Consider the following 72,089-nt stretch of genomic DNA (forward strand, 5'->3'; position numbering starts at 1 on the left):
ATAGACACTTACCAATTATGCAAGATGTTTTCATCATGTATCTCCTACTTGAATAGTTAACATGTAGGATCAGGTTAGAGGCTCACCTGACACTCACCTATATTGTAGCTTGGAGTTCCAATCTCGATCATCCTTCTCAAAGCAGTAGTAGCAACAATAAGAAGTGGAATATCCATTGATTAGTTTAAAACCTTAGCTTCCAGTTTAATAAAGAAGAAAAGAACATTTAAGTTTAAGAAGAATAACAAGAGAGTAATGTTGAAGGAAGGAAAATCATCCAAACGATCCCTTCTCACCATATATATATACACCCAGAACCTGATTATAGACCTTGAGAAGTGTCAAAAGTATATAGAAGTTGTCCCCTTACTGTCTTATAAAAAAAAGAGAAAATATAAAAGAAAATTAGATATTGATGCTATTTGATCAGTCAAACCATTCAGTTGACCCTCAATCAATCACATTACAGAACCCCACGTACACATCATTCGAACAAATTGGGCGTTCCATAACTTATGGCGATAACTCATATATGGCATAGCCACAGGGACATTTCAACCCTTTACTACTATAACATTTACTTAGTAGACGAATTATGCACAACAAAAACTCTGAGGCGTACTCTTTGTTTATTGTACTCTTTCTTCTATTAAAGAATACAATGAGAATAAACCCTTAAATACTTTTATGGATGTACTCTATGCGCCAAAAATTAGCTCGCCAGAAGCTTATAAATGGCGGATTGGCTACCTAAGTGTACCAAAACATAAAACTTCACATCTATATGCCTTGTTTTAAGATCCACTAGATATAGGATGTTACACTTATTGAGTTTCTTTACTACACAAAATATCCCCAAACTTGTCAAGATAATAAAAAAAGAACTAAACAAATTTAACTCATTGATCTTTTTGGGACTGTTTCTCTCAATATGAAATAGTGGTCCTTAGTGCATTCCCTTAACTTTTCTATAACTGGGTAGACCACTAGGCGACCTTCGCTTGGCTGATCCTATAACCATTCGACAAGTTTTGATAGTTTATCAGGTGTCTCATCATAACCGTGGACTCTGTCCTTTCTTTTTGCCAATTCTTACTTTCATCCATCTCCCTCCCTGAACATCTTTCCACTCATTTTTTTTGAAACATTAGTCACATAACAGAGTGGTTAGTTAGCAATATATATTCTCTTTCCACTTTGAACTTATGAGGTAGTCGTCTTGCCTACCACCCAAAAGACCCTTTCGTTTTGCCTTCCTTGTTTCGTCATATTAAACTTGATTAGTCCTAGATAGACCCCATCTTTTTTATTTCTGTCTCGTAGGACTTACTATCACAATGCCAGTGGGTAAGTCAATGAGGACCCCTACCATTCTGGTGAGTTGTATCTCACGCCACCCTCTATCCGGATAGGCTAGATCATAAGAAGATAATGGCTGGGGTAATAAAATCAGTTTATATTAAGTTCGGTATGGAATAAAGGGATTAAGGTGAGAATCCATAGTTGTGGCGAGATATCTACAATTCGCCAATAGTAGTCGCTAATCCATATATTCATGTGTATGGTTATCTTTAATGAGCTAGACCAAGAAATGTAAAATGGAAGTTGGAGCTGAAGCTGGACAGGATCCAGTCCTAGAAGAAATGGTTATTTGGAAGAGCACACTTATGACTAAATTAATGGATATTCCCACTAACGGTTATCTCAGAGAAACAAGGCATTGTCTACGCGAGTAAATTTACAGAATCCCCTAAATACTTATTGAGTTTAAATTTTTTGATTTTATTCTTATGTCCCAAAAAGTTTACAATCTTTTATGATTACTACAGCAAGAAATCTCACTAATTTCATCTGAACTTATGACTGTACTGTCTTGTATACAGGATCAAAGATTTTCGGAGTCATTGTAGGAAGGGACCAACCCAGACACCGCCAAATTCACGTGATGGGCATTGAAGTTGTTTCATGTGTATAGAGGGTCATCCGTAAAGGCTACGCCTCAGGGGTTAATTAAGTGTTTTCACAAGGAAGTCTTTATCTTTAAGTCAATGTAATTAATTGTTTATGCTCATTAAAGTGAATTGAATGTAAGAACCTTAAAACTTGTAGAAATTTATTTGTAATCCTATTTTGAATCATCTTGTTAATTAAAGATATCATAGTATAGTTACGTGGTAAAGTTGGATTAATCTTGATGTCATTAAAGTTATAACTAAACCAAGTTAGATTTGCGGTTAAGTAACTCGATTTAATTGTGACACTTGGTATCCAGACCCGACGACTGAGTCAGGTATAGGGCGTTACATTTCATACATATCATGCCATTTTAATTATCAAACACAAAGTCACATAGGTTACCAAAATATACATCCATATACCTAAACATTATCACATCTTGATTTGAATATTAACTAAGTTCAGAAAAGTTATCTAGTCAAAGTAACTCACATGGTTAGAACACCTATATACTTGCCACATACAACCAGAAAAAACATTCAAAAGGCTACCAATTCGGCGACTAGACAGTGTGTGCCCCAAGATGATCCAACTAATAGGATTCTGCAAATGGAAAACTACAGGAAAGAAAACAACAACACAGTGAGCATTTCAAATGCTTCGTAAGTTCATATGTCTTACCTTAATTCACAATTAACATAAAGAATTAGCTAACTACAATATTATCCTGCATTCAATTTCACAACAGTAAAATGAGATCAACATATATGAATCATATAACATTTTAATCTGACATTACAATTCAATTCGGTGCCATTCCATTAGAAACATCAAACATGCACATCATTCATATCATTCCAAATTCATATAGTCAATTGAGCATAATCTAGTAACATTTATCTGTCATTTCCCTTTTTAATTAATCCAATATCCCGATGAACTACAATAAATAAATTCAGATATACGGGTAACTACACCACACCAGAAGACACCAAAGTGCAAACCTGTACAAGCACCAACCCATACAAGCACCCAACTAACCCTATTGGCATTCCAATCGTATCATATCCTTTAATACATTCACTCAGGCACAATTAACTCGTTCAACCATTTCTTTACAATTCAGTCTTTATCTCACCTCTTTGTACCAATTTGTAAATAACTCAAATTACATACACACATACACAAAGATTATAATTCAAGTACATAAAATAATTAAATATAAGTATACCATATGAACTTACCTGAAAAAACTCATCAAACAAGTTGAATCATAGGGACTAGACAGTAATTTTCCTTTTTTTCCCGATTATCCTCGACTCGATTCAAATCTTGATCTATACGATAATTTAATTTCAATTCATCAATTCCAAATATCTTTTAATACTTAAATTTATGCATATGACATTTTGATTTTGATTTTGATTTTTGAATGTTCCCTAAAGTTTTGCATTTTATTCAATTTAGTTCTTAGAATCGAAAATGTCATAAATTTCAAATTTGAGCTTCAATTTCAAAATCGATCTCAATTTCATCCTTTTATAGACCACAAAAAGCTATATTTACAAAAAAATTCATTCCAAATTTTGAACTTATTACACTTTAGTCCCTATGTCCATTTTCGTTTCTAAGCTTAAAATCTAACAATTTAGTATCAAAATCTTTAAGATTCAACAATGGTAACTTTTAGAAATTTTAACATTTTCACAAGATAATCCTTGGGCTAGCTAAATCAAACTCTCGGGATCTCAAAAACATGAAAATTACAAGAAAATAACTTGAATAACTTACCAAATTGAAGGACTAAAGATCAAAACCCTAAGAATCTTTTCTTCCCTGTTGAACTAATTAAGGTTTCGATGTTGGAAGAATTGAGAAAGATCATCTTTCTCTCTCCATCCACTTAAAGTTTTATTATCTAATTTTTTTAATCCTTTTTACAATTTTAATCATATAATTATAACCTTATATACATTTTAATATTCACCAACCGATTACCACAATAAAAAAGTGGTTATTTTACTTTTATGGTTTATACAATTTAGTCATTGTACCTTAATTAGTCACTAATTTAAAAAAATTACTTATCCAAAGTTCAATTCAACTATACAATAACTCCGTAAATATTTAATACAAATATCTACGGGCTCGGTTTACAAAAATGAGGTCCCGATACTTTATTTCCAACACTATTGACTTTAGGGTCAAAACACGTGTACCTTATAATTAAGTATTCAATTAACAAATTTGTCAGACAAATATTCAATATAATATCATAATTAAATCGTAAATATTAATTAATAATATTTACGGACTCAATTATCGAAGAATGGGGTTCCAAAACCACTGTTTTCGGTACCATTGAAAAATAGGTTGTTACACATTAGATACATTCAAAGCGAGAGAAATTCGAGTTCACAAAAATGGCATCCACGTTTTTGCTGTGGGGAACATAATTGCCTGATTAAACGAAAGTGGAAGATTAGTGCTAAGTTGGCATTTCCACTCTCCTCTCCCTTTAGTTAAGTAATTTACAATGTTGTCCATATTTATATCTTTATAAAGAGTTAAATCAGTATTTTTGAGAAAATCAGACATATAGAATGGAGCATCATAAAATTTGCATATAGCTCAAGGAGTGACAATGACATCTTTACCCCTAACTATTACCTACGATCAGATGTCATTTGGTGATATATTCATTTCTCTTTGTTTCAAATACGCGTAAAATTCTTGGACTACCGGGATAACAACCGATTCTTTGGGGGTTAGATAAAAATTTGTCCATCTATGGTAACAGACTAATTCCCAAATTTTTTTACATAGGGTCATCGATGGATCAAAACCCCGTTCTTGGATAAAAATTTTACCTTGAAGTTCTAAGATGTATTTTTCAACTTATTAGCTTCTAAATCAATTGGTCTTAATATTAGTCGATGGCTCTACGTTTGTGGTGTTTCTAACTTTACTAGGTGCCATGGTTCAAATTTTATACTAATTTGACCACAAATTTATAACTAAGCAAATAACCTAAAAATCTAATATCGATAAAATAATATCAGCAATTGCAAATTTTTAGAACCCTTAACCTTGTTCGTTGATATCTTTGAAGTTATTGCAAGATCGTTCCTTTTGGATTGCAAACTCTTTAGTACCTACAATAAAACAAAGAAAGAAAAAAAGAAAAGATGTAATGCTGCAAAAAAAAGAAAAGAAAATCAATGGCAGTCTTTCACAATAAAATCGGTGGGGAAGAGAGTTTTGGGAGAGTTTAGGTGACTAATAAGATGTTTGAGGGCTTAAGTGAGGGTAAATATGTTTTATACTAGGTTTTTATGAAGAATGGGTTTAAGGGTTAAAAACGGTGGGTCACATCACAAAATTGGTTTTTTTTTGCTGCAGACCCGACTCGATGTTGCAACACCAGTTCTCATTATCATGACACTGCCCCTGAAAAATCTGTTTACTAGATACAGTGTTGCTACACTAAGAACCCAATGTCGCGACACAAGCTCTTTTTTTTTTAATTTAAGTTTTTCGGGGTGTCGACTACTTTATGCTCAAATTTAATCACCTACATTGACAAATAACACTAAGTACTTAACATACTTCACCTCCTATAGGATTGAACCCTACTCCTATAAAAATAATGCAAATAAATTTAAAATTATGAAGTCCAATGATCGAAAGCTTTAAGTGTTGTTGTCGGATTCATCAGACAACCAAATGAATACCTCATTGACTTACTTTCGTTAGCTTATCCGTCACGATCTATCCCTTTCTTGGAAATCCAACTAAGTCCTTCCACTTATCTCATTCTTGTGACAAGTTCTTCTGAACTGTATACATCAAACAACCAACATACCCTCAATCAAGCCTATTAGGGTAACACCTCTTAGCCCGTTAAGAAGACATGGCGTATACCAACCAGCCAAACAATCCGCACAACGAACTGGGGCGTTACTGACAAACTCAAAATCTTTGACTTGTTTCAAAGTTTGAGAAAAGCAATTATAAGAATTTCCCTTTACGTTAAAACCATTATTCCTTGATTAGGCGGGTAATAGGAATTAATAAACCATCCATTGATTAGGCTATGCTAACAAAGGCGAATACATTTAGGAAAAGGTAGTTTTGGAAACTGAAAATTAGAGGAATTTGGCAATTAAAAATATAAACAAGGTCAATTACACTTTATAAGACAAAACAAATACATTTGTGAAGTAAAAAAATAAGTTAAACACAAAACGTGGGTATACGCCCTTCATCAAACAGTCATGCATGATACAAAATAGACAAGTGGCTCATTCGTAGACACAACTCTAACGCAACCCCCTCTATGGATCTTCTTCTACTACTTGATTTCCTGAGCAAGAAAGGTAATCGAGTAACTTTATTTGAACTTAGTGAGTTCCTAATAGACACAACATGATTATTAGGTTTTCCCCTATCAAATCAAAGATAAGGACATTTCTCGAACTCTGCCTTACAGTAACTTACGCCAATTTGTTAGTACATTTTACTGGTGCACACATCGCATGCAAAATCCTCAATAGACACATGTAAGTATTCATTCATACTTATCTCAATCATGTATGTTTACCTGTGACCTAACCTTGTGCCAGCCTCAGACCCATAATTAATAAACCAGAATCGCATATCAGTCACAATCATATCATTATTCATATTCCTAGTCATTTTGAACACATGTCCTCCCGCAAGGTCGGGTCGTGATCTGCCAATCCAGTTTGCAATAAAGCTACGCTACTGAAGGCATCACAAATAAACCTTCTTTCCACATTTTCACATATCACAGATAGTTTGGTACTAGGCTAGCACACAAGATGAGTATTAACTATGACCATGACCGTGTACATAGAACACTGACTTGTTAATACACAACATATCGACAATTATTCAGCAAAGAAAATTTACCTTATACAACTCCATATCATAGAGTTTTTAAAACCCAAAGGAAGTAAAAAGGAACTCAATAGATGTAACACCTCTTACCCTGTCTGATCGCTAGACCCAAGTAATAGGATGCTACTAACCAAATAAGCTACATGTAAATTATTAACAAAAATCTCAATTAATTATCATCAAATCACATACAATCAAATATAATAATATGTAAGCTATATGGACCTAATCGTGAAATCCAAGCATGAAATAGGGTTGAATTGTAAAATTTAAACGTTTTTAAGTTGGTATCAATATTTAATTTCTTGGTATCGATGCCATTTAGATACTTTATTTGGTATCGATATCAAATCAAGATTTTATTTATTTACAAAAACAAGGTATCGATATTTTACGAAAAAGTATCGATACTTGCATAAATATTGATACCATTTTGGCATTCTGTAAGTTTCAAAAACTATTCATATGGTCAAGTATTGGTACCAAATGCCAAAATATCAATACTTTAGCTCAAAAATGGTAAAATCCTATCTTTAAAATGTCCATTTCATGGCCAAATCACATACTAATCACAGGTTTACTATATCAACCAAAGGCATATCTTAATATCACCTACACAATCAACCTAAATGTCTAACCAATATGCCTCAATGGCACCTCAATATCAAATCAAATATTCAAGCATTCAACTATTCAACATTTGATTTCATATAAGCTTTATAACCTAAATACTTGAACTACCAAATCATTATCAAACATAGCATAGATATAAACATGAACTTACCAACTCTTGATAAACTTGAACTAAGCATGTATCACTTAACCATTCCAAGACATGAAAAAACATTCAAATTCACTTATAAAACATACACCAAATATTGCCATCCATTGCAAGATAAAAAACTATGTACCAACCATCATTATCACAACTATGCAGTAACCAAATACATACCTAGCACATTAACTTCTCAACTAACAAACCATTTTGCACATAACCAACCTACTTTAGCAAGATAACATCAATTTGACCATTTCCATCAACCACATATATAAACACTTATACACATAACATTCCATACCATAAAGATACAAAAATGATCACATTAACCAAAAGACTTCCTAGGTACATGCCAAGATCAAAATAAATACATTAGCAACACTTGAGTTCGGGATTTGCTATTGGATGCTGAGTCGATGATCGATTCTTTAAGTACCTATCATGTGCACAGAAAACAAACTCGTATGCTAACTATAACTCAGTGGTATTTCTATAATCCGAACATTACAAGCAAAATATAATGCATTTAAATGCTTGAGTTCATACTAGATGATGCTATGCAAAAATTCAGATCAAATGTGCAAGTTTATATATGCATTATTTTATCAAATACATTTTACTAATACTAATACATGGCAAATGCAATTCACATGTCATATGGTACCCAAATCTAATTTCATGTATACGATGATCATATCAATCATAGTTCAATTCATTTCATACATAATTCAACACCCTTCCTTAATCACATATCTATTCACTATTTAATTTCAATTTCACATTTCATTTCATTCTATAACATTTGCTATTTCAATAGCATTTCCATTTCAATATCATTTGTCATTTCAAAGTAATTATTTTGAGTTTAAAATTTACTTCCCTTATTAACACGAGTCAGACTCAAACGAATACACAGATCCAACCAACACACTAGTTTGGCACCTAATGCCTCATCAGATAAATCCGAAGAAAGTAGTTGCAACCATCACTATAATTAAATTTGACACCTAGTGTTTCATCGATTAAACCAAAAAAAATTGGCACCCAGTGTCTCATCGACTCGTAGTTGAAGTAACCCTGAACTCTTCCTATCCTACGGCATGAAAACTATATTCGACTTTGCCCGAACAATTAATAGGGTATTCATTTCATATTTCACAATCAATCGATATCTCAATTCACATTTATTTTCATCATTTACACATTTATTGAACATATGGCAACAATACCTCATCTCAATATATATTCAATTTCACATTTTATAAATATATATACAGTTTTCATAAATATTCAATTTACTCCTCAAAAACATCCATCGATTCAATTCAATTCTATTTCATCTCATTATCACAAAATTACTCACCTCATTTCCTTACCATGCACAAACAGTTTAGAATGTTACAATTTACAAAGAGTTTAAATTATATAAATACAAATCGTATACTCCGAGCTATTCGTCGACGACTTTGTATTTTCCTTTCTTTTTCAAGGAATTCGGGTCGACGTTAGCTACGAATTAAAACAAACATAATAAAAAGACAACTAACATAACTTTCGAATTTGACCTCTAATTTTTATATCATTTTCACTCTAGGCCAAACTTAACTTCCTATTTCACATTTTTACCACCAAATTTGAAATTTTTGCAATTTACTCCCTATTGCACAAAATCATCAATTGACTTTACAATTTAGTCCTCTATTAATTCTAAGTTTAAAATCTATCAAAATATCACCAAAAGCTCAACTATCTAACAATGGAAACTTCTTAATTCTTTAAAAATACCAAAAATTCAACATGGGTCAATTAGCTTATATTACCGGGATTTCAAGGACATAAAATTACAAGAAAAGGACTAAATTGCATTAACCAATTTAAACTTGAAAAATAATCCCTAAGGTTGTGCGTGCTTCTTCCTTTTCTCCTTGGGTTTGAATTGATGAATATGAAAAGAGAAAAAAAGGTTTTATCTTACCATCCATCAACATTGTATCATTTTTTTTTATTTTTTATAACTTTTCATTTTATAAATTAATTAACCTATTATAAATAACATAACATACATACATATTTCATTAGCTAGTCATGCATAAAATTTTTCTGGAATATTTACTATTTTAATCCCTTTATTTAATTTCTAACAATAACTCCTTAGTAAATTGTAGTTTTACCAATTATGCGATTTAGTCCCTGTACTTAAATTAAGCTCTAATTCAACGAAATTACCTGCCTGAAATTCAATTCACTTCAAATATAACTTTGTAAATATTTTTATTAAATATTTACGAGACCAATTTATGGAATTGGGGTTCTGAAACCACATTTTCTGACACCATTGACTTTCATGTCGTTGGAACAACGAAAATGTGCAAGTGTACACAATCGTATCAAGTAATAATGTGACAAGTAAATGTCGAGTTATCGTACCCACATGGAATGTGAAAGAAAAATATCTATGAAATGTAAATCAAACACTTCAGTGATAGGAAAAATATGTTGTTTTGAAGAAGTGATTTAAAAACTAAAATTAACTAAGTAATAAAAACAAAAAGTAAAAATTCCAAAGCACGATTTCAAAAATAGGAGTTTTAATCAATATGACATAATTGTGTTAGATTGATTACATTTCTTAACTTATAATTACTAAACCCATGTTCATGTTGTTATGAATATTTTCACGGCAACTTGGTAATTTGTTAACTACTGCAAATACATACTAAATTAACCAATCTCTTGAACATTTTTCAATGTCAATTCAAACAATTAATCAATCTTCATAAGCACATATAAGATTAAGTGAGGTAACAACATATTTCTATATTGAAACAATTTAATCACAATAATCTTGCAAGTTATGCAAGGCTAATGTACCGTTTAACACCACTGCTAATTTAACCTTTAGCTACCTTAGAAGATTAAACATGCACCAATTAAATATTGTGTCATTTAATTATAATTTCAATACATTTAATAATGAATTCATTTGTTACCTTACATTTTATAATACAAGTATAACATAAGCATGATTTTATTTAATTGAACAACTCACCAAGGCCTATAACAACACAAACATGATTTTAATAATTCAAGTGGACAGAATGCAATCAATATAACACGAATAAATTTAAGTCTTTTTTATTAGAACAAGAACAGCAAAAAAAAACAATTATACATATTCATGATCACAACATAACTAAGAAAATTAAAGAGAAGGGAACTAGGAAGCAAATCCAGTATTTCTCTAAAGCCAGACTAGTGCGCTTCTCATTTTTTTTGCTCGTTGTGTTGAATCGAGGCCTCTATGAATAATTGAACGATTCTATTCTAAGGAGGAAGAAGACTTTTTCCCAAGAGGGAAATCGACAAGGGAAATGGGAAAATAAGGATGGAAATGGAAGAGAGAAAGTGAGTGAAAGAGAAAGAGATGTGTGGGAAATGAAGGTGTGTTGAATAAGGTATAAAAGGTGTGTATTTATAGGTGTGGATGGCTCCTAAAAATATAAAATAATTAGTAGCCACAAACTCTTCCTAGGTCGGCCATACAACAAGCAAGTTTGAAGGCACGAAAAGTAGAAGGGCTTGAATGGAGTTTAGGGAAACTTTGAAGGTTGTTTTGCCAACATAAAAATCAGCAAAAATAAGCTGATTGAAATTATGCAACTCAAGTATACAAATTGTTCGTATTATTCTCAATTGTTATCATGTTAGCAAGAATAGACTAAATGTTTTCTTAATAAAGACATACTAATTCTTACCACTTAATTTTTATTCCTTTATTTAAGACTAAACTGCAATCACTAAGTTTAACTTATGTCTTCATATGTTGAGCTTAGCAATTTCTCTCCACTAATGTAGGTAGCACAAAAAATCTGAATTGAAAGGTCTTTTAAATAGGTTGTAATGTGGCTAGGCTAGAGGTAGGTAAAAGATAGATAATTTTAATCTAAAATGCCTAGACTCAGCTTGCATCGGGCCTTCAAAATAAGTACCTTCAATACACCAACTCATTTTGCTTTTACATGCTCTTTTGTACATCTATTTCTTTCAAGTACATATGATCTTTCTCTTTTTTTTCGAGCACATTACTATATGTACTACACTTTTTTTTAGTATTTCATACTTCTTTTCAACTCCCCCAAACTTATTTTCAAAGAATATTCTAGATAGACTGAGTCTAGTGTTTGGGATATTTTAAAGATAATTATGAGAGAAGTGATGGTAAAATATTGCAAAGGTTCAAAATAAATTAGGCCATACAGTCTCAAAGTTGGGTTTCAAGGGATAAATATTCATTAAGGTTGGCTTGAAAGGCTCAATCGGTCCAAACAAAAGTTTTCCTAAGTCATTTTTGAAATTTCATGCTTCCTAGCATTTTGCTACAAGAAATTACTAAGTCAATTCTAAAGACTTAAACTTTCATGTATGTTTAGCTCTCCTAAAGAGATAAAAATTTATGGTATGATTTGCAAACTTTATTAAGAGTAACATTATGTCATAGTTCAGCTAACATGGATGGTTGAAAGACATCAATTGATTCGTTGATCTGTTTTGAAGTTAAATGTTCTATTTTGTAGTGTAATGCTCCGTAACCTCATTCCAGCGACGAAAACGAGTTAGGGGTGTTACAATGAGAATCTCCTAATCTTCCTCAAAGTCGAGGACAACAAAATCTATCGAGATTATAAAATTTCTCACCTTCACCAATACGTATTCAAGTAAACCTTTTGGGTGTATCAAAGGCCTATCGGCCAATTACACTGTAATAGAAGTAATTTTCAACTTCCCAGTTTCAGTTTTCCAGAAGTAGATAGAAGCATTAAGTTAATAATGGCCCCTAAATTGCATAAGGCCTTTTTTAAAGTTCATGTCCCCTATCTCTATGGAAATCGTGAAACTACTCGGATCTTTCAGTTTTTAGGGTATCTTCCTAGAAATGATTGCATTGCATAAGGCATCTGTGTTGATCTTTTCCCCTTTCTTTGTTTTATTATGCCTAGCCATTATTTCTTTTAATTATTTAGCACATTTAGGAATTTTCTCAATTAATTCAATTAGGGGTAAATTAACATTAAGGGATTTAAACAAGTTAAGGAAACTTACAAATTTCGCTTTCTCCCTTTATTGTCTTTCCTTTAGTCTGGATGGGAATGTTATGCTCTTCATCACAGGCTCAGAATATTTCTCAATTTCTAGCTCAGTTTTTGGTTCAACTACCACATTATTATTTTGTATAGGCTCGTCATTGATGGGTATGTCATCCATAATATATTTTGATTCACCCTCTTTTGAATTCTTTTGGATGGGTTCACTCAGAGTTTTAAAAACTATACTCAAACAAAGCGCAATTGCTTTCAATTGCTTCTTTCCATCTCTACGAGGGTTGTTCTTTTTATTATTAGGAATGCCAGTACCAACTTACCTTTGCATCATACTCATCATCTAGCAAATTTGGTCCTAAATATCAGCCAACTGAGTGTGGGTTTTGGTGCACTTAGACTGCACCTATTAAATTGGGATAATCCTTCCAACCCAATCTGTATGTGTTGGAATAGGTATTTCCACCCCTATTCCCTAAATATTTCACCAATTCTGATTTTTCTTAAGATAGTAGCCACTGTTATGAGCTCATTGATTTATTGGTGGTCTGGTGGCAGTAGTTTCCAAATGATTTAGCTTATCCAAAATCTATTGATACTTGTCCTCCTTGTGGACACTTTAACCGTTGGTGGCCTTGGGTTGTATGTAAATTGCTCATTGGGAAACATGTACAAATTCATAACCATGTCCTTAATCAACTGATAGGCTTGCTCTTATGTAGTGTTCATAAAGGCCCTTCTGGATGCTCCATCTAACCTAGATCATAAGTTCTCATCTAGACCATTATAAAAAATCTACAGTAGCGGCCATTCCAACATATCGTGATGTGTACAATTTCTTATTAGTAATTTGAAGCGTTCCCAAGCTTCATACAAATTCTCTCCCTCTATTTGTTTAAAGTTTGCATTTTTGCATCTTAGCTGGACGGTCTTACTAATTAGAAAGAATTTGTGAAGAAACCATCCTACAAGCTCATCCCATGCCATAATCGAACCTGGAGCCTACGAATCCAGCTAAGAAAATGTCTTATCATATGATGAAAAGGGGAACAATCGAAGACAAATAGTGTCATCAATGACCCCATTAAACTCAAAAGTATCATAGAGTTGGAGAAATCATTTTAAATGCAGATCCGATTCTTCTATCATTGTTTCCCGAAACTACAAATTATTTTGTATCATTTGGATCATGGTCAGCTTAATTTCAAAATTATTAGTTTTGATTTCTGGCCTATCGATGTTGCCTCACATAGCATCTAAAGTGGGTAGCACATAATCGCATAGAGTTCTTTCGTGTTGAGCCATAGGTGGCACTATCTATACTGGTGGTGGTGGTTGCAGCTCTGGTGGATCTTCAAAGAGTGGATTCTCACATGATTGGTCAGCTACAGCTAGTGGCATATTTTGTATATGCTACTATCTACGATTACGTCTAATTACTCTCTCTGAATTTGAGTGTGGCCCGATAAGGGTGTCCTTACTCCAAGTCATACACTAAAATCAGAGATAGAGAAATTAAGTTAGCACACAAGGAGAGAAATAAAATAACAAAAAAAAGATTGTATCTATAAATTTAAAATTTCCTACTTAGCCTATTAATATGTAGAAATTAAGACAAAGTCTAATGCTAAAGCCTTCCCAGCAACAACACCAACAACTTGACCTATGTCCCGACTCGTGAGCATCAAGGCTGAAAATATTGCAACAAAAAGATAGAAAATAAATCAATGTCCGCAATTATACAGGTCAAGTTGTAATATAGTTGTTACAACAGAACACGAAAGTATTCTAAGTATCATACCCAAGGGAGGTTCAATTAAACTAATAATCACTTCTACACTAAAGGTTCTAAATAGTAATCATCAAAAATCATAGTATGGTAATTCAAAAAAATAATAGTATAATAAAAAATAATAGACAAATAAGAAAACAAAATAAACAACCGAAAACACCCAAATTATGCAAATAGAAGATCAACTCGCTTCAGTGTTCATAATTAACCTTGAACTTAGGGTTCTAATTAATTAGCTTGTAATTAAACTAGTTATTACCTTCCAGCCTCTAACTAAATTAACTAGTTGGAAGGAACTACTTATATTTTGACCTCACAGTTCAAACCGGGACAGGTTGAGAAATGCTCAGTAGACTATTCTTCAATCTCATCTACCTAGATAACTTCCTAGGGTAGTCAATCTTAGGGATTATTTACACTCAACCCAATCCAACTAATTCTAAAGCAAACACTAACCATGTAATATCCCTAAACCAGGTCTAGTAGTTTTGGGTATATTTTTTGGGTTTCGAGCGTGAATTTAGGAATTTATCGAGTTAATAGTAATTTTAATTTAATTTGGGAGGTCAATTTCATCTATAGTCAATTAAACAATAATCTAAAACAATAAAATTATTTTTGGAAAATTAATTTTAAACTAATTAAATAAGTATTAGAGAAAATAATTATTTTTTGTCGAGAAAGAATTTTAAAATTATTTTTATTGGAGGTTAATTTGAGTTAAATTTAAATATTAATTAAATTAGATTTAATTGTAAAATAAGAGAAATTTTGGAGTATTTATTTGGGAACTAAACCATTAAATTCGTAATTTTAGAGGGAAACGATCAATTGGTAAAGTGATGGAAATGTAGGAGTGGTCATTGAGAAATTTCCCAAATTTTAAATTTCTGGTAGGTTGTTTCAGTTTTAAACACAATGCATCTAGCTTACTTTTAACACCATTTACATCAGATTAGATAGCTATAAAAAAAATTTTCTTCACATGGTTTTAAAGATCTATCATCAGATAATAGATTCAACAAATTTCCTTCTCAAAATACTCTCTTTTCACCCGAAATTATTCACAAAAGTAGCCAAAAATATTCTAAAATTTCTCAAGATTCTTGAATCAAGATTTTCAATCAAAGGATTTAGAATGAATCAAAGGTAATTATTATTTCTAAACTTATTTTTATTATTATTAGAAGCATATTTACATTATTTGAGTGATAATTACATTATTTTTATCAATGTCGTCTTCTTCAAAAGCTTAAGGTGCTTTAATGGTGGATCTTAAATTTTGAGAGGAAATCCACAAATCAATGGATGTTCCAACTTCAAATGGATCTATTAGAAGGTTTTTGATTTTATTTATCAAGATTAAACATGTTTTGTAAGGTAATTTAAAGAAATTTGAATTTTATTGTCTTCATGAATCGATTTTCTAAATTTTGTGAAATCGATTTAAATGTCAAACTGATGTGTAGTATATGTTTATTTGGTCTATTGTTGATGTTTAGAAGTGATTAGGAGGGCTGGAGTGATCAATTTTGAAAAGAATCAAGTTTTCGACTTGATGATACAAATCTAGTAAGGTAAATTTGAGTGAGAATTTCGTGTAGCCTAGTTGACGAAAATTTGTGTTTATTATATCTTTTGAAAGGTGGTAATAACTATTTCATCTCTATTAAAGCTCCAAATCTGGAAGAGGATCGAGCTAATCAAAATTGAAGCTTGGATTTGCTTGGTTGATCAGATGGTTATGGTTGAGTTAGTTGTGTGGTGAGTGTTATTAAAGGGAAATTTGGTAAATTGACCTTCACTTATGCTTAATTAGATGATTAATTACTGATTACAAATATTTAATTGAGTTTTGGGTGGTTAATGTTGCAAAATTATTTATATATGTTTAAGTGATGAAATTTTTGTTAATTGTAGGTAAACGAGCATCTAGTGATTTTATGTGCTTGATTTGATTGATTATAATGGTGAACTAAGGAAGCATGTTGGAGTTTTCGGTTTAGGGTATGTTGATATTTCAACTGATAATTGAACATTGATAATAGGTAATTGGTATGCTACATTTAATTTGATGTTAAAATGGCTATGTTAAATGATTCAATATGCATTTTGGCACTTTAAATTGAGCACATTATTGATTGAAATTATGTTATGATTGATTGGTTATATTGCCATTATAGCATGGTGGATCCATTGGATAAAGTGGCATGCCATAGGATTTGTGAGTACTCACTATATTGATATCTTATTTGTGAGCAATGAGGCTCTAGGTGGACTGATTTGGAGTAGATAAGGGAGTGTTGAGCTTGTGTCTCCACTCAATGGGACTGATTTGAGGTGATATAAAGGAGCATGTGGCCTCGGCCCGCTCAATCTGGAGCTGGTTCTAATTCTTATTGGGAGTAAGGAGATCCGTTTATTCGATGTATGATCACTCGATTAAGCCATGATTGTATAAGCCAATATTAATGTATAAAATGTTATATGTTAAATTGATGATTATATGCCATGATTAATTATGATTTTTGATACATGGTTGACATATGACATTGAATTATTATGGATTGATATTGTGATTGAAAATTTGTATTTGATTGGTTTCAATTTAAGCATGATTTGGGTGCTAATTTACTCGTTGTATTATTAACATTAACTAAGATTTTTAAGCTCACACCCTCACATTCGTGCAATTAATCGACGAGATTAAGGAGTTGAGGAGCCGAGTAAGAGAGTTCCAAAAGATTAAGGCTTGGTAGAGATTTATTTACACGTTTCTGAGGTCAGGAGTTTTCTGGGGTTAGCTGGTTATTACCGTCGCTTTGTCGAGGGGTTTTCAAGTATTGCTACTCCCTTGACAAAGTTGCTTCAAAAGAACATTTCCTTTGAGTGGGCCGTTGAGAGGCAGAAGTGCTTCGAGAAGCTAAAGTCAATTTTGACCAAAGCGCCTATGTTGACACAGCCGGTATCCGATAAAGAGTATATGGTCTACAGTGATGCTTATTATAAGGAAATGGGTTATGTGCTAATGTAGGAGGGTAGGGTAGTTTCTTATGCATCGAGGCAGTGAGGTCGCATGAGTGTAACTATCTGACTCATGACTTGGAGTGAGCTGTCATAGTCTTCACACTGAAGATTTGGCATCACTATCTGTACGGTGAGAGGTGCGTGATTTACACTGATCACAAGAGTCTTAAGTATCTCCTAACCTAGAAGGAGTTGAACTTGAGACAGAGGCGTTGGATCGAGTTGCTGAAGAACTAAAATTGTGTGATCGAGTACCATCCAATGAAGGCGAACGTAGTTGTAGATGCTCTGAATCACAAGTCTCTAAATTGATTTAGGGGCTATGTTTGCAAGGCTATCTATCTCGGAGGATGGTGGCCTGTTGGCTGAACTTTAGATGAGACCGGTTCTTTCACAGCAGATTCGTGAGCGTCGTCCTTTTGATGAGAGTTTGGCCCATCAAATTCGTCAGGCTGAGTCAGGAGTTCAGGGAGATTTTGATCTCAACTCTTATGGTGTTCTGTGTTTTTTAGGTCATTTTTGTGTTCCAGAGGACAAGGATCTGAGGCATTTGATTCTTACCGAGGCACATAGTAGTCCTTATGCTATACATCTCGGTGGGAACAAGATGTATCAAGACCTTCGGGATCTATATTGGTGGCCTGGGTTGAAGAAGGATGTTGCCAACTTTGTTGCGAGATGTTTGGTTTGTCAAAGAGTGAAAGCCGAACATCAACATTAGTCTGGTTTACTTTAGCCTATTCAGATTCCTGAATGGAAATGGAAGTGGATTACGATGGACTTCGTTTCGGGTTTACCTTTGACTCAACCTCATAAGGATTCGATCTAGGTGATTGGATCTAGGTGATTGTGGATAGATTTATGAACTTTGCTCATTTTCTGCCAAGCCGTACAAAATTCAATTTGAATTAGTTGGCTAAGCTCTATATCCAAGAGATTGTTCATCTTCATAGAGTTCCTGTTTCGATTATATCAGACCGAGATCCACTTTACTTCAAGATTTTGAAAGGCGCTGCACGAAGCTTTAGGTTCAAAGCTTCATTTCAGTTCAACTTATCATCCCCAGTCTGATAGACAATCCGATAGGGTGATTCAGGTTCTTAAAGACATGCTCCGTAGTGTTGTTATCGACTTTGGAGGTAGTTGGGATCGTCACCTGCCGTTAGCCAAGTTTGCTTCAAATAATAGCTTTTAGAAGAGTATTTAGATAGCACCATTCGAGGCTTTGTATGATCGAAGGTGTAGGACTCCTCTATATTGGTCTGATATGGAGGAGAAGAGGAGCATGGGTTTGGAATTGGTTCAGGAAATTAAGGATAAGGCGAGACTTGTTTGCATCAGTTAAAAGCTGCTTCTGATCAGCAGAAGTCTTACACTTGCCTAAGACGTCAAGACATCGATCAGGCCGGGGATATGGTCTTCTTGAAGGCTTCAACGTGGAAGAAAGTTCTGAGGTTCAGGCGAAAAGGTAAGCTCAGTTTGAGGTTATTGGCCCTTATGAGGTTGCCGAAAGGATTGGATCAGTTGCTTATCGTCTATTGCTGTCACCTGAGTTGAATCGTATTCACGATGTCTTCCATGTTTCCATGCTACGAAAGTACCAATCTGATCTTTCTCACGTTGTGCCGGTTGAGGAGATCGAAATTAGGTCTGATCTTTTGTACGAGGAGAAACCGGTTGTGATCCTAGATTGAGCGGTCAAGGTGCTATGCAATAATACGGGTCCGTTGGTGAAAGTTTTATGGCGCAACCACAAAACAGAGGAAGCCACCTAGAAATGGAAGATATGATGAAACGTCAATATCCATACTTGTTTGATTCAGGTAAAATTTCGTCCTCGAAATTTTTTTTTAGAGGGGGAGATTTGTAATATCTTTAAACTTGATCTAGTAGTTTCGGGTATGTTTTTCGGGTTCCGAGAGTGAATTTTAGGAATTTATCTGGTTAACAGTACTTTTTAATTTAATTTAAGAGGTCAATTTCATCTAAAATTGATTAAACAATAATCTAAAAAATAAAAATATTTTTAGAAATTTAATTTTAAATTAATGAAATAATTATTACTGAAAATAATTAATTTGGGTCGAAAAAGAATTTTAAAATATTTTTATAGGGGTTAAGTTGAGTTAAATTTAAATATTAATTAAATTAGATTTAATTGTAAAATAAGGGCATTTTTGGAGTATTTATTTGGAAATAAACCATTAAATTTGGAATTTTGGAAGGAAAGGATCAATTAGTAAAGTGATGGAAATGTGGGAGTGGCCATTGAGAAATTTCCCAATTTTTAAATTTCTGGTAGGTTGTTTCAATTTTAGACACAATGCATCTAGCCTACTTTTCTCACCATTTACATCAAATTAGAAAGCTATAAAATTCATTTTTTTTTGCATGGTTTTAAAGATCTATCATCAGAGAATAGATTCAACAAATTTCCTTCTCAAAATACTCTATCTTTTCACTCGAAATTATTCACAAAAGTGGCCAAAAATATTCTAAAATTTCTCAAGATTCTTGAATCAAGATTTTCAATCAAAGGATTTAGAACAAATCAAAGGTAATTATTATTTCGAACTTATTTTTATGATGATTAGAAGCATATTTACATGATTTGAGTGATAATTACATGATTTTTATCAATGTCATCTTTTTCAAAAGCTTAAGGTGCTTTAACGATGGATCTTGAATTTTGAGAGGAAATCCACAAATCAATAGATGTTCTAACTCAAAATGGATCTATTAGAAGGTTTTTTATTTTATTTATTAAGATTAAATATATTTTGTAAGGTAATTTGAAGAAATTCGAATTTAATCATCTTCAAGAATCGATTTTTTGAATTTTTGTGAGATCGATTTAAATGTGAAATTGTTGCTTAGTATATGTTTATTTGGTCTAATATTGATGTTTTTAAGTGATTAGGAGGGCTGGAGTGATCAATTTAGTGAGGAATTGAGTTTTCGACTTGATGATACAAATCTGGTAAGGTAACTTTGAGTGAGAATTTCGTGTAGCCTAGTTGATGAAAATTTGTGTTCATTATATCTTTTGAGAGGTGTAATATCTATTTCATCTTTGTTGAAGCTCCAAATCTTGGATAGGATCAAGGTAACCGAAATTAAAGCTTGGATTTGTTTGGTTAATCACTTAGTTGTGGTTGAGGTAATCAAAATTAAAGCTTGGATTTGCTTGGTTAATCACTTGCTTGTGGTTGAGTTAGTTGTGTGGTGAGTGTTATTAAAGGCCAATTTGGTAAATTGACACTCACTTATGCTTAATTGGATGATTAATTACTGATTTCAAATGTTTAATTGAGTTTTGGGTGGTTAATTTCGCAAGATTATTGATATATGTTTAAGTGATGAAATTTTTCCTAAGTGTTGGTAAGTGAGCATCTAATAATTTTATGTGCTTGATTTGATTGATTATAATGGTGAACTAAGCAAGCATGCTGGAGTTTTTGGTTCATGGTATCTTGATATTTCAATTGATAAATGAACATTGATAATAGGTAATTGGTATGCTAGATACCTATGTTACATGATTCACATATGCATTTTGGCACTTTACATTGAGCTCACTATTGACTGAAATTATGTTATGATTGATTGGTTATATTGGCATTATAGAATGGTGGATCCATTGAATATAGTTGGCATGCCAAGATTAATTATAATTTTTGATACTTGGTTTAGCATATGACATTGAACTATTATGGATTGATATTGTGATTGAAATTTTGTATTATATTGGTTTCAATTTAAGCATGATTTGGGTGCTAATTTACTCGTATTAATAATATTAACTGAGCCTTTTAAGCTCACAGACTCACATTCATGCAGTTAACCAACAAGATTGAGGAGCTGAGGAGTCGAGCAAGAGAGTTCCAAGAGATTAAGGTTCGATAGAGATTTAGTTACATGTTTTAGAGATGTTAATCTGACATATTGGAACTTACGGGACTTATTTTAATTTTGTTGTAATTGGACTTGGACATTAGACATTTTTAATTTGGGAAGGTTTTATAATATCATATATGCATGTTTGAGTTTGATTATTGAATAATTTACAGTGTATCCTTACTTGATAATACGGTTATTGATAACACGGTGTGAGGCATGATGTTTACACTAACCATTGTTTAAATGAAGCTTTCATGGAGTGGTTTACTAGTGACTAAGGTACACCACTTGTTTGAATTAACCGGTGGGTGATATGCATGAAATTAAATGTTTAATTCTATTTAATTGAGGCTTAATTGGTGTTAATAAATTCAATTGAAGGTGTATGAATATGTATGATATTTAATTGTAGTTAAGTCGGGTTTAATTGGCCATTAAAATACTCAAAATCGGGTTTAAAATCGAATCTTTCGCACAAAAAAACTACAGTGGACTGTTGGGGGTTTGAATTTTGGTCTTTTTAAATTGGTTCTCTAGTCCGTTTAAATTACAAATTAGTCCTATAACTTGATAAGGCTAATTAAAGCCTTAAATGATAAGGAAACTTGATAAAATTTGTTCGAAATGCACTCAATTTAATATTCGAGTATAGTACTGATAGTTTGAAATTGTCATGATTTAGTCATTAATGATAAAACTTGAATTAGACGTAGAAAATAATCTCAGATTAAGCTGAAATTTTTAAGGCTTACACAAATTGACTAAAAGAGGGTTGGTAAATGTTTAGTTCTAAATTCAGGTTAGTATAACCGTAGGTGGTAACATGACAAAAATGTCATTAGGTTAAATTACTTATAAAAAGTTTAAAATTGGTTCACAAATTGCTTCCACAATAATAAATAACTAATAATAGAATAAGATTAAGGTTTTATAAGGTCAAGGTGTGTCTTAGGAAGTCATTAGACGAAGAGTCACTTAGGTGGCTAATGTAACGCTTCGAATTCGGGTCAGTCCGTCCCGATCAGATTTGGGGTGTCACAACCCAATTAGTTAATAATCTCACATCCACTCATTAATCTTTCTAGGTTTTTAGTTCCTCATTGATCTAAATACAAAAATCTCAATATTGAATTCGGACATTGAAAAAATATCAAAATAACAAAAGAGGGAAAAGAGAATTTGGATTTACGGATATCGATTAAATGCACAAACTGGAAATCTCGTTGACAGATGTTGAGCGAAATGGAGTTGAATGTCAGAACGAATAGAAACAATACAAATTACTAAGTAAAAGAACTGAAATTAAAATTGAAATTACTTAAACAGAAAAATCCTCAAATCACTAAACCCTTACCTAAGAATAGAAATTAAAACCAAGGAAAAAGCTCCCTATCAGGTCGTGAGCATTCATATTTATAAAAATTATGTTAGATGACTGATTTAAACCTAATATAAGTGACTAAACATATATGATTGAATTTGTGCAGAAGAAAACACCCGTATCAAAATTATTTGGCCTCGCCGTAGCAGTGTCGCGACATCCTAAGGCCAGTGTCACGACATCGCAGGCAGAATGGTTCCCTTCCACATCCAGGTTTTGTTGTCGTAACATTGCAAGGCTGGTGTCACAACATCGGTGGTAGAATGCTTTTTTGCATGTACTAGAGTGGGTGTTACAACATCGGAGGTAGTTCATTGACTCCTTGGGCTAAATTGATGCCATGCACACTTAATTAACATGTTACTCTTCCCTTACGCCCAGATTGGCCTAGAAGGTCATAAAACACTCCAAAAATTCTCATTTTATTAACTTTAACTAAAACCATACTAGAACGGAAAATTAACTAAAGAAATACTAAATTGCTTAAAAATAAACTCATTAAGTGTTAAGAAGAACCCAATTTGCCACAACTAATTGTGGTAGATCACTCCTCCATCAGCCTTTGTCATCAAACATTACTGTTAGAACACCAGTAGCCTCCTACTTCCGGACCATCGTGAGTCTATGTCAAATTGGCTGGGTCGGGTTTGCGTTGTCTTGATCAGCCTGGATGCATCTCAGTTCTCTAGGTACCATCAAAAAATACATGTTACATAAATCCTATGTTTCTTTCTGGCTCACATAATTTATTCTAAAATAATAAAATTAAACTCTGCATGGAGATGATAGTCCACAATCTAATTTATTCATACCTGAGAAATTAACATATTTTCATTTAATTTTCTAGCTATCACAACTTTGACAAAATTACTATATCATACATGATAATAAAATAGTAACATTCATTCATTCTCATACATTCCCCTAAACAAGCATAAAATTACAAGAATGTCACATCTAATCAAAATTAATTACACATGAAAAAGAGAGAAAATTCCAATATTGGTTTATACTATAAACATAGCACAACCTAAAGCTTTGACACCGATATTTGGAAAAAAATTTGGTTTGAAAATGATTTTCTTGCACGGCAGAAAAATAAATTTTTAAAAACCAAGCCGGTTTATGATATTTATATCAATAAACCCTTTACAGAAATCACACCTGTGTTTTTTGTTAGACGGATCCTTGTCATTCCTGGCTTTCGACCAAATAGCCTTCTCCGCTATTCTCATACCATGAAATGCTTCGAGTGTGGTCTCGACCGAATTCAAAACAAACACAAAACCAAAAATAGTTTACTTTACTTTCAGTGGGAAAGCAAATTCTCTCTTAATAAAAACTGATAAAATTGTTATTCCGGAAATAGAATTTATACTTAGAAAATAAATTCTCACTATTTTCGAGCAGAATAACAGTATCTCAAATCTGTATATTAATCCCTACCGGTGCCATCTATTTATAGGGAGAAAATGTGAAACCCTTATTAAATTGTAGAATTTTATTTCAATAGAAAAACAAACACCTAGTCTAACTAGTATTAGGTGGGACGACAAACCTAGTTAATTATACTAGGGTTTTTCATCCTTAGAATTAACATAAGGAGCTTTTTGGCCTCTCCCGTATTTGGTCCAATTACAAGTACTTCCAGAAATTTTAACCCGACAAATGACAATTCAATCCTACTCGATACTTTATCTTTCTATTTCCCGAAATAAACATCTTAGATTAAGTTCCCAATTAAATAACTTTCTCAATCCAATTCTAGTTTCGTTAAAATCGTGACGACTTAGCTGAAAGAATCTATGAGAAAATATAATTAATATTTATACATTCAACAGATTAACTATGACCAATTAATTTATTTCCATTTTCAAACTTCAATAATTTAATTAATGAATTAAATAATAATTCAAAAAATCATAAATTCATTTTCCAGATCATTTCCAGTTAGAGAAAATCACATTCATTTCCAAATGTTTATCATTTTTATAACTTTACCATTTTCATCCATTTTTGTTCATTTGATACAACATGCAATTCAGATCTAGTTTTAACGAGCTAGTAGAGGGACTGACTTGGACTTATGTGATTAGGGCTTAAATAATTTATAATTAAGTTCCAACTTTTTGCCTATTACTTTTAATTTATTTAGTCACAAAGTCATTCCACTATAGTATCGTAACTGAGCTCTCCCTAATAACATACCATTATGAAAGCAACTCGATCAGTGCTCGTCCAATGACCCTTTCATAAATTGTTACCTTTATAGGATATCCTTAATCTCTTTGGGATAAATTTGTTCTCCCAATATGATCCTGTTTTATCTCATGGTAATAATTACATCTTCTTTATGAAAATTTAATTACTATCAAATAGTAATCAATTCATTAATCACAAAAATGAACGACCCATGGCCACATTTACTTTTCATCTACAATGTAATGCCAGTGAAAGGATATCATTTACCCATATCTCGAGCTATGAATTCAATTGTTGTGAATGATGCTACATACTACAGAAGTCATATACCCAATGCACCAACTTTCGGTTCCCTATTTATTTGAACTTAGACTTTTACTTACATCAAAGTATACGAGTCACGCTTACATAATCTGTCATCCATTCAAGACTAAGGTATGTCACACTTTGAACGTCAAAAGTCAATAAATCCAAAAATGGATTCAAGATCTATTCTTTGGTCTAGTTCGATGTACTGTCAGTCCATTCAATCACATCTATGTCTTTATCTTCTAGGATTCATCCGCTCTGATGCTATAACACCCCTAAACCGTATTTGTCACCAAAATAGAGTTACGGGGCATTACCGTAAGAACTTAACTTAAAATCATCAATTTTCAAACATTTCATAATCATAGCAAAATCCATTCAAACACATGCATATTGTCCCTTTTTCGAGCCCTCGTGGCCCTAGAAACACTTTAGAAATGAATTGGGACTAAGTTGAGAACATAAGAAACCTTAAGGAAAAAGTTGGAAAAATTCATACTACAAGGGTCACACGGCCATGTGGCCAGTCCATGTGCCTCACACAGTTGAGACACACGCCAGTGTCTCAGGCCATGTAACAATCAAAATAGGGACACATGGTTGTGTCCCAACCAGTGTTCGTGCCCGTGTAACAATCAAAATAGCCACACGCCCGTGTGCCAAGCCATGTAACTCTCGAAATGGCCTCACATGCCCGTGTCTTAGGTCGTGTAACTGCTTGACTTGTAACCCTTTGAAACCTACAGAGGACACACGACCGTGTCGCATGGCCTCGTGTCACACACGATTGAGACACACGCCTGTGTCTTTGGCCGTGTGGACAAGAAATAGGCCAATTTCAAGCCATTTTCTTCACCCTAATCAAGCACACACCTACAAGTCATTTGTACATACAATCAAGTCTTTAAAATATGCCTAAAATATGCATAATAAGTCCAATTCAATAGGTCATTTATCCTTACAACCAATATGCCCAAAAGGCACCTCAATCATATTAACCAAACATACTTAAACATATGCATAATTTAATCATTCGTCACCCATACATTTCTAACCTATTTCCATACCAAAACTTACCACAATGACCACATGCCAAATCACATTCAAACATACCAGGTTGGTCATTCAAAACATATCATCGTTTGACCATTTCAACGCCAACCATCAAAGCATCAAAATGCCAAAAGTTCACCAACCATAATACCACATTTACAAACCAAACATAACAACTAGCTCATCAAACACAATTCACCTATACATGTCATTATAACCATGACCAAACATCAAAATCTACTGATATAGTCACTGGATAGTGTGATAGGTTTCCAACGAGCTTCCAAATCGATCGGGCTTACGATAATCTATAAAACATAAGAAAGAAAAATGACGTAAGTACATAATGCTTAGTAAGTTCGTAAATCATGAACATAGCTTACCATTTCAATGCATAATTATAAAATAGACATGAATCAATCCAACATAGCTTGACACAAGCCTAAGCATCATCAACATCACAAGTTAGTGATTAAACACATAACTTAGCAATATCATCACACGATAAGGTATAGTACATAAGGTTAACATCACTTAAATCATACTTCTCATAAATGTAAGTATTCATACTTTGATCATCAACATTTCATACCTTTTCATGAGTTCTTAATTTAGCTCACACAAAGTGTGTTAAACACAAGGTTGAAATCATTCATTTCCTTTCCTTTACATAGATGCTCCCTCAAGCCATAAATGGGTCTGCTCACACAAGCTGACGGTCAAAATGTAGTTACACGATACCGCTCACACAAGCTAACGAGTATCCACAACAAATGTTAGAACTCAGCCATCGGTAGGACATTCAGGACTAGCACCCAATACATGGTAACCATAATGACATGTCATTTGTATCCTATATATTCCTAAGGTTCAAACGGGGCTCGATATTCGTCGTAACATCGTTGGATTTCCTTCGTGACATGATGTGATGAATAACATAATAGCATTTAAGTAAAATACATTAAAATTCTATTTAAACATATGAACTTACCTCGATCACAAAAACGACGAAATAGGATCGACTAATCCGATACTTTATCTTTCCCTCGATCTAGATCTATACGAAGCTAAACTTGATCTAAATAAGCAAATTTAATCTATTCAATATTCATTCTATTCAATTCAGTCAAAAATACATACTTTCAAATTTACACTTTAACCCCTAATATTTTAACTTATTTACAATTTAGTCCTTAAGCCCGTAAATTGAAATTCATGCAATTTCATCCACATACTAAGCTAGCCAAATTCACTATAAACCCATGGAAACTCATACAAATCATTATTTCATAATTCCACCATAAATTTTACACATTTTACAAATAAATCCCTAATTGACATTTTCAACAAAAATCACTTTACAAAAGTTGCTTATATATCATCAAATATTCATTTTCTCAATCAAATATCAAAAATCACATGAATACATTCATGGAAAAACCTTATCCTTTTAACATTTTTGCAAATTAGTCCATGGGCTAGCTATATTAAGCTACAACGATTTCAAAAACATAGAAATCATTAAAAACAGGACAAATTACACTTAAATGCAAGGATAGACTATGGCTGAATGGAAGAACCCTAAAATGGCTTCTCCTTCTTCTAATTTTTGGTGGAGAAAGAACTTTGAGAAGATGGACATTTACTTTTCTTTTAATGAATTTATGTTGTATTTATTTATTTACTAAATTAACATTTATTATAAATCTTTAAAATCATTAAAATGATGTCCATAAATGTCCATTAACTCGTCAAATGGTTTAATTACCATATAACCCACTCAAGCTAAAAATTCATGGCAATTTAATGCCTTTATTTAATTGAACGACACTTTTGCACCTTCTACGATTTAGTCCTTTTTAATTAATTAACTACGCAAACGTCAAAATTTCTTAACAAAATTTTTATATGAAACTACTAACATACCATAGACATTAAAATATTAATAAAATAAATATTTTCACATCAAATTTGTGGTCTCAAAACCATTGTTCTGATTTCACTAAAAACGGGTTGTTACAGATGCCTAAGACAAAGCATCTCCCAAATTGGACTTGATAGATGGTATATTAGTCTTTCAATCGATTCACTCATTTCCAATTAGACTAAGGACATGTAGGGGTGAGTCTTCGATTGAATCAAATCAAATCAAATAAAAAATTTTGAGTTAATCGAGTTGACTAATCGTATTATATCATCCTAACTTGATTTGAAATTTTCTCGAATCGAGTCGAGCGAGATGGAGTTCGAATTGAATCAAATCGAATATATTTTTTCGAGTTAAATTAAAAAAATAATTTGGTGTTGTTTATTTTTATGTAATGTTTTTTAAAAATATTATTCTTTATAGTTTTTAAACATGACCAAATAAAGGAAAATTGAAGTAAACAAGTGAACAAATAAAAGCAACACAACATGAGTTCAAGTAAACAACAGCAACAACCCAACAAGATTATAAAAGAAAACATAAGCAGAAGTCTAAAATACAGTAGAAAACTACACCAATCAAAACAAAAAAATAAAAAATAAAAACAACACAACAAAAGTCCAATAAACTAGCAATAATAACACAACAAACCGATAACAATAAAACATCAGTTCAAAAATCATGTATGATAGAACTTGGAACTCTTGAAAACATAGGGTCATAAAACCTTTAGTTTCTGAAGTTTATTAGTTCAAACAAAAATAATAATGTTTTGGTTATAAAACTATATAGCTTATTCCCTGCGTTTGTAAGAGTTCCAACTTCTTACTCATTTTTCAGTCTAATTCTACTAACTTGTTATTGTTTTCTCCTTAAACCACACCAACTATATTGATAATTTGACATAAATCCTCAAGAAGAGCTCAAACGACTAATTACCTATTATTTACTTACCTCCTCAGCATAAAGACCACAGAACTCTACAATCATTTCATAAGCCAAATTTGACCAAATCGCTTGTCTTTGCACTGTTGTTTCTACATTTTTTAGAAATCTCCTCCTTTCAAGTGCAATCCTGGCCTATTTAGTAATATATATGTTACTTTACTACTATGGAATTCAAGAGAAGAAATTTTGAAACTAATGTCGAAACTCTACATGAAGTAAACCATGATATAAGAAAACCTAGAAACATAGAACAATGAAGTACAACTTAAGAGGGAAAAAGGATATAATTTTACTTCATATAAATAGTCAACAGAACAGCATTACCTTGGTTACAAGAAGTTGTATAGCAGTATGAGAAAATGCAACATCAATCAATGGTGTAGGCAACGGGTTAGAAGCAACATCTGAAGCAAAACTTTGTCTATGAACCTCTCTCAATACGTGTAATGAAAGTTGCCACAAAAGTTCAAAAAAATACAACCAAACACATAAGAACACCTAATGTGGTGACAAATTAAGAAATTTCACTACTTACACATAAAACATTTCAAACAACTTTACACTAACACTCAGTGCCATAGTAAAATATTCACTATAACGAGCCTAGTGAAAATAGAACCAATTAATACACTTTTCCAATTAACTTTCTTGAATTTTCTTAGCAACCATACAGAAATTAGCTAGCTAACCTTGGTCCATAGCAAGTAACAAGCGAAGAAACCCTCAAACTACACTTTGGTAGAGCTCCTTGAGTTTCCAGCTCACTAATCATCCCTTGCACAACCTAAATTACCAATAAGTTAATAGTACTTCAAACGAATAATAAAATGAAAATGAAATAAATCAAAAAAATCAACCTTTCAAAAATCACAAGATTGCGCTAAGTCAGAAATCGACCAAACTCTATCGAAATCCTAAAAGATCCAAAAGCAATAAGAATTTATTCAACAACAATAGTATCTGAAGAAGCAACAACTACTGCTACTACAACTTCAAGGCTCATATCAGTGGCAATTTCCACCACCAAAATCGATGAGTAGGAGACGGGTGAGGGGCGAAAAACTAGAGACCAGAGACAAATGAGGGACGGGTGAGGGATTTACCTAACCTCAGAAACTGATAATGAAGAACTAAAGAAGGATGGAGGGTTTGATACTTTGATTTAAGGATTTTGATTTAGGAATAGGGGGTTTGATTTCATTTTCGAGATAGGAAATACCGAAATAGGAATAAGATTTTGATTTAGGGTGGAGCAAATGAGAAAAAATAAAAGATAATAATACTAAAATAATAATTTAAAATCTAAAATTTAAAACAATATATTTTGGTATTCAGTTTATTCGAATTATCCAAGTTATTCAAATTTGAAAACTCAACTCGATTCGATTAGCTATATTTGAATAATTCAAAATTCAAACATTTTTTTCGATTTATTTGAGTTGAACTAAATTTTGCTCACCTCTAAGGACATGTTTAGATTTTCTACTAATATAAGTTGTCTTTTTGTATTACGATCAAATCACGTTATACTGCTTAGTATCAGTTTAAACATTAGATAATTAGTGAGCCAATATTTTCTTCTATTTTACTTTACATGAAAAACCATATAAGAACAATATATGAAGCGTATTAATATAATTCATAAATTATTTTATTAACCAATCTGTTCGAAAAAATTATAAGTGTACATAGATGAAAATACTACAATTAGGGCACCAGATCCAACATTATCGGTCGTAGTGAAAGATGACATCGTGCCGTCAAAAAGGAAAGGAAAAATGATAATCATCGATGAGTGATGCAAGATTTTGATTTGTGCTTATGATTTGAGATAAATTTATTTCTTTGCATATTCATGTCATATTGCATAATTGAATATCGATGTGAATTAATAATGATCGTATGAATTTATTTGCTATGATTGATATTGACCATCGAGATAGTGAACTAAATTGAATAAAATGGAAAGTAGTATTATTTTGTGGGACATGATTTGTAATATAATAATGGATTGAAACTATAACACCCTATACCCGACCTAGTCGTCAGGTCTGAATTATAAAGTATCGCATTCATTGCCGAAGCAACTACGATAAAAATAAACACAAATCAAGCCATTTAACATTCAAATATGAACATTATAAGCAAAAAATATGATAAGTAAAAATTCTCAAGTCTTATACAAGCTTACAAAAGCTTTAATGTTAACCTGAGATCGAATATGGGCTGAATTGTAAAAGTTCCAAATTACATTATTAACGCCGTGACATAAGGGAGTTCCTAGCCACAGCGTTGAAATCGGAGGAATTTGTGAGTGGTTCCTGCCAAGAAAGTTTGGATGGCTAAAGCATCGAAAACACACTTGGTATCATAGTTGCAACATTAAATATTTTCATGAAATCATAGAGGGGTTTATTTTCTTTCTACCGAATGGACATGAGATAGGTTGGGGATTGTTGTGGGGTTTTTTTGGCTAAGAATCTGCTCATGAATAACCTAGCCAGCTGCTCAAAATTATTTATAGATCTTGAAAGAAGTAATAGGGTACCATTGTCAGGCTATACTAGAAAGGGCCATAAAGAAAGCTTTGCATTTCACCACATCCGAGGCTCCAAGAATGTTCATGCGGTTGTTATAGTGGGATAGAAAATCTTTCGGGTCTTCAGTACCAGCATAAGTCAACTTAGGAAACTTGAAAGAGGTAGACAAGTTATGTGTCAACATGGAAGGGGTTAAAAGTTCATTAGCATAGCTCAAAGAAACTTCATTAGATTTAGAACCTTTAGCCTCATATAAAAATTATAATCAAAACGATGCAATTTGTTCCTCAATAGGAATGGTATTGTTTCGAGGTTCTCAATTAGGTTGAGGATCTTGTAAAATCTCATCATTATTACACCCTTTCTTATCCTTATGGACAATTGATTGTGTTGTTTCTTTCGGATCAGCCGAAAGGGTAATTCACCCTCTTTGACAATATTTTTTGTTGCATGCAACTCCATGATCAATCGCTCATTGTAGGCATTTTGTTGATCTAGCAAGAGTTGATATTCCTACTTTTCTTAAAATTGACGTTGTTGAGCCAGGAGTTGTTCCTCTATATGATGCATTTTTTCCAGCATCTCAACAACGTGGTGCTTGGAACCTAGTAAATGTTGTTGTTGAGAAATTTGACCTGTTGGAATATGTAACACCCCTTACCCGTATTCCTTAACGGAACAGAGTATGAGGTATTACTATTTTTTTTAAAATTTCGACAGCATTTCTGCTTGTTTTTACATACAACCCCCTGTAAGTTTTCAATCACACTTTCAAACAGATCCAATAATCCAACCAAAAATAGTTGTATGACCAAACACAATTTATTTAATAATGAATACCAACATTTTAAACCGAAACATATATATATTAGTTTACGCCACGATACATAAAGTCGTCTATACATGCCATGTTTCGAAAATATGAGTTGCAAAATACCCAAGCGTTGATGATAGTGTGGATGATTATCTGACTTCGTCCAAATTCGAATGGTGATGTCACTATAATCAAGGAAAATAAAAAAGTAAGCATATAGCTTAGTAAGTAAACATATGACAAATAAATAAATTTCCCACATGATTTCATAGCAACATAATTTTAGTCACACATAAATTTCAAAGTTCGTTCAATTTCTAGCAAACTGTCTTTCTGCATTATAGACGCTAATTTATTTTTATATAGAGCTACAGGACTCCAAATTAAGTTCTGTAAATTTTTCCCAAAACTATACTCATATACCTTTTCACCATAAAATTTTCATAATTTTTTATTTAGCCAATTAGTACAATTTATTCTTTAAATATTCCCCTATTTCACTACCCGACGGTTCTGACCTCCCTTTACTAAAATTTACTTAACTCTCTGTAAAAAATTCAAAAAATGGTCTCGTTTGTTTCTATTAAAAATAAACTCAATAAGGAATCCAGGCATATAAATTTCAGGCCATAATTAGTTTTTCACAATTTTTTGTGATTTTCAAAATTTGGAACAGGGAATTTCGAAATCAATCCAGCCCTATCTCAAATAAATTCAAATATCCCCAAATATACAACTCTTATGCTTGATCTGTTTATTTCATATGAAAATAGACTCACTCAGCTTTAATTTCATATATTATTCAACCTCCAATTCATTTTCTACCATTTATGGTGATTTTTCAAAGTTTCCCAACTGCTGTTGTTCAAAACAGTTTTATATTTAATTTGCTCTTTTGTAGTTTTTGATACTTCCTCCCATCTTACCCATGGGTTGATTAAGTATCAAACCCAATATTCCTCCCATAAACTTGTCCATCATATATATAAATATTCACCTTCCCAATTTACTCGTTGAACACTCGGAATGTTAACCGTTATCAGTGGATTCAGCACTTAGCAACCACCAATGAATCGGGGAATTAGCACTTAGCAACCCCTTTCACATTTAAGATACGGTGGGTTCAGCACTTAACAACCACCAATGATTCGGGGAATCAACACTTAGCAACCCCTCGGGGGAATCAGCACTTAGAAACCCCCTTCACATTTAAGATACGGTGGAATTAGCACTTAGCAACCACCAATGAATTGGGGAATCAGCACTTAGCAACCCCTTTCACATTCAAAGATATGGTGGAATCAGCACTTAGCAACCACCAATGATTCAGGGAATCAGCACTTAGCAACCCCTTGGGGGAATCAGCACTTAGCAACCCCCTTTTTATTCAATGTAATCTGCCCTCTTCCGAGTGTTCAACCGGAAACCGTGTTTTTCAACACTTTACCACCTTTCCCCACTTAGCCACATTTTTAGTATCCTAGCCAAATATTTATTCTATGTTCAAATAAATCTCAACACATATCAAATAATATCAAAATAATGCATTATTTCACATGTTTACTTACCTCGGTGCAAAATATCGTAATTTTGCAATTTACTCCACTACTTTCTCTTTTCCCCGTTTGAGGTAGTCTTCTCGTCTTTCTTGATCTATAATAGCAAATTTAACTCATTTAACGTCCACATTTATTAAAATAATCCACCACCCAACTTTTTGAAAAATTACAATTTTACCCCCAAACTTTTGCATAATTACACTTTTATCCCCAAGCTTGAAAATTAAACTTCATCTCTTATTCTTATGTTTTATGACATGCTGAACATTTTTCCCTTCTATGGAAACATCAAATTCCCACTCTAACACACACTTTTGAACATTACGTATTTTTTTACCGATTATGTCTATTTACCCGTTTTCGCTTAAATTCGCTTAGCAAAAGTTGTTTAACATAATTTCTAGCTTCATATTCTACCATAAAACAGCAAAATAAACACATTTCACCTATGGGTATTTTTCCAAATATGAACCCTAACATGAATTATTGCTAGAATAAGCTAAACCGAGCTACGAGGATTTCAAAAATGCAAAGAACATTAAAAGCGGGGCTAGGATGCACTTACTATGAGCTTGAGAAAGCAAAGAAACCCTAGCTATGGTGTCTTCCAAATTTTGGCAGCAGCTTAATGAAGATGGACACCGTTTTTCCATCTTTTTCCCATTTTAATTCTATTTATTTACTAATGACCAAAATGCCCCCATTTAAAAAAAATCTATTTCACCCATTTCTTATGTCTATTTTTGTCCATCAATTAACTAATGGTCTAATTACCACATAAGGACCCCCAATTTATAATTTTATATCAATTAGACACTTCTAACATATAGAACTCAACTTTTGCACTTTTTTACAATTTAGTCCTTTTGACTAAATTGAGTGCCCAAACGTCGAAATTTTTGAACGAAATTTTTACGAAATTTTTCCGTAAAATTGTAGACCATGAAAATATAATAATAACCATGTTTTTCATCGTCGGATTTGTGGTCCTGAAACCACTGTTCCGACTAGGCCCAGTGTCGGGCTGTTACAATTCTCCCCCCTTAGGGATTTTCGTCCACGAAAATCTTACCAAAAAAGAGGTTTGGGTACTGTTTCCTCATAACTTCCTCCGGTTCCCACGTAGCCTCTTTCATTCCATGTCTTTGCCACAACACTTTCACTAAGGCTACACTTTTATTCCTTAACTGTTTGACCTCTCGAGCCAGAATCTTTATCGGTTCCTCCTCATAAGTCATATCCGGTCGAACTTCAATCTCTGTAGGAGAAACTATATGTGAAGGATCCGAATGATAGCGTCGCAACATTGATACATGAAATACATTATGTATCATTTCTAACTCTGCCGGCAAAGCTAACCGATAAGCTACAGGTCCAACTCTTTCAATAACTTCATATGGTCCAATAAAACGTGGACTCAATTTGCCTTTACGGCCAAATCTCAGAATCTTCTTCCATGGAAATACTTTCAAAAACATTCTATCACCCACTTGAAACTCAATCTCTTTCCTCTTTAAATCCGCATATGACTTTTGCCGATCTGAAGCAGCCTTTAAGCAGTCACGGATTATTTTCACTTTTTCTTCAGTTTCTTTCACCAAATCAACTCCATGAATCTGGTTTTCACCGAGTTCAGTCCAATATAAAGGAGTTCTACACTTACGCCCATATAATGCTTCATACGATGCCATTCGTATACTTGACTGATAGCTATTGTTATAAGCAAATTCAACCAATGGTAGATATTTCTCCTAACTGCCTTCAAATTCTAAAATACAACACCGGAGCATGTCTTCAAGAACTTGAATCACTCTTTCCGATTGTCCGTCAGTTTACGGATGAAACGCGGTACTAAAGTTCAATTTTGTACCCAAAGCTTCCAACAACTTTATCCAAAACCTCGAAGTGAATCTCAGATCTCTATCCGATATAATAGACTTAGGCACCCGTGTAATCTCACTATTTCAGCAACATATAACTCCACCAACTTGTCAAGTGAGTAATCAATGCGTACAGGAATGAAATGGGCTGACTTTGTCAGTCTATCAGCAATTACCCAAATAACATCTTTCTTCTTTGGAGTTAAGGGCAATCCTGTCACAAAATCCATCGTGATACTGTCCCACTTCCACTCTGGAATCATTATCGACTGAAATAAACCCGATGGTACTTGATGTTCAGCTTTCACTTGTTAACAAATTAAACACTTTGATACAAATTCCGAGATATCCTTTTTCATGCTCGGCCACCAATACAATTTCTTCAAATCATTATACATTTTCACACTACCTGGGTGAACTGACAAATCACCACTATGTGCCTCACATAAAATGGTCCGAATTAACTCATCATTCTTCGGTACACATACTCTATCCTGGAACATCAGGCAATCATCTGAACCAATTCGAAAATCTGAGTCAACACCTGCTTCACACTGAGCTCTCCTGGCTTGCAATTTACTGTCATTCTTTTGAGCTTCCCGAATTTGCTGAAGAAATAACGGTCTAGCTCTCAATTCAGCCAACATTGAGCCATCATCAGATAAAGTTAATCTCGTACCCATAGCTCTTAAGGCAAATAAAGATTTTTTGCTCAAGGCATCAGCAACCACATTAGCTTTCCCAGGGTGATAATCAATCACTAATTCATAGTCTTTAATTAGTTCGAGCCATCTTCTTTGCCGCAAATTGAAGTCTTTTTCGCTCATTAAATACTTCAAGCTCTTATGATCAACGAAGATTCGGCACTTTTCACCATACAAATAATGACGCCAAATTTCTAAAGCAAAAACAATGGCAGCCAATTCTAAATCATGCGTTGGATAATTCTTCTCGTGCGGTTTCAGCTTTCTTGATTACTTTGCCCTCTTGCATTAACACACACCCAAGACCATTCAACGATGCATCACTATAAATTACAAACTCCTTTCCTGACTCAGGTTGCACCAACACTGGCACCTCAGTCAACAATGCCTTCAATTTCTCGAAACTTTGCTGACATTTATCAGTCCATTCAAACTTGACATTCTTCTGTAGTAACTTAGTCATAGGAGAAGCAATCATCGAGAATCCCTTGACAAACCGTCTGTAATAGTCGGCTAAACCCAGAAAACTTCTAACCTCGGTCACATTCTTTGGTGGCTCCCAATCAACAATTGCTGAAATTTTGCTTGGATCAACCCGAATACCTTCACTTGAAACTATATGTCCCAAGAATCTAACTTCGCGAAGCCAAAACTCACTTTTGCTGAATTTAGCATATAATTTCTTCTTCCTCAGAATCTGCAACACAGTTCTCAAATGTTCTGCATGCTTAGATTCATCCCAAGAATAAATTAAAATATCATCTATGAACACTACCACGAACTTATCCAGATACAGTCAGAAAATTCAATTCATCAAATCCATAAAAATAGCCAGAGCATTTGTCAACCCAAAAGGCATTACCAGAAATTCATAGTGTCCATACCTCGTTCTGAAAGCGGTCTTTGGCACATCGGACTCATTAACTCTCAACTGATAGTAACCAGATCTCAGGTCAATCTTTGAAAACATTGTTGCTCCTTTTAGTTGGTCAAACAAATCATCAATTCTCGGCAAGGGATACTTGTTCTTTATAGTCACTTTGTTGAGCTGACGATAGTCAATACAAAGTCTCATAGAGCCGTCCTTCTTTTTCACAAATAACACAGGAGCACCCCAAGGAGAAAAACTCGGTCTCACAAATCCTTTATCCGTCAATTCTTGCAACTGAGCCTTTAATTCTTTCAATTCTGTCGGAGCCATCCCATATCGAGCAATAGAAATCGGTGCAGTACCAGGTAACAAATCGATAGCAAACTCAACTTCTCTGATCAGAGGTAACCGAGGCAATTCCTCTGGAAATACATCTGGAAACTCACAAACTACCGGCACTGATTCAAGCTTCGACCCGGTTATATCAGTATTCAACACATAAGCAATATAGGCTTCACATCCTTTTCTTAAGTATTTCTGAGCAGACATGTGCGAAATCACTATAGGCAATTTATTCGGCTCATCTGCTTCAACCCAGAGAATTTCACCTTTTTCACACTTCAATTCAAGGATTTTCTGTCTACAATTTACCTTGGCATCATGCAATATCAACCAATCCATCCCCAAAATAACATCAAACTCATCAAATGGTAACAACATCAAATTAGCCAGGAAACAGTAACCTCGAATCATCAAAGGACAATTCTTGCAAACCTTATCGACTAAGACATATTTGCCTAAAGGATTTGATACTTTAACCACATATTCAGTATTTTCAACAGGCAAATTCCTACTAGATACTAAATTTACACATACATATGAATGAGTAGACCCAGGGTCAATCAAAGCAACAACATCAATATCATGAAGAGAAAATGTACCAGTAATTACGTCAGGAGATGATGCATCCTCACGAGCACGTATGGCATAAGTTCTGGCAGGCGCTCTAGTTTCTGATCTCCCAGCTGTATCTTTCGCCACACTTTTACTACTGGCTTTGCTCCCAGTATTCCTCGGTGGTCTACCTCAACTGACAATATCACCTGTTCCAGCTCTCTGCAATCTTTCTTCCTCTATTCTCTCAGGGCAATTTTTTATATAGTGTTCTTGAGAACCACATCTGAAACAGGCTCGTTTAAATCCCCAACACTCACCAGCATGTCGCATGCCACATTGTTGACACTCAGGTCTGGTATTCCCCACATTGCTTACACTGGCCACTGAGGTAGCTTGAGTTTTAGCTCCAGAATATGGTTTCCCTCGATCTCTACGTGAATACCCAGTTGTACCAGTTGGTCGTGGATCCATCCCTTTAAACTTCTTCGGTTGGGATTGAAAGGTCCTGCTCATTAACCTTTTTCTTACATCTCGAGCTTCCATCTCCGCTCTTCTCTTTTCTTTACTCAATTCTTCAGCTTTGCAGGCTCGATCAACCAATACTACAAATTCTTTTAACTCTAAAACCCTAACATACAATCTGATATATTCGTTTAACCCCTCTTCGAATCTTTTACACATAATAGCCTCTGTGGGCACACATTCCTGGGCATATTTGCTGAGCCTAACAAACTCCCGTTCATATTCTGCCACTGACCTTCGACCCTGTTACAATTCAAGAAACTCCTTACGTTTCTGATCAATAAACTGTTGTCTTATATATTTCTTTCTGAATTCCTCCTGAAAGAAGTCCCAAGTAACTCTTCCTTTCGGAACCACCTATATTAATGTTTTCCACCAACGGTATGTTGAATCCTTCAGTAAAGACACAGCACATTTCAAACATTCATCAGGAGTACAGGATAATTCATCAAATACCCGGATAGTATTTTCAAGCCAAAACTCTGCTTTTTCCGAATCATCATCAACATTAGCCCTGAAATCTTCAGCCCCATGCTTTCGAATTCTGTTAACTGGTGGTTTACTTGATCTTACTAACCCAACACTTTGTGGAGCTACGGGGATCGGTTGAGGAATAGGAGGGGGTGGAGGAGGTGGAACATTCGGATTTGCACGAACATATTCTGTATACCAATCACTCATCATCCGAAGGAAGGCTTCCCGAGCCTCACCCTAACTATATGTCTCATGTCTACTTTCTTCATGCGCAGTCCCTTGTGTGAGAGCCGGCGCGTTACTTTCAACATCATCTGTCACACTTCGGTTAGGATTCATTTACCATATAAAACAAAATTTTAAATTGTCAGAAATCATCACACTATCACAATATATTTATGGCATGTATAGACTGACTTTCACACATATTTTATTGGTCCGAGAATCGACTAAACCATAGCTCTGATACCACTAAAATGTAACACCCCTTACCCGTATTCCTTAACAGAAAGAGTATGAGGTATTACTAAATCTTTTTTTTAAAATTTCGACAGCATTTCTGCTTGTTTTTACATACAACCCCCTGTAAGTTTTCAATCACACTTTCAAACAGATCCAATAATCCAACCAAAAATAGTTGTATGACCAAACACAATTTATTTAATAATGAATACCAACATTTTAAACCGAAACATATATATTAGTTTACGCCACGATACATAAAGTCGTCTATACATGCCATGTTTCCAAAATATGAGTTGCAAAATACCCAAGCATTGATGATAGTGTGGATGATTATCTGACTTCGTCCAAATTTCGAGCTGGCTGATGTCACTATAATCAAGGGAAAATAAAAACGAGTAAGCATATAGCTTAGTAAGTAAACATATGACAAATAAATAAATTTCCCACATGATTTCATAGCAGCATAATTTTAGTCACACATAAATTTCAAGGTTCGTTTAATTTCCAGCAAATTGTCTTTCTGCGTCATAGACGCTAATTTATTTTTATCTGGAGCTACAGGACTCCAAATTAATTTACGTAAATTTTCCCCAAAGTTATACTCATATACCTTTTCACCATAAAATTTTTAGAATTTTTGATTTAGCCAATTAGTACAGTTTATTCTTTAAATATTCCCTGTTTCCTTTGACTGTTCGACCTCCCTTTACTAAAATTTACTTAACTCTCTGTACAAAATTCAAAAAATGGTCTTGTTTGTTTCTATTAAAAATATACTCAATAAGGAATCCAGGCATATAAATTTCAGGCCATAATTAGTTTTTCACAATTTTTGGTGATTTTCCAAAATTGGAATAGGAAATTTCGAAATTAATCCAGTCCTGTCTCAAATAAATTCAAATATCCCCAAATATACAACTCTTTTGCTTGATCTGTTTATTTAATATGAAAATAGACTCACTTAGCTTTAATTTCATATATTATTCAATCTCCAATTCATTTTCCACCATTTATGGTGATTTTTCAAAGTTTCCCAACTGCTGTTGTTCAAAACAGTTTTATATTTAATTTGCTCTTTTGTAGTTTTTTATACTTCCTCCCATCTTACCCATGGGTTGATTAAGTATCAAACCCAATATTCCTCCCATAAACTTTTCCATCATATATATAAATATTCACCTTCCCAATTTACTCGTTGAACACTCGGAATGTTAACCGTTATCAGTGGATTCAGCAGTTAGCAACCACCAATGAATCGGGGAATCAGCACTTAGCAACCCCTTTCACATTTAAGATACGGTGGGTTCAGCACTTAACAACCACCAATGATTCGGGGAATCAACACTTAGCAACCCCTCGGGGGAATCAGCACTTAGCAACCCCCTTCACATTTAAGATACGGTGGAATCAACACTTAGCAACCACCAATGAATTGGGGAATCAGCACTTAGCAACCCCTTTCACATTCAAAGATATGGTGGAATCAGCACTTAGCAACCACCAATGATTTAGGGAATCAGCACTTAGCAACCCCCTTTTTATTCAATGTAATCCGGCCTATTCCGAGTGTTCAACCGGAAACCGTGTTTTTTAACACTTTACCACATTTCCCCACTTAGCCACATTTTTAGTATCCTTGCCAAATATTTATTCTATGTTCAAATAAATCTCAACACATATCAAATAATATCAAAATAATGCATTATTTCACATGTTTACTTACCTCGGTGCAAAATATCGTAATTTTGCAATTTACTCCACTACTTTCTCTTTTCCCCGTTTGAGGTAGTCTTCTCGTCTTTCTTGATCTATAATAGCAAATTTAACTCATTTAACGTCCACATTTATTAAAATAATCCACCACCCAACTTTTTGAAAAATTACAATTTTACCCCCAAACTTTTGCATAATTACACTTTTGTCCCCCAAGCTTGAAAATTAAACTTCATCTCTTATTCTTATGTTTTATGACATGCTGAACATTTTTCCCTTCTATGGCAACATCAAATTCCCACTCTAACACACACTTTTGAACATTACGTTTTTTTTACCGATTATGTCTATTTACCCGTTTTCGCATAAAATCGCTTAGCAAAAGTTGTTTAACATAATTTCTAGCTTCATATTCTACCATAAAACAGCAAAATAAACACATTTCACCTATGGGTATTTTTCCAAATATGAACCCTAACACGAATTATTGCTAGAATAAGCTAAACCGAGCTACGAGGATTTCAAAAATGCAAAGAACATTAAAAACGGGGCTAGGATGCACTTACTATGAGCTTGAGAAAGCAAAGAAACCCTAGCTATGGTGTCTTCCAAATTTTGGCAGCAGCTTAATGAAGATGGACACCATTTTTCCATCTTTTTCCCATTTTAATTCTATTTATTTACTAATGACCAAAATGCCCCCCATTTTAAAAAAATCTATTTCACCCATTTCTTATGTCTATTTTTGTCCATCAATTAACTAATGGTCTAATTACCACATAAGGACCCCAAATTTATAATTTTATATCAATTAGACACTTCTAACATATAGAACTCAACTTTTGCACTTTTTTACAATTTAGTCCTTTTGACTAAATTGAGTGCCCAAACGTCGAAATTTTTGAACGAAATTTTTTCGTAAAATTGTAGACCATGAAAATATAATAATAACCATGTTTTTCCTCGTCGGATTTGTGGTCCCGAAACCACTGTTCCGACTAGGCCCAGAGTCGGGCTGTTACAGAATAGCCGCTGTTGTAGGTTGAGATTGCAAGGCTAAACAAGAAAAGATTTATTTTAAGATATCATCTCTGGGGCCTTGTGGGGTGGCAGTGGAGGATGGCATGTTAGGAATTGAAGCCAAGGCCACAGTGGAAGGATTAACTGGGGAATAATTAAAGGTATTTAGAAGTTGTGTGAAAACTTCCATGATACCCATGGTTGGGGAAATTGGTGTTTTGTTTTGGTTTGAAAGAAATTCAATGTTTGTGAAATCGTTACAATCATAGGAGTGGAGGAATTGGCAAGGTTGGTGTCGATGTTTTGTTAATGGGATTGTGGGTAGCATCATTCTAATTCTGAGACATTTTTTCGATCCATGCTCATCGCACCAAATGTTGATACAAAGTATATCAATGGAGAAAGACAAGGTGGAAAGAGGAGGAGATCAAGGTGATATAGTAGAGGTCGGTTCACTTGTAGGGATTGAGAGCCGAAACAAGGACAAGAGGACATGCTGATTGGAAATATCAATGCTCAAAGTAACTATAGGGTATAGAAAGGGTCAATCCCTTGCCTATAGTTTTTTGAGGTATTTATAGGAAAAAGTCCCCTTGTCCACTAGTATGATATTGGTTAGATAAACGTTTAATCCCGTTAGACATATAATGGATAATCATGGGTACGTATTATAGGATTATATCAATATGAGTTAATTAAGCCTTAATAGACTCATTATTGTCTTAGAAGTGTGTTCACATTAGGATAATGTTCTTCTATGAACACGAGTGGTAGACTTCGTTTGAAGTGGGTTGGATGGTTGTGCTCAAAGGGTAAATATAGAGTCAATGATGCTTTTTAAGTTTGACACGTGTCTTTCTGGCGGAGGGGTATAACAGTGTTTATAGTTAGATTTGAATTTTGAATTTTAAAAAGTAAAGAGACTAAATCCTAAAAATAAAAGTACAGGGACTTAATTCTAAAATTTTGAAAAAGTATAGAGACGCATATTTTAAATTTTATTTATAATATTAAATTATTACTTTATACAAACTTAAAACCCTAAAATCTAAAATTTATTATTTAAATTTCAAATTTGTATATTTGAAATGAATTCAAACCCAAATTCAAATATATAAATCATATAAACAAATTTAATCAACTTCAACTCTAATACTTCAATATTACTTCGAATTAAGTTCAAACTGAGATTGAAGCAAAGATTTCGAGTTAAATTTGAATTTTTCACTATTCGTGCTGCTTGACTCGATTACCTCTGCTTTTGACCTTTGATCTAGGCTTACCTTAGTGACCATAAATTTTGAATGAGAAATAATGGGGTGAAAGCCAAGAAGGGCTTGTAAAACCAGCCCAGTTTCAGCCTCCATTAGGGGAGCCAGAAGGGCTTTCCAAATGCTAAACGATTAAGGTTGGAAACTGTAAATTCACGAGTCATGTCGCCCAATGAACCCTTATGACTCAATTAGACCTGAAATGGAAGCAAAGCTTTCGTGGAATTCCCATAAAAGAATAAATGTTATCATTAAACATGAATTATGATTTAATGTGTAATGTCATAAATAATTTTTTATTTTATACGATTTTATATATGAAATTCTAATTTAATTTAATTTTCATAAATTATTAACAATATTATCAAGTTAATATTATTTTACGTTGAAACATTACATACACAAAAAAACTATATTATTTTAATATGAAAATAAATGTACGTTTTTATTTCTTTATATGTAAAAAATAATCAAAATTAAAATTTGATATATAAATTTAATATTTATAAATAAATAAAAATTGCCACCGTTTTCTTTTCTATTGACAAATGCCATCTTTTTCGCTGGCAGGCATTTTGGCCAAATTCTCAATTATTTCCTGATAAAAGTGTATATAAATAAAGGTGGTAACTTAAATTAACTTTTTTTACCATTTGAGGACATTTTCTTGGTTATGCCAGGAAAAAGGGGAACAACACTAATTTACCAACAATCATCACGACTTAAATAGATTTCCCCATCCTCATCTAAAATGCCCATCTTTAAACCAAATAGAGAAGAGGTTGCATTAGGATAGAAAGGTCTAATTATGCTTCTCATCTTTTAAATTTACTTTTAAGAATTTAAGCCTTCAATTTTTTTTAACATTTAAATTTGTTATTTGTATTTGATAATCATATTAAATTTTTATTTAATATAAAATTTTCAACAAAAAGTGTTTGAGTATGATAAGTAAGTAGATAGTCGCTTATTACTTGTGGAAATTATTAAACTGATTTTATTTTTAAAATCTTATTTTTTCGTTTTATTAAAATCAAACTATTCAATTTTATCTTTAACTTTTGTTCGACATTATTCAAAATATAATATCATATTAATAGGATTAAAATTATAAAATAATGATTTTTAAAAATCAAGATATACTATAATCAAATAAAATAGTTATATTTCGTGCTTAATTTTTAGTAATATATTAAACAATTTTATAATATAAATTCAGTATAAAAATTCAATACTTAAATTTTAATTTATCAAACATAGTCTTGTTACTCTTTTGATTTAATAATTGAAATCCAATTAATAACACCATCAAATTAGATTGTGTCCTTTTTAAAATTAAAAAATTACTCATGCGATTAATATTACACGTGTAAAAAGTCAAATAATCAAATAAAAATATTGAATCTAAGGTTGCAACATTTTTCAATATTGGTCTTCAATGATTAAATCAGAGGAGGGGCTACATTTAAGGAAATAAAAGTAAATGGACTAGATTTCAAATGTGTGATGAGTATAGGGACTAGAAGCAGAATTATGCCTTTTTAGAAACTCGAATTTAAAGTGCGACAATGAGCCCCAGACCTTGAATTATTATTATTATTATTTTGAGTTCTAATTAAAATCTTTGTTAGTTTGGCCTTTTGAATTTGTAGCCATGGTTTACGACTTTATTAAATAACACTCTAATCATTTTTCTTATAAATCAATCAAAGTGTTGATACAGCAATGATCTGAGGTTAAATTCTTCCATTAATCCTTGTACTTTATGAAAATTATAGATTTAATCCTTATACTTTAATTGGATCATTTTAGTCCTAAATCTTTCAAATTTTAAAATTTCATTAAGTTTTATTGTTTTCAAAATATAATGCAGCATACATTATTATCATATCTGTAACATCAAGTTAACTTGTTAACTTCACATTTTACTCACTAAAAGTTCAATTGATGGATTAACGGCCGGCATTTATGTCAAGATTGAAATTTCAAAATTCACAAAGTATAAGGACTGAAAATAATCCAACTAGATATGGACTAAATCTATGAAAATATGCATAGTATATGACCAGTACTTGAATTTAACCGAATTGATCTAATTGTTACTGTTTGGATTAAGACTAAAATTTTAAGATTCAAAAAGCGCAGGGCCTAACAACAGAAATTAACCAATGATGTAATATTGTTTTCCCGCAATGAACGGGGTCTAAGTGCCTAAGAAGCAAAGATTCTCTGTTTTTTCAACACAAATGGACTTTAATCATTAATGGGACTTGAATTGCATGTAGCAAACTAGACCCCCACCTTAATTAAAATAAGTCAACACGTCAAAATTAAACGTGCACGATGCTCTGGAGTAATGAACGGTTTAGTGAAATTAAAAATGAAAAAATCATAACCTAAAAGATGCATAAAACTTTTGATACAACAAACTAATTGGGACCCTTTTAAAAGCATGCTTAAATCAATTTGTTTGGAAAAGCATCATCATCCAACAATGCATTTCAAAGCTACCCCTTTCTTCATAATCTTCTTGCTTGTATGTGTTTCTTTTACCAGGAAATAACAACAACCCAACATGAGCTTCACACTCGTTTATTTGGTTTTCAGTTTGTACTTATGTTTTCTTTCATATGTTCATAGCTTACACAGCTTTTCCAATGGTTCCTTGGATACATTTCTTCAGGATTTTGCTTTCAGAGCATTGGTTACTAGGCACAGACCTCATACTGGAGCTTTATACAAAGCTAATCTTCCGGTTAATCTGTCAGGCATGGGCGTTTCCATTGCGCGAATCCGAAGCCGGACGTTGTGGAAGAAAGGGGCTAATTTTAGTTGTTTTCGTATCCCATCACGGACCTTTCTGGTTCCTCACGTCCGAAGGGTCGCGATAGTCTACGAGACCCTTGGCAACTGGTCTTCATACTACTACAGAGTTCAAGGTTACTCAATGATTGCTCCCGTCATCGGTTTTATGGTTTTCGATGCGTCGAATGCTAGAGCCAAAAGCTTAAAAAGTATCAACCTTGACACAATGGGGAAGCCTATATCAATCCATTTTCCCAACCTGAAATACCCTGATTCAGCAAGATGTGCAGCTTTCAACAGTAATGGGACAGTTGATTTCAGTCCCATAATGTCTTCCAATGTGTGTTACACTTCAAACCAAGGCCATTTTTCTGTTCTTGTTCCACTAAAGAGGGAAAAAAGGCCATGGTATCCATGGGTGATAGGTGTTGTGCTTGGATTTGGTATGCTGGTTTTGTCAGGTTACTTTTGTTTGGTATTACTTAAGGTTTTGAAGACCAAAAGGGTTCAAGCAATGGAAAGACAAGCTGATGAAGGTGAAATTCTTGATAGCAGATGGGTGAATTGCAGTAAAATGCCATCTGCAACAGTAACAAGAACTCAACCTGTCCTTGAGAATGGTGTGTTCCCACAGTAATTGCATTTGTCATTTTTATGTATATCTTGTTTCTTTTTCTTCTTTGGCCTTGGAGGGGTAACTAAAAATCTTTTTACTGTTTACATAAAATTAAATCAGAATAGTGACTTGGTTTTCTCGTTTCTAAAGTTGATAGCTTGTTCTACAGTAATTGTGCTCTATGAAAGAGAACTTTATTACCAATCTTCAAGTACCATTATATTAGGAGGAACGTGACCAGTATTCTTGGACTAACTGTCCAAACAATGACCCTTCCTTATTCATCAGCTTCATTGGTTCATCAAACTCCACCAATTTCCCTGTAAATCGAAACAAATCATATACAATATCAATAAAAAGTCGATGGACTATTTGCATATCAAGATATCTTCTCACCATCACTAATGCCAAGCACCATATTGCAGTCCATCACAGTTGGTATTCTGTGAGCCACAGTTATCACCGTGCAGTCTTTGAGTTCAGCTCTTATTGTTTTTTGGATGATCGAGTCCGTTGTGTTGTCGATCGATGCAGTTGCTTCATCAAGGACTAGGATCTTGCTTCTCTTTAGCAATGCTCGCCCCAGGCAGAATAATTGTCGCTGCCCCATGCTCCAGTTCAATCCATCTTGTACAACTGCACTTATTGTTTTCATGTTGTTAATGGAAGCGAATTGGAAAAAACCAACTCTGGTATCTTTGTTTTTCTTACCGGTGGAGTTCAGGCCGCCTTCTTTTGCTTGAACCGCCTCTCGGAGTTGACACTTTTCGAGAACCTTAACATTCAATGATTAGAAATTCATCAAGTCAGCAAAAATACAAGGCTGGTTATTGGTGCATGATATGGTAAAACACATACCTCCCATATTTCATTATCAGTATGCTGTTCTAAAGGATCTATATTATATCTAACAGATCCACCAAAAAGAGTTGGATCTTGAGGGATGATCCCCAAATGTGATCTCAAATCATGAAGCCCAATTGTACAGATGTCAAGGTTATCAATGATGATTTCTCCATCTGCAGGCTCTACTAGGCGGAACAAAGCACTGATAAGAGTCGTTTTTCCACTGCCGGTCCGACCAACAATCCCAATCTTACTTCCTCCTTCAAATATGCAGCTGATGCCATGAAGGACCAGCGGAGCATTAGGCCAATAACGAACCTGCTTGATGAGTTTGACGTTTTATTATGCATTCCCTGTAAAGTTCATGACTCAACAAATGGAGAAAATAGTTAGTAAAACCTTTTGATTATACCTTCAAATTACAAATCTCGACTTTTCCAAGACAAGGCCAGCCGTGTGTAGGCCGGTTAGTTTCAATTACTTCGGGAGCTTCACTAGGAATATGCATGTATTGCTCTACCCTTTCTACTGAAACAACTGAACTTGATAGAAAGCATTGATTCTTCACCGAAACAACTAGGAATACATTTAATGAGAGGCCATATGACAGTGCCATTCCAATTAACCCTGCCATTGAAATCCACAAAACATGGTTAGAGCATAATCCAAAGTGATGAGAACATATTCAGTATTTTTCGAAGAACTAAACCCTGCTTGAACTAACCAGATGCAGATGGTCCAAGATAAATCAAAGTCATGGAAAGGGCTGTGGATGAAAGAACAATGGCACACAATATTTCCAACCTTTGGATTAACCACTCATTGGCAACAAAAGTATAAAAGTCTGGACTTGCATTGGCATCAATCAGATTCATATTCTTTAAAAAGAATCGGTCTTCCCCTCCGAAAGCTCGGATTGTCATGGCTCCAGCAATGGATTCAGCAAGGTGGCTAGCAACTGAAGACTTTGTTGTTCCAGTGATTCTCATCAACTCCTTTGCAGAAGCATAGTAGTGTCTCTAATTGTTTTCAAGAAAGTAGAGCAATTAAGAACTCGTTAAAAGAAAACAACTTATGATAAAAACTTGGTTTTTTTGCATGTATGTAAGACCTGTAAGAGTATGGTCAGATAAACCATGGGAATAATGACAAATGCAACTGGCCAAGCTAGCACTGCCAATACAAAAAAGCTGAAGTAGGTATTCATGGTTGTTCCAACTGTGATTGATAACTTGAAAGCCATATCAAGGTCAATGATGCTTAAATCTGATGACACCTATTAAAGTAAAATGGAAACTGTAAACAGTAAGTTCAAGGAAGAATAGAATTTCCATGAAAATGAAGATTTTGACAACACTTACTCGACTCAGTATTCTTCCCACAGGTGTTGAGTCATAAAAGGACATTGGAGCTCTAAACAAAGACTTCAACAGTGTAGAAAAGATAGATTCTGAAGCTCCACGACCAAGAAGAACTACATAGAAGGATCTAAGGAGCAAAAAGATTGCTAAACAAAACCCAATCACTGTAAAAACAGTGAGTAATTCCTTGCTGCTTACTTCACTACTTTGGAGCTCAGCTGCTAACCAGTAGCTTTGTACTAATTGCCCAATTATGAATGCCACATGGAAAAGAATTGCTAAGGTGAAATATAGAAAGCCCTTGTTGTGTCTCAAATACTGCAAGTAAGGCTTCAAACCTGTATCTCCTGTTTCTCTTTCTTCCTCCTTAATTAATTGTTCTCCAGTAGCCATTATAGGCTCTTCCTTAACATGTACATTCTTGATCACATCTTTGGATGCCATAACTCTTCCATTAGAAGAATACGAGACATCCATTTCGGATCCAATCGTGTTATTGTGAGCGTTTACAAGGTCCTGGAATTTTTGGCTTGAAGCTAGCAGCTGATCATAAGTACCAGCCTCTATAATTTCCCCACCAGACATCAACTGTCATATAATCAGATACTTGGACGATGTTATAATCATTTTTAATATGTTATAATCATATCTTGTAATCATATTGTATTCGAAATTATCGCACTTACCAATATAGAATTAAAAGCTGGAAGGAAGTCAACTTGATGGGACACAAGTAAAACAGTTTTATCAGACAAAGCTCTCATCACATATTCCTACATAAAACAAAAGGGTGTTAGATTTTTAAGTGTGTATACATGCATACATATATATAAGACAAAAAGTTATGGATTCACATTAAAAAGGCTTGTTGCAGTTTGAGCATCTACAGCACTGAATGGATCATCCAGAAAATAGATATCTGCATTTTGATACAATGCACGAGCTAGCTGAATTCTCTGCTTTTGTCCACCACTGAGATTAACGCCTCTTTCTCCAATTTCAGTAAGGTCCCCAAAAGGAAGCATCTCTAGATCTTTTATTAAGCAACACTTCCCAACCACTTCTTGATACCAGACAGGGTCCATCACAGAGCCAAAAAGAATGTTTTCTTGTATACTTCCTGTTTGGATCCATGCTGTCTGAGAAACATATGCTTTCTTCCCATGCACATGAACCTGATGGTCCACATAGAAACTCAAGTAAGGTTTTGACATGAAATTATTAGTACTTGGAAAAATATACAATGTTGGAATTGAGAGTTTGTTCTCACTTACTGTGCCATTGACTTTTGGAACTTCTCCAAGAACAGCAGCTAAAAGAGTTGATTTTCCTGAGCCAACTTCTCCACAAATGGCAACCTTTTCTCCTGGTTTAACCACAAAATCTATGTCTTTTAAGGTAGGTTTGGATGAAGGGTTAATGTCCCAAGAGATTTCATTACACTTAATGAGAATGGAGTGCTCAAAATTTTTGTCTTCACATTCTTGCTCTAGCTTTCTGTTTCCCAACTCTGGTGCTTCAAGGAATTTCAGAATCCGGTCCAGGGAAACCTTAGCCCCAATGAATACTTGAACAATATCAGGAATCAACCTAACCGGCTCTTGAACAATGCGAAGACTCGCCAAAAATGTGAAGACATTACTAGCATTGAGTGTAATCCCTAGCAAGTAGCAAGTCCAGAAAGTAACAGCAGGCACTACAATGGGAGACGACCAAAACAAAACTAGTTGGTACCCTTTTTGTGACAGAATCCCTATTATCCATTTGAACTCATCTTTCCTTAAACTTTCAATAACCTTCTTGAAATGTGTCTCCCAAGCATGCAACTTCAATAACTTCATATTTCCGAGTGCCTCCGTAATTGCTTTAAGTCTTTTGTCTTGCGCCGACATGATTTTCTTGTAACATTCAAGCTGTAATTTGGTAAGTGGATAACTTGCAACCACTATCAATATTATTGCAGCTAATGCAGCAAAAGTTGCCAATCCCACAGAAGAGTATACAATGAATAACGCTAGACAAAACTGAACGCTTGTTGCCCATATCTGATGAAACCAATACGGAAACTCACCAATTCTGTTGGCATCTAGGGTGACATAACTCACTATCTCACCAGGAGAATGATTCATTTTAGCAGCATTCGATAATTGTTGTTGCTTTCGGTATATTGCTGCAGATAGCATAGACCTAACTTGAAGTCCAACCATTCTTGTTATAAAGAACCATTGCCTCTCAGATATAGACTCCAAGCATTTTGCTATAAGCAGGCCAATGGTCAGCACGTAAGCCTCATACTTAAAGGTTTCATTACCTTGAACGACAGCAATAAAAGCTCTAAGAAACAACGGACCTGTAGATAGTGTGAGAACCTTGATCAATGCAAAGACCCCGGAAGTTAACATTGCTTTCCAGTGAGAATATGCAATTATTGACAGCATAGAAATTGAACCACTTGAATTTCTTCGTTTCTGTTCACTCAGTCGGTCGGTATACTTCAAGTAGCATGCTTGAGCTTGACATGCCTGCTGCAAAGTTGGAATATCATTGTTCTCTAGAATTTTCTCCTTACCCTTCTGCAATAGAGGATTCAACCACCAAAAGAACATTTTACTTAAAACCCCAGCATTGGCTAAGGGAGTAATGTCATGGTTGACACTGGTTTCGTCAGTTGAATCATGTTCCTCACCTTGCAAAGGTGCATAGCAAGCATCAAAATCACATCCCGGATCAGTATCCTTCGAACCGTGTCCTCTAAAGGCGCAGAATAGAAACAAAATCGATCCAGGAAAAGATAAAACATCCAAAAGTATCTTAATTGACACAGTTTTGTCTGCAATAGCTTCAAGTAGAGATGAAATACAGAGAAATACCGCATACAATAAGGTAAAACTTGAACAAGCCTTTACTGCTATTGTACACGGAAGGTTTAGATTCTTCAAGCTCACAGATATGGCTACAAGCAGCCATGAAAACCCTTGAAATAGCAACACCAACCATCCATCCAGAGGTAAAACCGTATGATCCATATCAAGTTTATGGTAAATGGTCCATATCCCCAAGAACAAATAGGCAACACTCAGTATTCCATTATAAATTTCAGAGAGAACTGCCACTAAAGAGATGCTTTGTGACTGTGAATTTCTAGTGATCTTCTTTGAGGAAAATTTACAAAAAATGATGAGGAAGGCCACTAAAAGAAACAGCATATCAATAGAAATGATGAAAGCATGATTGAAACATGAACATGGATTGAGAATTGATGGAAAACCGGAACTGCATGTCTTCCCAGTTTCCTTTGAACAGCTGGAGTTATTACAGAACATAATCCACGCACTCTCTCCCATGTTGTTCTGCACCTCAAAATATCATATTCTTATCATTAAAAACCTGAAGCAAATAATGGGGTATTAATGTAATAAAGATGCAAATCAAAAAAATTCTTAGTTTTTTAGATACATGTGGTCCATTTGACTGCATTAAGAACCTTACAGAGAAACTCTTGTTGCAGCCTCGAAAGATTTAAAGGAAAATCAACATGTATCACCTCAAAAACCAAACAACAAAAAAAAAAAATTAACATCTGAACTTGCAAAGATTGAGGTAAAAATGATAGTGTTACTAACCTGGAGATAAAATAACAAGAGATTGATCAATAAAAGCATTTAATATATTAAATGATTTATATTTGATATATGTTTGTATGCATCCCAACTACTTCAAACTGCTCCTCTAATTTTTTATTTTTGTCTAAATTGTAAGTAGTAATCTCTTAGGTTGATAACCATATGCATGGTCAAACAAAATGCCCTAAAGCTCCATCCAATTATCACTTTAGTTCTTTCCTAAAATAAATTTAGTACTTGAAGTTTCTAAGCATGTACTTTCCTAAAATAAATTTAAAATAAATTTAAATTTAAAATTTTGGAAAAATGGGAAAAATAAAAAAATAGCAAAAATTTAGAAAAGTTTTAAAAAATTTATAAAAACATTTACTTTAATTTTAAAAATACATAAAAGAGAAAAAAATACAAACAAAATCAGAAAAATATCAAAAAATTTAACACATTAGAAAAAAATATGGAATATAATATAAAATTTCCAGAAATTAAAAATATACTTTTTTAATAAAATACATAAAGTTAAAAAATAAAAAATACAAAAATATCAAAAATCAGAAAATATTAAAAATAAAAATCAGGAAAAATATGGAAAGCTTTAAAATTTTCCAGAAATTTAAAAATATAATTTTTTAATATATAATACAAAAAAAAGAGAAGATCTCTTTTTAAAAAAATAAATATGGAAGGTTGCATTGTTTAATACAAATATCTTAACTCTCTTTTACTATTTTTTTTAATTTCTTCTTACATTTTTTCATATTTTCTCTTTCTTTGTATGATATATCTTTTTCCCAAAAGTATATTTTTAAAGTTTCTAGAAATTTTATATAATTTTATATATAATTTTCTGATTTTTATTTTTTGAGATTTTATGAATTTTGACATATTTTGTATTTCTCTCCTTTTTTGTATTTTATGTATTTTTAAAGAAGAAGAGTATATTTTTAAATTTCTGAATTTTTTAAAGCTTTCCATTTTTTAATTTGAGATTATTTTTTGAATTTTTGACATTCTTTTGCATATTTGCTATTTTAAAAACTTTATGTATTAAAAAAAAAGAGTAGAGTTTTGAAATTTCTATAAATTTTATATAACTTTTCTCTTTTTATTTGTTAAAATTTGTGTGCTTTCATTAGACATTTTTTGTAATTTCAAATGCCAAAATGTAAATAATATAGTAGTTTAGGGATGAATTTGGGCATTTATTAGTAGAAGACTGAAAATACAATCATGTAATTCTCACTTCTCATACGATAAATTTCTCCAACCATAGACAAAACTATCTTTTCATAAATTGCAGACTTAAGGTCACAAGACAAAAGAGAAATAAAAGCACTTAAATTACCAATCCTTTTCATTTCCCAGAGAACCAAAATGAATCCCAGAACCGAAACTCGAAAGAAAAAAAGTCAGTTTAATACTAAACTAACATCTCAAAAAAAAAAACCCAGCATACTAACCTGGAGAGAGAGTGATGAATCAGAGCGATGCATACCTCCTTCTTTCTTATGTTTGTATGCTTGAAACTGCTCCTCTAGTGTTTTTGGTTTCCAATAGTCCAGGCTGTAAGGCTCTCCATATCCTAATTATGGGAATCAGAATATTTAATAAAGTGAGGGCAGGGCTTCTACTTCTTTATCCTTCCACAATACTCACACCAAATACTAAAAAATTTAAACTTCCTCTATTCATTTGACCATGATAATAATTAATTAAAACAAGGATGAAAAAGATTTTTGAGGTTCATTTCTTACCCATTCAGAAACATCTGAACCGCATCTATGGTTTGTGTTGATTTTAATATTTATGCTTATTCTCTGTAGAAGCTTTTTCATGTCCACATTCATGTCAAGTACTAACGTTTTATCGTAGAAAGAGAAAAGATGTTTCTATGCTAATGAGAGAAAAGGAAACGCATTTTGCACAAAGTCATGATTGTGATGTTGCATGGCACTCCATATATAATATAATTATGTCATCTATCAATTTATAATATTGATTAATATTTTATATAAATTATGCATGTCAATTTAACATAAAACAAACTTTTCATCCTTTAATAAATATTAATATATGCTATTTTAGATAATATAATAAAAATATGCCAGATAATTCAAAACTATCAGTGTAAACTACTTCAATTTTGAAGTCACGTCAATAAATCTCACTTTTATTTTCTGGTAACTAATAAAGTCTTTGTTTAGCATGGTTGTTAATTCACCATTAAAACTATTAATTTAAGAAATAGGGTGGAAAAGAAAAATTGAACATAATAATGTATCCCATCATTATTAAAAAGATTTATACAAAAATCCATTGCAAGAAGTCACCTAATATTTTGATGAATTTTACACGACTTTAAATTTTAATTGATTAATCTATCAAGGGCTATGTTGGAATTATTTAGCAAATTAGTGAACCAAACTTAAACTACGGGATGTTATTAGCAAATTATGATAACAATAGGATAATTACAAGTTAGCTTTAGTTAGGTTTCTTCATTAACTATATCTGCAATCAAAATGAATTTCTGACCTAAAGAATAATATATCTCTATTAAACTACTCCTAAGTTTTGGCGGAAATAACTAAAATAGGCTCTAAGTATTATGATTTTAATTTTTCTACTTTTTACAATTAAAAATGTTTCTAGTAAATTTATGACTATTACAATACTATATTATTATATATATATATATATGACTACTAAGCGGATTTTTTTTTAATGTGATATCAAAGCATCGGATTTCAAAATTCTCAAAAAGACCCCTCAAATTTCTTTCACAACCTGTTGAATTATTTTTATAGATTCTATCATCTCAGACTAGATAATGAACTAATGAATTTCTTTTTTATCATTGGATTTTTCAATTAAATTGTCGTAACACTCGAAATGATCAATTTTTCGAAAATCTCATTTAATTCCATATGCTCGTAGCATTGAGCAAGATAAATCTCAATTTATTACTTCTTCTCCACCAATAATGTCTATTTAACAAAAATAAAAAACTGAAATTCTAAAAATTTGGAGAATATTTTAATAGAGAGGTGGGGAAGGAAAAATAAACATGCGACCCACGTGCGTCAAGATCTAGTGGAATGGAAAAGAAAGATATTTACTCCACTATGGTAGTACAATCATAGTGGAGCTTTAATAAGGATCCATTCCATTGGATTTGATTGAGTTTTTTATAACAACTATTAAATTAAGATAAAAATATTAAAGCTTAATACAGAAACAATAATTAAACCTATTCATTTTTAAGGGTTTAGGTTAAGGTTGAGACCTACTCATTTTTATTTTGGAGCTTTTAGGCAACAACTCCATGATAGGGTTTGTGTTTTGATTTAAAGTATTTTTATTTTATAATATGTTTTGATAAAAACAAATTAAAATATTTTTAAATGATTTCAATTGAGTTAAACATTTTCAATCAAGTTAAAATTGTTTTAAAATAAGTCAAGATTACTCGTGCAAAAAGTATTCATACTTTTTGGTCAATTATCGATGGTTTTCAAAATATCAATACTCATTCTAAAATCGATAGCAAATTGGCATTTTTTTTTCAATCAATTACAAAAAGTATTGATACCTTTTATCAAGTATCGATAAATTGTTTTTGGTATCGTTGTAAACTATCTTAACGGTCACTGAATCAAGCATTAAATGCTAAAAGTATCGATACTTGTAAAAAAACTATCGATACCTTTTGATGCAGGTAAATTTAATGATCTAGTATTTTTATCCCCAACGGCTCTATTCATATTTCTAACAACCACAACGGTTGGAAATGAATTAAATTGTATAAATATCATCTTCCAAAAGTCCTACAACAACTAGAAAGATCATCAAGCCAAAAGATCAATCAATACAACCTTAGTGCTTAATTCATTCATACTTTTCTTGTACACACTTGTGAGTCTTCATTGTTATTCTTTAGCTCAAGTGTATTCTTGTTTATTTGTGCTTAATTGGCAAACATTCTAATCTTGTAAGGATTATTTTTTAGTTTATTATTTGTATTTACTCTTTGAAAGGGTTGAGCCAAACCTTAAGGGAGTTGCAATCTTAAGATTTTGGGTAGAAATCTTAAGGGAGATTTTGGGAAAACCTTCAGTTATGGAAAGCTAAAGTAATGGAGTAGGTAATTGAGGTCGAACCACTATAAATCGAAGTGTTTATTGTGTCTATATTTTTTTAGCAACCGCAAATTTTTAATAGGTCAATTCATCCCTCGCTCTTGGTGATTTCGAGTTGAATTATCAAGCTAACAACTTTCATACCTCAACATGTTAAAAAAAAGGTAAATTATATCCAAGTTCATTAAATTATCAGTAAGTTCACATTTTATTCGCCTAACTTTAAAAAGTTACAAAATGGTTATTGAATTATTTGGAAGTTTTAATTTAAGTCATTAGGTTGTTAAGTTTTTTTTTTAAGAAAAAAGGTTTAACTAGCGAGCCCCAAGCAACAATTCAACAATTAGTACGGTAGATCAATACCCATCAACTAACAGAAGAACATGCCTTAGATCCAAATCAATTTGATAATTAGTGTCTGAGATCGAAGAAGAAAGTTGTTTGGATTTTTATTCAAAAATTCATGACGTTCAAAGCTATTTAATAAAAAATTGAATTGTAGAAGAGAAAGAGAATAAGAGCTTCCGATTGGTGCAAGTAGTGCAAACAAAGAATGCCATACAATAGTGATTTTAACAGTCCAATGACTTAAATGAAAACTTTCAAATAGTTCAGTGACCACTTTGTAATTTTTTGAAGTTGAGTGACTAAAACATAAACTTGCTAATAATTTAGTGACCTTAGATGTAATTTACCCAAAAAAGAACTTACATTTGAATATATATATATATATATATATATATATATATAGTTAATTAATGGGGACTTGGCCCTAAAATAGAAATTTTTTCATTTAGGGGCCTTTATAATTTATAAAATTTGAAATTAGTAATGGTAAAATTGCACTTTAGCTCCTCCAAAATGATAAAATTTTGATTTAATCTTTTAAAAGTTATAAAGATATAAGTTATTAAAATGATAAATTTACATTTTGCTATTATAAAAATATACAATTTAATTTCGCCCAAAAAAATTTTAACTTCACCTCAGTATATATATAGACGTGACATCGTTTAGTTCATAAAAGACGTATATAATTATACACTATCAATGCAACAAATATTAATAATTAAATATATAGATTTTTTTATATTTCAACATGTTTATATACTTATCCTTGTGATTTCATAATTAACTTTTTCTTTAATGTGATGTATTAATGATTTTCTATTTTTTTAATTTACATTTTAAATAAAAGAAAAAGAAGTTAATTTATAATTTTTGCAATATTAATTTTTTAAATATAATTCTTTTTACATTTAACTTTTAATGTTACTCCCAAGTTCTTCAATATCAATTAGCCATAGGTATCGCAAATGACTTTAGTTGTTTAAACCTGAATAATTCTATTTCCTATCTTTGATAATAATAAAAATTAGCCAAGTAATAATGTTATTTAATGTTATGTATAAATTTAAAGGAAATTTTATATTGTTGTATTATGTTTGCGTAGTGTCCGTGATTTTTCATAAAATTTATATTTTTCCTTTTCAAAAATAATGATCATCATGTTTTTTTAATATAAAAATATATATTATTTCCCATGCTAACTATATCAATGATAGGAGAGCTTATTTGTTTAAGAAGTTGATAATGATGGGAGACAATTTTAGTTTCGATGAAAAAATAGAATGGGGGAAGGAGAGATGGATGTCGAATCCACAAAAAATAAATACTTTCGTTTAAAATTGAAATTAAATTTGAAGTATAAGGAGTAGGATCGATCACACAGAGACTGATTTATCCGAATTTGTATTTCTTTATAACCAGAACGTGTCGTGGGCAGTTTTCATGCCGACGACTCATGAAAACTTGTACGAAATAGGAGGATTAAATCAAAATATAAATAAATTAATAGAAAATTAAATAAATACGAAAATGAAAGTAGAAATAAGTAAAACAAAATTAAAATTTAATAAACCAATAAAACGAAAACACCAACCTCAAGCGTGATTTTGACTCTAGCTTCTAATTGATCCCGGATAATGGATTTTCTCCTCCAATCAATAAGTCGATTATAGAGGTCAAGGAACAACCTCAAATCTCCTAATTCTTTTGTAGTGGTAAATTATCTGCGAGAACAGCCCAACAGGTAACCCTTACCAAGTAAATAACCTTGAAAGCAACATCCACGATTTAATTCCTTAGCAATCTTGGGAATTACTATGCAGATCGTGTCAAATTTTTTTGATAAACCGAATATGACAATTGCAAATTGTATCGACTTACCAACGACATGTTGTCCAATACTAAACTGAGAGGCACCTTTCTCGATTTGATGCTAAAACGACCTTGTGAGATAATTGAGTCTATCTCCTAAATTGGAGAATTAACGAATATCAATATGGAAAATATAATTGCGATTTCAAATTCTCACGATTCAAATAACGATGAATTATCAGCTGATGGTCACTAAACTAACTATAAATACGACAAAGGCAAGCGCACTTATCGAACACTAGTATAGCTATGGTGAGTAGAGAATATCGTATCCACAAGGACTAAAAGTACTAGTAATTACCGTCTTCTTATTATTTAGCCGAAAAATTAGGGTGATTGTGTTTTAATCTAAAATTACTAAACTAATTTAACTAAGAACGCAGCAGAGAATGAATCAAGGAAATAATCGAAGATAGCCAATGAGATAGACAATACCTAAGAAAAAATCCAACTAGACTTCACATTTTATTATGAATCTGAATTAAACGATTTATTCACTTGTGTCTTGATCCTTAGAAATCCCTAAATCATATTAATGTCTCTTTCGAGAGTAAGAACAACTAACTCTAGGTTAATTAATTGAAATCTCTTTCTAATTAAAACCCCTATCGTCGCATTAACTCAATCTATAGATTCCCTTATTAGATTTGACTCTAATCTAGTAGATTTATGTCATCCTATTTCTAGGATTGCATGCAACTCCACTCAATTATGCTAGATCTACTCTTAAACAGGGACTTTTCCTCCACTGAAATAAGCACATTAAACATGAATTAATATCCCGGAAATATTAAAATAAAAAATAAGCATATATAATTGAGAACAAGAATCAAGTATTTATTGCGTAAAAATATAAATTAAATAAAAGGAGTCATCATAGATTTCATCTTCCCTAGATATCTAGGGAATTTCGTTCATAATCCTGAATAGAAACATCTCAAAGTCAGAATAACAACAAGACATAAAGAAACTCAATAAAATTTCGAAAGAAATTAAAAGGAGATATTTAATCTTGAAGGAGATCCGCTTCCGAGTTGATTCTAATGATGTTCTTCGAGTGTTTTCTTCTATCTTCTCTGATTACCCCCTTATGTCTTCTTCTAATGAGTATTTATAGACTTTAGAATGCCAAGAAACCCTAAAAATTGGGTTTTTCTACGTATTTAAGAAGTAGGGTGCGAAATCGACATGGGCTGGCACATAGGGGTGTGTCCAACCCGTGTGGCTCACATGGGCGTGTGTCCAGCCCGTGTGGAAATGCCCAGGCCATGTGGATCCTGAAAATAGCTCTTTTTGTCTGATTTTAGCTCGTTTTTCACTCTTTTTGCTCCCAAATGCTTTCTTAAGTATAGAAACATGAATTTAAAGGATTAGGAGCATCAGATTAACTAATTTGCATAATTAATCATCTAAAAACGCATTAAGAATGGGATTAAAATATGTTACTTTTATAGTTTATCATCAGCCTAAAACTACTACTAATAAATTGAAGAATTAAGAAAAATAAATAATTGAAAGTAAATTTTTTATTGAAAAATAAAAATAAAAACAAGAACAATTGGTGGTTGTGTAGTGTCGTCCCCCTATTCACCTATTATGTAAGTATATATAATAATAATAATAATAATAATAATAAGGGTAAAGTACACCAACAGTCATTCAATTTTGATTTCAATAGCAAAACAGTCACTCAACTTTCAAAAATTAACAAATCGATCCTAGTAACCATTTTCCGTTACAGAGGTGACAGAAAAGTGGCTTGTCATTTAATCAGCCACATTGGAGTCCATACTGTCATTTAACCGGCCGTGTTGGAGGTTGTTTTTTCATTTAAACAATCGCATTTAAGAACCCTAACTAGGCAGTAGAAGAAGAAGAAGAAGAAGAAGAGAGAAAGAAAAAGAAGAAAAGAAATTGAGATGTTGTCCAATCCCTCACCCTTAGAAACAAATCGTCATCGTCCACGTTTTCCTGTCTTCTCCTTTCGCATCATCCAAAAATCTCTCATTATTAACTATAATCCAATCCCTCACTCTCTTTTAAAATCTATACCTTTTTTCCTTATTTTCTTCTTCCCATGGATTCCTCCACAGTTCCAATCAGTGTTGCAGCCTCTGCCCCTTCTTCTTTTCATTATGATCGGAGAACATCCTTTAAATTTTCAAGATTTCATGGTCTTAGGATTAAACCTAGGTCGACGTTGTTAACTCAGTCGTACAAACCTAGGTCGACGTTGTTAACTCATTTGTTTTCGGTATAAATTAATGTGTTTCTTCTATTTTAATTGTTTTCTTTATGCTTTTTTTCTTAGTTTGATTGGTTGCTTGGAAAGTGAAAGAAAACAAGAAGAAATAGAAATGATTATTGAGCGTAAATGAAAAATAAATTAGGTTGTTGGTTTCTTAGGGAAATAAGAAGAATTGCGAGAAGAGGAAGAGAAAAACAAGAAGAAGATCTTTCTGCTCCTCATGTCCAATGTGGCAAGTTAACTGGATACGTCAACTAGTTAACTGGTCGCATCACCTGTTCCGTTAGGCCCGTAACACAAAATGTTAGTAGATGACTAATTTATCACTTTTCGATAACGTTAGTGACTGATTTGTTACTTTTTGAAAGTTGAGTAACTGAGCTGAAAGTTGAGCGACTGTTGGTGTACTTTACACTAATAATAATAATGAAACTAATACCTTAACCTAAAATTGAGTCTGACGCCTCTAAAAAATAAAAAGAATAAAAATTAAAATTTCCTCTTAAGAAATATGTTTCCAAATAAAATGATAAAAACAAAATATCATAATAATCATAAAATGTATAAGTCTTGTACACCAATTTCACGATCCCATGGTAAATTTATATTTTAGCTTATACTCTAACACTTGAATATGCATCGTACCTATACGAATATAATCAATAAGGTACCAAATTAGTAGCATCCATGTCCAAAATCAATTAGAATAAATCACTAAAAACATGTTGGTTAAGCACATTATCAAGAGATATTTATAAGCACCATAAATAAATTCTCTAAAGTAGTTGACACTTAAAAGAATATTACCACATAGAAAGGCAAGAACACATACGTTGATTTTTCATGATTGAATCTAAAAATATTGTTTGATTATTTCTGAAATAGATGGGAGTATTTATACATACACAAAATAGGAAAACTGCTATTAACAAACTAATAGAATCTTTAACAAAACAACTGATTCTGTTGAAGCTAACACTAATATTCACCCATCAGCTACTGCTTTGTGACCTGAAGTTTCTCTATCAACTGGAAAAAATGAAGCACGAATAAAGGTTTGGTAAGAACATCAACAACCTGATCATATGTAAGAACTTCACTGATAGCCAACGTTCTAACTGCAACTTTTTCATGAACAAAGAAAAGATCAAGTTCAACATGCTTGAATTTAGAGTAAAGAATGGGACTGGCAACAACAACTACCGCACTGGAATTATCACACCAAATAGTAGGCTTGTCATTAGAAGACAAATAAAGTTCACGTAGCAGAGATTCAAGCCATGTAATATTTGTGGTTGCAGTTGTGATACCTCGATATTCTGTTTTAGTCGTCGACTGAGAAACAACATGTTGTTTCTTAGAATAGTAGGAAATCAGATTCCTACCAAAGTAGACACAATACCCAATAGTTGAGCGGCAATCGTAAGAATCTAGACCCCAATTTGCATCAGCATACCCAACTAGAGACAGTTTGTTAGACGGTCAAATCTATAACCCATAGCTAATAGTAGTATAGAGATAACGTAAAATGTGTTTGATGGCAACAAAATAAACATCAGTCGAGACGTGCATAAATGGACATATACGATTAACTGCATAGGCAATGTCAAATCTAGTAAGAACCATATATTGTAATGTTCTGGCAATACTACGATACTCATGAGGATCGACAAGAGGTGTACCCATGTGCTTGGACAATGAACAAGAACTAACCATGGGTGTAGATACTCCTTTAACTTTGTCCATATGACATCATTCCAACAAATAAAGAACATATTTTTGTTGACAAAGATAAAGACCACTATTCGGGAGATGAGTCACCTCAATGCCTAAGAAATAGTGAAGAAAACCCATATCCTTGAGTGAAAACTTAATGTGGAGTTGATTAACAAAAATAATAATCTTTGTACTAGAGTCACTGGTTATAATGATGTCATCCACATAAACCAACGCATATATACGGAACATATTAGTAATGCGAACAAATAATGAGGCATCTAATTTGGAAAGCTCAAATTTAATGGAAATAAGAAAAGCCTTCAACTTATTAAACCAAGCTCTTGGAGCTTGTCGTAAACTATACAAGGCTTTATTCAATCGACATACAAGAGGTTGCTCATTTTCATCTGTCTAGACATAGCCAAGAGGTTGCTGCATGTACACTTCCTTAGTTAAATCACCATTGAAAAAAGCATTGTTGACATCTACTTGTTGCAATGGCCAACATTTAGTGGTGGCAACAGAAAAAATTGTGCGAACTCTATCAAGTTTGACCACTAGACTAAATGTTTCACGATTAGGAACTTAAGAACAACCTTTACCAACTAATTGCCCTTTTTCGACGAGCCATTGTACCATCAGGATTCTATTTGATTTTAAAAATCCACTTGCAACCAATTGCCTTTCAACCTGAAGGTAAGAAAACTAAATTCCAAGTGTTGTTACAAAGCAAAGCATAATATTCCTCTTGAGCAGCAGTCCTCCATTCAACACTAGCAAAAGTTTTTTCAATATTGCGAACTTCTCGTTCAGCAAGTTCAACGGTCAGGACTTTTGGTTTAAAAATACCAATTTTTGACTGAGTGGCCATAGAATGAGTATTAACAAAATGAGGCGAAAGAGGATCATCAACATAGATAGGAACTTCTGATGTAGGAGACGAAGTACCGAAGCTATTGTCAAAACAAACACTAGCATTCCCTACAACTGAATTTAAGTCTTGAAATGGAGATGCCGGAACAAGAGTAGATTTAGAGGAAGAGATCTCTGACTGGATCAAAGGGGCAACTACTGAGACAGAAGATGACTTGTGCGAGAAATAAGAACGTATGACTGGGAAAAAAGTGGGAACCTGATTTGATGTCGAAAACACAGACGAAGCACTAGAAGAAGGAGCAAACAAGAATTGATCATCATCAAACACCACATAGAGAGAAATAAACACCCGACCATTCGGAGCAAGACATTGGTAACCTTTTAGTTGAGAGCTATATCCAAGAAAAGTGCAAGGTTGAGACCGAAACTCCAACTTATGTTGATTGAACGGATGAAGATACAGATAACAGCAACATTTAAAAATACGAATATGATCATACTCTGGAAGAGTAGCATGAAGTACCAAATATGGAGACTGATTTTGAAGAATCAAAATGGGCAATCGATTTATCAAATGAATAGCATACGAAAAGGCATACCCCCAATACTTTATTGGTAAGTGTGCTTGAGCCAATAATGTAAGCCTAACTTCGACCACATGACGATGGTTTTTTTCAATAATCCTATTTTGCTCGGATGTGTGTGGACATGTAACACAATGAATAATGTCATGCTAAGCCCAAAAAGAAGTAAACGAGCAAAATTCACCACCCTAGTCACTCTGAAACTGCTTTATTTCCCTGTCAAACAACATTTTCACCAATTTCTGAAATTGCATAAAATAATCAATAGCTTGAGATTTCTTTTGAATAAGAAACAACCAAGTAAATCAACCATGAACATCCACAAATGAAACATAATACCAACTAGCCCCGGAATTAACATGAGTTGGACCCCATATATCAGAAACAACAAGATCAAATGGATGATGATAAATAGTGGTGGAAGTTGAAAACGGAAGCTTGTATGACTTCCCTTGTTGACACGCAAAACATACATACTGCATTTTATTAGTATTAACAAAAACATTACAATATTGTAAAACCAAACTTAGAACATTAAACGAAGGGTGTCCAAGTCGGCAATGCCACAATAAAATAATTTATACTTAGTAGACAAGGAAGGAGTAGTGCCCAACTCGGCGTTGTGAAGAGAAATTTTAGAACTATGAACAGGACCCAAATTGTCAAAGGAAGACACCGAAGAAAACTAATACAACCCTTCATGTATGTGGCCGTAAAATAAAACTTCCTTGGTTTAAATATCATTTACAAAATAATGAAAATGATAAAACTCGAAAAACACATTATTATCCTGAGCAAACTAAGAAACTGAGAGTAAATTTTTGCGAATAGTAGGTACATGTAACACATTTGCTAGATGAAAAAGTTTACGGGAAGTAAAAATGGCACTATGGCATAAACGAGTAATAGGAGCACAGGTACCATCACCCATAAGCAGAGGTGTTTTACTTGAATATTCACTCATATCACACAACATGGAAGCCTCATAACAAATGTGATTTGTAGCACAAGAATCGGGATACCATACAGACGTTTCGATAGAGGCAAATGGCAAGAAAACTGACGAGTTGGATGAGACACTCTATAGCCCAGCAAAATACAACAAGCAAGGCCCAATAGCGTGATTTGCAGCGTTATTTGAACCAGCAACAGAAGGCCCATATAGAATTGACCCATTCGGTTATGGCAAATAAGTCACATCATTTGCTTAGGCCATAGTTCTAGACGAGGGTATCGGACCAAGTGGCATATCATGTGTGCTAAGAAAATAAGGGTTTGACGAAAACCTATTATAGGTAAACTAACCAGAGCTGGGAGAAACCACCGAAAATCTCTCAAAAAATTATTGGAATGAAGAACCCTATCAACTACCAGAAATCTATCAAAAAATCGATTAAATCTATAGTAGCACCATTGGCCAAGATGCCCTATATGACTGCACAGTTGACATTGTAGATGGCCACGACCATTCTGGCCACAATCACAATAAACACCACGTCCATCATGCTATCAAAAAACTTATCGATCGAGACTTAACCATTGAAACATTCAGATGAGAAGAATCTGAATGGTCAAAACAGATGAGTGTTGAACCAGATTGGCATGTACAAGAACCTCAAAGGTAAATTGTTTCTGCTGATTTTCACTCAAGAAGCATATCAATAAGACGATCCAACCTCAAGGGCTCTGATGTAAACGAGGCAACGGTAAGGACAAACTTAAATCCTGTCGAAAAACCAATAAGAACGATGCCAACTTGTTTATCATTAGAAACAGTATAGCCATAAGCATCAAGAAGATCACATATATTTTTTATTTTAGCCAAACACTCTTTAACCAACAAATGCCCTTTCTTCAAATAATGTAGGTTATGTTTCAGGCGAGAGATATTGGCACTGGAAGTAGCGGTGAACAGATGGCACGCCTTGTTCCAGACCGCATGAGTAGTGTTTGCACCTGTAAAACACGGCAAGACATCGCCACTGATTGTGGATAAGAGCCAAGAAGCCAAAAGTTTATCCTGTTGATCGTAGGATGCAAAATTAGGGTTAGAAACCAATTTCCCTTCTTGATCTGACACAAAATTGGAAAGAATCGTACGAGTTCCATTGACATTATTTGTGAGGCCATAGTCGTCAATAATGAGCATAAGTTGATGCTGTCACTAAACAAATGTGTCTTTTTTTAGCTTCACTATATCATATCGAATGAAAGATTGAACAACCCGATAAGCCCCTTCTCCATCGAAAAACATGGCGATGATGAGTTGTGGACACGAGCTGAGTTTCTATGAGACATAGCTTCATTTGTAGGTATTTCAGGTAAAATTGTAGCCATCAAGCACAATGGATAGCAGCCCAGCAAAGAGCTCTGATACCATGAAAGAATATTGTAAAAATAAAATATCGATAATGGCAAGAAAAGAGAGAAAAATATAACACAGATTTTACGTGGAAACCCTTTTGGGAAAAAGCTACGAGCAGAGGAAAAGAAAATTCACTATGTCGAATTCGAATGATACAAGAGAATAGATGACTACGTCTATTTATAGGTTTGTAAAACCATATTCTAATCAAAGTCAAATAAAAGTAATGCAGTAAGGTTAAAACACCTTATTCTAATCAACACCAAATAGAGGAAGCATACTTCTATACGGATGTCACTTGTGCAGCTTGTACCATATTGTCGCAGGCCCCTACACCCCAAGTTGCGACCCTGTCCCAGTATCTTGCTTATTGGGGATCTACGAGGGTGAAGACCGATTTAACAAGAATTTAGGTCACATATCTTTAAAAAATATCATAAAGAAATGCAAGAACACATACGTTGGTTTCTCATGATTGAATCTGAAAATATTGCTCGATTATTGTTGAAATAGATGGGAGTATTTATACACACAAAGAATAAGAAAAGTGCTATTAACAAACTAACAGAATTTTTAACTAAATAATTGATTTTGTTGAAGCTAACTCTAATAAGCTCATAGGTGTCAACACTAATTTACAAGGGTTAAGTTAAGCTAAATGGTTAAAATTCAATTTTAACTTAAACACCATACTTTGAGTGTTAAGATCCAATAATGGATACTCATGAATGTTAAGCTCCATATAATGTATTTATCGAGTTATGTTTATAAAAAAATGGTGAAAAGTAAAATATATTTAAACTCGACAAACATGGATGTCGAGCTCATTGTAGCCATTTATTAGGGTTAGGTTTATAATAAAGAATAACAACTTAAATATATGTAAACTCAAAACCTATAAGTGTTGAGTTCATTACAATACATTTATTAGGATTTAACTTTGAATGTTAAAATTAATTTCATATCTCTTACATATTATAAAGAACTCCATACTTATTGATGTGGAAATAGTTTAATCATTACATAATTATTATTCAAATCCTATTAGGACAATAAAAATTCATGGCACAAATTTCACAATGAAACTCAACACCATGAATATGAGATAATTATAAAAAATTATATATTTTTAAAAAATATATTTTTTATTTTGTGGTGGACCAACCGTTCTCATACAAATAACAAATTTGGAGCAAATACAAATGACACCCGACATAGAATAGTTATTCCTCTCTTATTCGTCTGATTTACCGAATCATCATTCGGCAAAGGGGGCTAAGAATAGCCCATTCAACGATAGATGTAATAGCAAAATTTTTCCCCCAGATAATTTTACCCTGTATTTCTTCACCCATTGATCGTCAAAAATGCCAAAAACATCGAAACTCTATCTTTCCCTAAAACGCCGAAACTCCAAAATAGAAAAGGGGAGAAGGAAATTCTTTAAAATTTCTTTTCCTTGACCGTGAGAAGGGAAATCAGTGGTGAAAGGAAAGGGAAAACTTCATGTTTTCTTTTATAATATATTTTTCTTATGTTTTCTTCTATAATATATCTTTCTTTGTCTGTACTTTTACTTTTCTTTTCTTTTGCTAGTCCGAATAGATGAAATAAAAAGGGAGGTCAGTTGCATGGAGGGAGAGGCCATGGATTTGGCATATTAAATAGTTGTTTCTTCATATTAAGAAGTTTGAGAGGTGGGAGACGATTAAATTGGTAAAGGGGAGGAGAGAGTTTGTGCTCGTAACAGTAATTTAGGGAAGAATTCGGTAAGTTTCCCTTGAAATTTACACACACACTTACTCATTTAGTTAATTATCAAGTCGAATTAACTAGTTGGTGCCTTCAATTAAGTCATCTAAATTTTATGATTAAACTGACAATTAGCTGCTGTTGATTTTCGGTTAAGAGCAAATAAATCATGTTGGAAAATTGAAGAAATAGTTGTAAATAAAGAAAAAATGGTTGCTATTTGGTTATGGTGTGAGTTTAAGTTATTTCTTGAATCATTGGTTGTACTCTGATGCTGGTAAGTGTGATGAAAATTGAGGGAAAAGTCTTGATGATTGTTAGTTGTTGAGTGAACTATGTGGCATGCAAACTCCATGCATGTTGTCTGAATATGACCTTTTGTAATGAAATTAAGATAACCTGCTGCTGGAATTGATTAAATATTAAGGTCTTAAGCTGTAATTAGAAGATGTCATAGTTATAATTAAAATGTCTTACTGTTGTATCGTGATTAAAATGTAAGTATTCATGCTATAAGTATTTATGTTGTCTTAAAACATTATCTAAAGTGGATTAATTGTTGTAATTTAAACGGTCTTAATAATGAAATTGTTTTATCTTAAAACGATAAATTGAGAGGAGTTATAGCTGTAATTTATAGTGCTTGGGTGTCGTGGTTAAAATGTATAACTCTGAGATTGATATTGATGATGTGCTATTAATGAATAAACTAGTTTTATTTGCCAAATGACATGTTATTTTAGAAATACAAATTGAGTGTTGCTAATGGTGAGTTTTCTTTAAACTCCTTTATTATTTCCATGCTTGAAATTCTTATCAATTTTACATGGATGATTCGACGATAGTTAAATAGGGAAAAAAAATTTCTTTACAAATTTCATGGTTGCTACTGTTTTGTACTGGTTAAACTCGTTTATTTCAGATTTAGTTGTTGTCCAATTAGTGCAAAAATTTCCTGTTGCTCAAGCAAAGTAGATGCTGTTGCTGATCATTTTTGTACTTGTAAAGCCTTATTTAAGTACTGTAATTTGAAGTGTTTAGTTGTTGGAAATTGAGATATTTTATTGCTGTAATTGAGGTGTATAAATATTATTAATAGAGATGTTAAAATGCTGCAAATTGAAGTGTTTAAATGCTGTAAATTGAAGTGTTAAAGTGTTACAAATTGAAGTATTTAAATGTTGTGTATTGAAGTGTTAAAGTGTTGCAAATTGAAGTGTTTAAATGTTGTAAATTGAAGTGTTTAAGTATTGCAAATTGAATTGTTTAGTTGCTAGAAATTGAGATGTTTATCGCTGTAATTGAGGTGTATAAATGTTCTTAATTGGGATGTTAAAGTGTTGTAAGTTGAGGTGTTTAAATGTTGTAAATTGAAGTGTTTAATTGCTATAAATTGATGTGCTCAAATGATGTAAATTGAAGTGTTTAAGTGCTGCAAATAATATATAATTTAATAACATTCTTAATATAATTATCTCAACAAACGAAACAAAAAAAAAGTAAAATGCTACAAACAAATCATGTTATGGTAAGAATGTAATGTATATGGAGTTTTAGATTTTATTTAATTAAAAATAATAATCGAATATTTTAAAATACATAATTTTAAGATATTTAACACACTATAAAAACAAATTCTTTTCTTTTCTTTTCTTTTTACCTTTTTTGGGTGATTGATAAAGAAATGAATTTCAAGTTTTTTACTTGCAAAGATAGTTGTAATTTCTATTTTGTGCTTTGTAAAGATTCTTAATATGTATTGTTCATTTTTCTTTGATAGTGTGTTATTGCTTCCTCTTTTTCTTTGGCTTGTTTGATTGCTTCCTCCACCCACAGTTGAGCGTCTTGTATTCACTGAATCACTGTAAGTTCTTTGGCAATTAAATTCTTTGATTTTATTTCACTGTTATTGAAATTAGTATTAGAGAAATGTGACCCTTTTACTACGATTTGAAGATATGTAACACTTTAATATCTTGCAGTAATAGCTCGTTTGCCTTTAATGGTACAAAGTGTGAGGCGTAAAATAATTGGTCTTGCATTGACAATATGGTTGCAAATGTGTACAGCTTCGAGTTGGTTCTTAGTTACATTGGGTGTCATCCATAGCCTACATACTTATAGACCTAGGATTAGATCTTATATTTTAGATTTTTATGCAAAAAGAGATTATGTGAAAAGACTTGTATATGTCAGTGACGAGACCTGCATTGAACAAGTTAGGATGAATAGAATTACCTTTTTTAAACTATGTGAGATGTTACAAACTTTAGGGGAATTGAAGTCGTCAAGAAACATGCTTGTTGATGAGCAAGTGGCAATATTTTTACATATAATTTCTCATCACCTTAAAAATTGAGTTATCAAGCATCACTTTAATAGGTCTGGGGAAACCGTTAGCAGATAATTTCACAATGTTTTAAATGCTGTCATACACTTACAAGATGTGTTATTTAAAAAGGGAGAGTCAATTACAGCTAATTCTATAGACCCAATGTGGAAATGGTTCAAGGTATTAGAGTGAGTTCTATATATAGCTTGTACATAATTTAGTTTATTTAGATTTAAATATAGTATCCTAACTCAAGGTTTTATACATGTGATGTAGAATTGCTTAGGTGCTTTAGATGGAACCCACATCAAGATTAGGGTTCCAACAGTTGATAAACCTAGATATCAAACGCGAAAAGGTGACATATCAACAAATATGTTAGGTGTTTGTATACCTGATATATATTTTGTTTATGTTCTTCCTGGTTGGGAAGGTTTTGTTGTTGATGGACGGGTTCTTCAATATACCATTAGTAAGAGACATGGACTAAAAGTTCCTCATGGTAAAGTGCAAAATCAGAGGACTTTGAATTAATTTTTAAGATCAAACTGTTTTGGAAAATTAACCATGACAAATAGTTTTTT

The 72,089-nt window shown here is 33.0% G+C and overlaps 2 protein-coding genes and 1 pseudogene across 4 annotated transcripts; 2 read left to right on the forward strand and 1 right to left on the reverse strand.

The window, feature by feature from the left end:
* Positions 1–13,570: 13,570 nt before the first annotated feature.
* On the forward strand, positions 13,571–13,671 carry LOC128039500 (small nucleolar RNA R71; annotated as a pseudogene).
* A 29,438-nt stretch (positions 13,672–43,109) lies between these two features.
* Positions 43,110–47,464, forward strand: LOC105788246 (uncharacterized). Its single transcript, XM_012615044.2, has 2 exons — positions 43,110–43,183; positions 46,663–47,464. The coding sequence occupies exons 1-2, from the start codon at positions 43,110–43,112 to the stop codon at positions 47,462–47,464; spliced, it is 876 nt and encodes a 291-aa protein (XP_012470498.2).
* A 58-nt stretch (positions 47,465–47,522) lies between these two features.
* LOC105788244 (ABC transporter C family member 10) lies at positions 47,523–55,182 on the reverse strand. Of its 3 annotated transcripts, XM_012615038.2 has the most exons (13): positions 55,025–55,182; positions 54,731–54,852; positions 50,925–53,000; positions 50,505–50,825; positions 50,337–50,423; positions 49,651–50,238; positions 49,401–49,565; positions 49,014–49,308; positions 48,702–48,916; positions 48,302–48,607; positions 48,155–48,218; positions 47,840–48,079; positions 47,523–47,763 (listed from the first exon to the last, which is right to left on the reverse strand). In XM_012615038.2, the coding sequence occupies exons 1-13, from the start codon at positions 55,026–55,028 to the stop codon at positions 47,666–47,668; spliced, it is 4,581 nt and encodes a 1,526-aa protein (XP_012470492.2). In that variant the 5' UTR covers positions 55,029–55,182; the 3' UTR covers positions 47,523–47,665. The 3 variants fall into 3 exon arrangements, with proteins under 3 accessions (XP_012470492.2, XP_052482813.1, XP_012470493.1); XM_052626853.1 differs by lacking the exon at positions 55,025–55,182 and having other exon boundaries at positions 54,766–55,004; XM_012615039.2 differs by lacking the exon at positions 55,025–55,182 and having other exon boundaries at positions 50,925–53,037; positions 54,731–55,004.
* Between the last annotated feature and the right edge of the window lie 16,907 nt (positions 55,183–72,089).

This window comes from Gossypium raimondii, chromosome 2, assembly GCF_025698545.1.
Source record: "Gossypium raimondii isolate GPD5lz chromosome 2, ASM2569854v1, whole genome shotgun sequence".
NCBI classification, from domain to species: Eukaryota; Viridiplantae; Streptophyta; class Magnoliopsida; order Malvales; family Malvaceae; genus Gossypium; species Gossypium raimondii.

Bases quoted from the DNA above. Each gene is read 5' to 3' on its own strand.
- LOC105788244 (XM_012615038.2), bottom strand. The intron at 49,566-49,650 runs GTAAGTGTTGTC...TTACTTTAATAG, and splicing joins TGGGAAGAATACTGAGTCGA to GTGTCATCAGATTTAAGCAT. The intron at 48,917-49,013 runs GTTAGTTCAAGC...TTTCAATGGCAG, and splicing joins TCTTGGACCATCTGCATCTG to GGTTAATTGGAATGGCACTG.
- LOC105788246 (XM_012615044.2), top strand. From the start codon at position 43,110: ATGCTCATCGCACCAAATGTTGATACAAAGTATATCAATGGAGAAAGA. The intron at 43,184-46,662 runs GTGATATAGTAG...ATATGTTCATAG, and splicing joins GGAAAGAGGAGGAGATCAAG to CTTACACAGCTTTTCCAATG.